Source organism: Bombina bombina, chromosome 1 (genome assembly GCF_027579735.1).
Source record: "Bombina bombina isolate aBomBom1 chromosome 1, aBomBom1.pri, whole genome shotgun sequence".
In the NCBI taxonomy this organism is placed as follows: Eukaryota; Metazoa; Chordata; class Amphibia; order Anura; family Bombinatoridae; genus Bombina; species Bombina bombina.
The window spans coordinates 856,582,136-856,654,224 of record NC_069499.1 but is presented as its reverse complement, the minus strand read 5'-3'; the positions used below and the strand labels follow the sequence as shown (position 1 = coordinate 856,654,224).

The 72,089-nt window shown below is 38.9% G+C and overlaps 1 long non-coding RNA gene across 1 annotated transcript; it reads left to right on the top strand.

Moving 5' to 3' along the window:
* The first annotated feature begins 47,326 nt into the window (after positions 1–47,326).
* On the top strand, positions 47,327–60,334 carry LOC128640177 (uncharacterized). The gene is made up of 5 exons (XR_008399305.1): positions 47,327–47,403; positions 50,151–50,292; positions 54,272–54,413; positions 55,839–55,961; positions 60,157–60,334. It is a non-coding gene; the product is annotated as an uncharacterized LOC128640177 (long non-coding RNA).
* The last annotated feature ends 11,755 nt before the right edge of the window (positions 60,335–72,089 follow it).

The window sequence follows — 72,089 nt, the reverse complement described above, 5'->3', positions numbered from 1 at the left end:
CTGTCTCGTTGAGAGATGGTTCCTTGTTGATAGATGTGTTCAGGAAAGACACAGATAGGAATAACCTCTTGGTTTTTTGCAGTTTTAATCCCCCACAAATGATTAGGAGCCTTCCTTTTAGTCAACTCTTAAGGGCCAAGCGAATTGTTAATAATGAGACACGTCTGAATGAACAAGATCAAGATTTTTTTGGTCGGTTTGAAAGCAGGGGATACCCAGTTGATTTATTACAAACTCATAAATTAAAAGTAGATTCAATTCCCTGTGCTAGTCTTATTCAGAAAAAATCCATTAAGAGGACATTGAACGATAGAATTCCCTTTGTGGTACCATATGGTTACCATATCCCACCTTTAAAAAGGATATTCAGAAAACATTGGTTTTTATTATCAGAGGATGAAACTCTAGCAAACACCTTTAAGGATTTTCCTTTATTCTCTTATAAGAGGAATCACAATTTGAGAGATACTTTGGTTAAGGCGGATATAGGAACTGGGCAGAATAGAGTAGCCGAGAGTACTACTGTGAATGGCACGTTTCCATGTAACAACTGTGCACAATGTAACTCAATACAACTAGGTGATACCATCACACATACTAGATCTGGTAAACGTTTGACCATCAGAGGTCAGTTTACTTGTGACTCCAATTTTGTGGTCTATGTAATTAAATGACCATGTGGTCTAGCCTATGTTGGCGAGACCACTAAACCTATCAGAGACAGGATCAAACAACATAAAACAGCCATAGGTAAACTTGATCCTTCTGCCCCTGTAGCCCATCATTTTACACTTTTAGGCTACAATAAAAGTCAACTTAAATTTCAGGTGGTTGATGGGGTTGGCCCTTTAAGGAGAGGTGGAAATAGACAAAAATTACTTTTTGAATACTTTGGATTCAAAAAATGGATTCTATGACTCCCTATGGCTTAAATAGGGAAATCACATGTGGTACATTTGTCTAGGGACTGTGGTTTCATTGAGATCTCTCTTTTTTTGAGAGTATGAATAACTGTAATGAAGAATGAATTGTGGTAAGTGTCATTTCAATTATGTCTTTTATATATGGACATTTAACTTTTTGTTTTTTCATTTTGCGTTATGGTGCTTCAATATATTTATTGTTTTCATTTTTTCCATCTTATTTATACTGTATCTATGTATGATACCTCTAAATTAGCCTTTGCATGCTTGTAGAATATCCTACATTAATACGTTATTCGCTTATTTAATTCATTTTTGAAATACTTTGGTTTTATGTATAACTACTTGTCATGTAAAATTCCTGTGTTCGCAATATCAGCTGTTTGTGTTTGCGTGTGTTTGCGCATGTCTGTGATGTCTTTGCCATTCTTACCTGATATTTGAAGTGGTGACGCTATGTGGGCGTTACAACTGCACACAGTGAGTATGCTTGAAAAGGAGGTGGTTTTCAGAAGTATGACAGGCCAAGTTGAAGGGCGGAGCCCGAAACGCGCATTGCCTGCTGTTGTGGAAGTGACGTCAGACACCAAAAGAGCTCGATGCTCACATGCTGGTTTGTTTTGCTGACAGCCTGATACACGCTGGGGATTGCCACAATCATTTTGCCACTGTTGGATGTCTTCCCATGGACAGTGTTTTCTTAGCATTCTGAGACCCTACACGGAATGGGTGAAATCGCTCACAGAGCGCTACTCCTACACAGTTGCCATTCACCGGCGGACTTTGGTCCTTGAGTGCCGGAGCAGTTTAACACTTGTTCTCAAATCACACACTGAGGAAATTGGAAATATCTATATGAATTTAACAATAATGTATGCATGAACTCTGTCTTATTTGATACTTTTGAAGATATATTGCTATATATTCCTGATTGCTTGGCATAACTTGTCATCTTTTCAACTGTCAGCTTACTAACCACATTATCATACTCTGCATGAATCGCTACAAGTGCATGAACTGCCTTATCTTGCTTATTCATTTCATTGCTTGCATCTACATTATTATACCATGGTTTCCATATATAGCCAGGGTTTTGACTTTTTGCTCTAGAGTCTGACCTCCACCACTTATTATTTTTTTTGCTGCTTGATAACTGGGGACGCCCAGTTTGCATGTGTGTATGTTTGTTGCATCTGTGTTCATTTATGGATTGCAATTAGGATGTTTTTTTTTTCATGTTTCTTTTCATTAAATTTTCTCTTTATGCTCATTAATGCATTCTCTTTATACTTAGAGTCTTCATTGTTAGTGCGGAGACTAATATTTGTATTTATTTCACATGGGCTCCATTTGATAAAGGTCTAAGTGTAGACTGAAGCGTTATGGGTTAAGGCCCTGCTGTCATTCTTTTGAAATGAAATTAAAGACTTATTATTTGAACATCCTGTGTTGCCTGCTTTTTCCGGATACCAGACACACTAGGCCGTGTGTGTATTTTGGATTACTATTTCTATATATATATATGAAATATCTATTTAAAAAGTGATGAACATTAGAATGTGAAATATTTGCAGTTCATACATGGTTAAACTCTTTATTAAATATAACTATTGCATAAATATACTTTTACATGTTTTCATATACTTGACTGCAAAGGGCTCTTATATGTATGTCCATAAATGTAAAGCAAAATAATGGACGAAGGAGCACCGGCTGAGAGATGATAAATAAAATATCCTTTATTTACACCATGTGGTGTCAATTTAAAAAGTTCCACAAGAAAAGCACAAAATGGAAAATATGTACAGTTATGGAATGGTCAGCAAGTCGCAACTGACGAGTTTCCGCTAGGTAGCCGTCCCCATAAGTTGCTACTTGTCACAGTAAAATTCACAGTCTTTAAAAGCAACAGACCTCTCCTGATTGGTTTACATGTTAATTACCAAATTTTCAACACATGTTAAACAATACGAGTATTGGAAGTACAGCATATTAACCCATACCCTTGCCTCTCTATAGCAACTAGTACTTCACTTGACTTCTTATAGAGCCTAAGAATTCAAACGTACTTAGCATCTTTTACACAACTTTTAGTTATATATATTTATATATATATACTGGTAGAATTATGAAAGACTATGTAACACATAAATTGCTACTAGGAGCATATAAAGACCAAAAGGTCACATATACAGATAGTGTTGTGTATATAGCCAAATATAGAACTCAGTTAATATGTATCCAAGCCCCAGGGTAATTTTATGATAACGTACCTACAACCCCTGAACAATATAATTATAATTATATATACATTTCAACACATTAAACATCAAATGTTTTCACATAATGCAGATTTTACTCCCTATTGATAGTCATCATTAGTCAGTACTCCTTTTATTACAATTCTGTCTCCTGCCACTCTGTGCATATTGTCCATACTGCCCTGGGCGGCAGAAGTTAGAAAAGTTTTAATCTAACACCAACATGATACACTACCAGTGTCAGCCATAGGACAAGAGCACAGATTATTGGTGAACACGTGATGGAGAGCAGTATCAGCATTATGTGAAAATACCTTGTTTATATGCTGAAATGTATATACAATTGCTAAACACTCACATACTTGAGACATAATTACTCATGTGATACACATATTCCCCTTTATCTCAGGTAAAAGGGTATTGATAAGTCAAGCTAATATTAAGGATATGATATTGCAAGCATGCCCCTACCATGCTTATATTCTTAATTTGATATGTGCACAGAGTGGCAGGAGATAGAATTGTAATAAAAGGAATATGACATATAACGTATAATGGTGAATATCAATGGGGAGTAAAATCTGCATTATGTGCAAACATTTGAGGTTTAATTTGTTTAAATGTATATATAATTATAATTATATTGTTTAGTGGTTGTAGGTACCTTATCATAAAATTCCCCTGGGGCTTGGATACATATTAACCGAGTTCTATAGTTGGTTATATATACAACACTATCTGTATATGTGAAATTTTGGTCTTTATATGCTCCTAGTAGCGATTTATGTGTAATATAGTCTTTCAAAATTTCGCTAGTATATATATATATATTTATATATATATATATATATATACATATATAACTAACAGTTGTGTAAAAGCAGCTAAGTATGTTTGAATTCTTAGGCTCTATAAGAAGCCAAGTGAAGTACTAGTTGCTATAGAGAGGCAAGGGTATGGGTTAATATGTTGTACTTCTAATACTCGTATTGTTTAACATGTGTTGAGAATTTGGTAATTAACATGTAAACCAATCAGGAGAGGTCTGTTGCTTTTAAAGACTGTGAATTTTGCTGTGACAAGTAGCAACTTATGGGGACGGCTACCTAGCCAAAACGCATCAGTTGCGACTTGCTGACCATTCCATAACTGTACATATTGTCCATTTTGTGCTTTTCTTGTGGAACTTTTTAAGTTGACACCACATGGTGTAAATAAAGGATATTTTATTTATCATCTCTCAGCTGGTGCTCCTTTATCCTTTGTTTTGCTTTCTAGTTGAGAATAACCCTAAAGTGAGCACGGCTTTGATAGAGATTTGACACGTTACCCAGCTGCTCTCTCCGTGGCACGGACACTGCTTCAGCTGGGTTGTGGCTGCTGACATCAACAAGAATCGGATGCTTTGATTGGCGGATTACGGACCGCGTCCCTGTTGAAGGCCGAAGGAACAGGAGTCAACCCCTCACAGAAGTGTGATAGAACATATAACTCAGATACAGGATCGGATGACAGCCATTATGCCCATAGTTAGAGAACACATGGAAAATGCCCAACAGCACCAGCAGATCAGCTATAATAGAAATGCAAGGGTTTGTGTGTTTAACCCAGGAGACAGAGTACTAGTCCTGGTTCCCACTGTAGAGAACAAATTTTTGGCAACATGGCATGAAGTCATTGACAGAGTGGGGGAAGTAAATTACACAGTAAGACAGCCTGGGAGGCAAAAGGAGGTACAGATTTACCATGTGAATTTACTTAAACCGTGGAAAGAAAGACAAACACTTGTGGCTATAAAAACAGCAGACCTCTCTACAATGGAGAAGAATAAACCCGTAGTCAATATCTCAGAAACCCTGACTATCCACCAGAAGAGGGAGGTAAAAGAATTTATCAGATTAAATAAAGATGTTTTCTCACAGGAAGAACTACGATAATAGAGCATGACATTGTCACTGTAACGGGAAAAAGGATAAATCTAAAGCCATATAGAATACCTGAAGCCCGGAGGGAAGCAATTAAATCGGAAGTAAAGAAAATGCTGGATCTTGGGGTAATTGAAGAATCCCAAAATCTCAAGGAAGCCATCTGTAGACAACCAGTGTTAGTCACTTTGGGGTAATCGAAGAATCCCAAAGTGACTAGAGTAGCCCAATTGTGCTTGTACCAAAGCCTGATGGCACAATCAGGTTTTGTAATGATTACCGGAATCTGAATGCAATATCCAAGTTTGATGCATACCCCATGCCAAGGGTTGATGAACTTGTGGAGAGACTCGGGAGAGCCAGGTACCTTACCACAATGGATTTGATCAAGGTTTATTGGCAAGTGCTTCTTACAGGACGGGCAAAGGAAAAGACTGCCTTCTCTACTCCAGATGGGCTATTCGAAAACAAGGTGTTACCTTTTGGCCCACATGGTGCTCCAGTCAAATTTCAAAGAATGATGGACCGAATCTTAAGGCCACATGCTCATTATGCCGCAGCTTACTTAGATGACATGGTCATATATAGCGAAGATTGGGAGTCTCACTTGCCAAAAGTGCAAGCTGTCCTTAATTCCATAAGAAATTCCGGTCTGACAGCAAATCCTAGTAAATGTACCATTGGCTTGGAGGAGGCCAAGTATCCTGGCTATTCCATTGGAAGAGGAATAGTGAAGCTGCAACTTGCTAAAGTTGAAGCCATAAGGAATTGGCCACAACCTATGATGAAGAAACAGGTCAGAGAACATTTCTTGGGCTTGTTGGCTACTACTGAAGCTGTATCTCCAACTTTGCTACTATAGAGGGTCCTTTAACTGACCTCACTAAAGCAAAAGCTCCAGTAAAAGTGAAATGGTCCTCTGAAGCTGAACAGGCATTTCAAAATCTCAAGGAAGCCATCTTTAGACAACCAGTGTTAGTCACCCTTGATTTTTCAAAGGAGTTTGATTTACACATGGATGCCTCTGATGTACGACTTGGAGCAGTGCTTTCCCAGGAAAGTCAAAGTGAAGAGCACCCAATACTATACCTGAGCCAGAAACTTCAACCTAGAGAAAAGAACTATTCGATTGTTGAAAAGGAGTGTCTAGCAATTAAATGGGTTGTTGAAATTCAATTATTGTTTGTTGGGCAGAAAATTTAGACTAGTTAGTGATCATGCACCTCTCAAATGGATGAGTCAAAATAAGGATAATAATAGAGTTATATGCTGGTTCCTAAGGCCTAGATTTGGAGTTCGGCGGTAGCCGTCAAAACCAGCGTTAGAGGCTCCTAACGCTGGTTTTGGCCGCCCGCTGGTATTTGGAGTCAGTGATTAAAGGTTCTAACGCTCACTTTTCAGCCGCGACTTTTCCATACCTCAGATCCCCCTACGCCATTTGCGTATCTTATGTTTTCAATGGGATCTTTCTAACGCCGGTATTTAGAGTCGTTTCTGAAGTGAGCGTTAGAGCTCTAACGACAAAACTCCAGCCGCCTGAAAATAGCAGGAGTTAAGAGCTTTCTGGCTAACGCCGGTTCATAAAGCTCTTAACTACTGTACCCTAAAGTACACTAACACCCATAAACTACCTATGTACCCCTAAACCGAGCTCCCCCCACATCGCCGCCACTCGATTAAAAATTTTAACCTCTAATCTGCCGACCGCCACCTACGTTATACTTATGTACCCCTAATCTGCTGCCCCTAACCCCGCCGACCCCTGTATTACATTTATTAACCCCTAACCTGCCCCCCACAATCTCGCCGCCAGCTACTTAAAATAATTAACCCCTAATCTTCCGACCGCAAAGCGCCTCCACCTACGTTATCCCTATGTACCCCTAATCTGCTACCCCTAACACCGCCGACCCCTATATTATATTTATTAACCCCTAATCTGCCCCCCTCAACATCGCCGACACCTGCCTACACTTATTAACCCCTAATCTGCCGAGCGGACCTGAGCGCTACTATAATAAAGTTATTAACCCCTAACCCGCCTCACTAACCCTATCATAAATAGTATTAACCCCCTAATCTGCCCTCCCTAACATCGCCGACACCTACCTTCAATTATTAACCCCTAATCTGCCGAGCGGAGCTCACCGCTATTCTAATAAATGTATTAACCCCTAAAGCTAAGTCTAACCCTAACACTAACACCCCCCTAACTTAAATATAATTTACATCTAACGAAATAAATTAACTCTTATTAAATAAATGATTCCTATTTAAAGCTAAATACTTACCTGTAAAATAAATCCTAATATAGCTACAATATAAATTATAATTATATTATAGCTATTTTAGGATTAATATTTATTTTACAGGCAACTTTGTAATTATTTTAACCAGGTACAATAGCTATTAAATAGTTAAGAACTATTTAATAGTTACCTAGTTAAAATAATAACAAATTTACCTGTAAAATAAATCCTAACCTAAGATATAATTAAACCTAACACTACCCTATCAATAAAATAATTAAATAAACTACCTACAATTACCTACAATTAACCTAACACTACACTATCAATAAATTAATTAAACACAATTCCTACAAATAAATACAATTAAATAAACTAGCTAAAGTACAAAAAATAAAAAAGAACTAAGTTACAAAAAATAAAAAAATATTTACAAACATAAGAAAAATATTACAACAATTTTAAACTAATTACACCTACTCTAAGCCCCCTAATAAAATAACAAAGCCCCCCAAAATAAAAAATTCCCTACCCTATTCTAAATTAAAAAAGTTACAAGCTCTTTTACCTTACCAGCCCTGAACAGGGCCCTTTGCGGGGCATGCCCCAAGAATTTCAGCTCTTTTGCCTGTAAAAGAATAAATACAATACCCCCCCCCCCCAACATTACAACCCACCACCCACATACCCCTAATCTAACCCAAACCCCCTTAAATAAACCTAACACTAAGCCCCTGAAGATCTTCCTACCTTGTCTTCACCATCCAGGTATCACCGATCCGTCCTGGCTCCAACATCTTCATCCAACCCAAGCGGGGGTTGGCGATCCATCATCCGGTGCTGAAGAGGTCCAGAAGAGGCTCCAAAGTCTTCCTCCTATCCGGCAAGAAGAGGACATCCGGACCGGCAAACATCTTCTCCAAGCGGCATCTTCGATCTTCTTCCATCCGGTGCGGAGCGGGTCCATCTTGAAGCAGGCGACGCGGATCCATCCTCTTCTTCCGTTGTCTCCCGACTAATGACGGTTCCTTTAAGGGACGTCATCCAAAATGGCGTCCCTCGAATTCCGATTGGCTGATAGGATTCTATCAGCCAATCGTAATTAAGGTAGGGATTTTCTGATTGGCTGATGGAATCAGCCAATCAGAATCAAGTTCAATCCGATTGGCTGATCCAATCAGCCAATCAGATTGAGCTCGCATTCTATTGGCTGATCGGAACAGCCAATAGAATGCGAGCTCAATCTGATTGGCTGATTGGATCAGCCAATCGGATTGAACTTGATTCTGATTGGCTGATTCCATCAGCCAATCAGAAAATTCCTACCTTAATTCCGATTGGCTGATAGAATCCTATCAGCCAATCGGAATTCGAGGGACGCCATCTTGGATGACGTCCCTTAAAGGAACCGTCATTAGTCGGGAGACAACGGAAGAAGAGGATGGATCCGCGTCGCCTGCTTCAAGATGGACCCGCTCCGCACCGGATGGAAGAAGATCGAAGATGCCGCTTGGAGAAGATGTTTGCCGGTCCGGATGTCCTCTTCTTGCCGGATAGGAGGAAGACTTTGGAGCCTCTTCTGGACCTCTTCAGCACCGGATGATGGATCGCCAACTCCCGCTTGGGTTGGATGAAGATGTTGGAGCCAGGACGGATCGGTGATACCTGGATGGTGAAGACAAGGTAGGAAGATCTTCAGGGGCTTAGTGTTAGGTTTATTTAAGGGGGGTTTGGGTTAGATTAGGGGTATGTGGGTGGTGGGTTGTAATGTTGGGGGGGGTATTGTATTTATTCTTTTACAGGCAAAAGAGCTGAAATTCTTGGGGCATGCCCCGCAAAGGGCCCTGTTCAGGGCTGGTAAGGTAAAAGAGCTTGTAACTTTTTTAATTTAGAATAGGGTAGGGAATTTTTTATTTTGGGGGGCTTTGTTATTTTATTAGGGGGCTTAGAGTAGGTGTAATTAGTTTAAAATTGTTGTAATATTTTTCTTATGTTTGTAAATATTTTTTTATTTTTTGTAACTTAGTTCTTTTTTATTTTTTGTACTTTAGCTAGTTTATTTAATTGTATTTATTTGTAGGAATTGTGTTTAATTAATTTATTGATAGTGTAGTGTTAGGTTAATTGTAGGTAATTGTAGGTAGTTTATTTAATTATTTTATTGATAGGGTAGTGTTAGGTTTAATTATATCTTAGGTGAGGATTTATTTTACAGGTAAATTTGTTATTATTTTAACTAGGTAACTATTAAATAGTTCTTAACTATTTAATAGCTATTGTACCTGGTTAAAATAATTACAAAGTTACCTGTAAAATAAATATTAATCCTAAAATAGCTATAATATAATTATAATTTATATTGTAGCTATATTAGGATTTATTTTACAGGTAAGTATTTAGCTTTAAATAGGAATCATTTATTTAATAAGAGTTAATTTATTTCGTTAGATGTAAATTATATTTAACTTAGGGGGGTGTTAGTGTTAGGGTTAGACTTAGCTTTAGGGGTTAATACATTTATTAGAATAGCGGTGAACTCCGCTCGGCAGATTAGGGGTTAATAATTGAAGGTAGGTGTCGGCGATGTTAGGGAGGGCAGATTAGGGGTTAATACTATTTATGATAGGGTTAGTGAGGCGGATTAGGGGTTAATAACTTTATTATAGTAGCGCTCAGGTCCGCTCGGCAGATTAGGGGTTAATAAGTGTAGGCAGGTGTCGGCGACGTTGAGGGGGGCAGATTAGGGGTTAATAAATATAATATAGGGGTCGGCGATGTTAGACGTAGGAAGTGTTTCCCCATAGGAAACAATGGGGCTGCGTTAGGAGCTGAACGCTGCTTTTTTGCAGGTGTTAGGTTTTTTTTCAGCTCAAACAGTCCCATTGTTTCCTATGGGAGAATCGTGCACGAGCACGTTTTTGAGGCTGGCCGCGTCCGTAAGCAACTCTGGTATCGAGAGTTGCATTTGCGGTAAAAATGCTCTACGCTCCTTTTTTGGAGCCCAACGCAGCATTTGTTTGAACTCTCGATACCAGAGTTAAATTTATGGTGCGGCCAGAAAAAAGCCCGCGGAGCGTTAACAGCCCTTTTACCGCCAAACTCCAAATCTAGGCCTATGTTTGCAACCCTATCACTTCTCAGTAGAACACAGGGCAGGAAGTAAACAGGGTAATGCTGATGGCCTTTCACGTATGCATACGCTTTTGGCCATGGTCACTTACACCACTAGGTCTGAGCTTGGGGGGAGGAATTGTGACAGAACCCAAGGCATAGTTATGGAAGGTGTCTATATTCCCTCAAAAGTACTGTAGTGTGGGATATGGTCTGACAACCCCAGGGAGAATTGTTATGTTTGTTTACCACATAGAGAAAATATGTGATTCATTTCTGGGTCCCTGGGGTGGAGCATTTGGAGAGTAGGGCGGGCCAGTGCTCCACCCTGCAGTTTGCAGGTAGCACATCATGTGAAAAGTCCAGTCCAGGAATTCTGTCTGACTCAGCTAGCTACTCACCCGCATGTGGTAATTGACAGCAGGTGCTAATAAAATCCCCAATCAGGGGTTGAGAGGTAGATTTGCCAGCAGTAAAGGGAAACTGCAAACACTCTCCTGAGAGACTGAGAGGAATTATCTCTAAAGAACAAACAAAGTTTGAAAGGTCTGTGCATTATTACTTTGGTGAAAAGTTACTTAGTGCAGACAGTTGGACTTGTTAGTAAGTGCTCAGTGGAGCAAGCCTCTTTTGTTTTGTTTATGTTTATTTTGCCTGTTTTTGCCAGACCTGATAATAAACAGACTGTATTTTATAAAGCTACAACCTTGCCTGGTGTTTCCAGCTTTGAGGACTGTGTTTCCAAGATCCCAGGTTACTAGGTTACTATATATATATATACAGTATATATATATATATATATATATATATATATATATATATATATATATATATATATATACATATACAGTATGTGCATGTATGTATAGCCCTTTGCCTGGCTTTTGAGCCCTTAACTTTTTATGTACTATTTTATTTTAATATTTTATTTATTAGAAAGTGTTATTTTGAGTGTAACTGTACTTTGTAATGTATTTTTGATGTGTTTTGTGACACTTTTTTGTTTTGCGCTCACATGTTCGCATTTACTTCCAAGTTATAATATGAGCTTTCCTTCCGATGCACACAAACAGCAGCAATAAACCTGATATTGCTTGTGCGTAATTGTTAGCACACCACTCATATTCTGTCCCTATGCATCATAGTGTAGGGCTGTAGAACCCCATACTTCCCTCTCCCGGACTCACGTATTTTTTCTGTAGGTAGGGAACCCCGCCCTATCCTTCCAACCACCCATGATCACAACCCACTTATCTGGAACACCTCCCACCCACTCTGATCTCAGCCTCAACCCACGGCAGTATCTAATACAAGCAGGGACATTGCCTATAGTGGATCTGCCTTCATGTGGTAACCTTATCATATAAAAGCAGGTGCCTTCTGTCCCCCATTTGCAGCTCCTACTGTTAAAGCTGACATCTGGGTCGCAACCTGCCTCAGAATGTTTGACATAGGTACTACGTCAGCATAGTACTCTGGGCAAAGTACTGTATGACGTAGTCCATTTGCCACACGGGGTTAATGGCTAGTTAGATGCGGATGAGATAGCTTTCACTAACTTCATTTATCAGGAGCATAAACACACATACAGTATATCAATATGATTGCTTCGTGTTATTGTTTCTAGACATGGAAAGAGAGGGAGAGGAGAGAAAACTGGTAACATTGGTTTAATTGTGTAATAACCTAAAAAGGTTTTGTAGCTCTTTTGCAAAATCTCCCCTAAATGTGGAGACTCAGTTTTAGGGGAAGATATGTTTTGAGCGTATTTATGTTGAAATTGATAAATGCCCCAAGTATGGATTAACCTCAGAATTAGATCAGGCTGGGAATATAGCGATTGAGGATATTTCCCCAGTATAAGTGCATAAACAAATGAATAAGTATGGTAATTCAATCTTGGCTAACAAACAGTCCCGCATACATCCTTCTTCACACACTCACACAAACAATTTGATGTAAAATATATACAAGAGATTCCGGTAACTTGAATTTGTAAAGTCTAGGCTGAGAAACTGAAGCTCCCTGGTAAACAAGAGTATGGAGTTTGTATCACTTACCGGAGCTTCCAGCTGGAGACAGAGAGAGACTTCCGTGCGCTCATGCAGAGCGTCTGCAGCGTGTGAAGCGGTATGCTGTGTGAATGTGACTAACTTCCGGGTGTAGCGTAGAAGTGAACGCTGCAGCAGGCTGAACTGGTGAGAGGGAGACACGGCAGCTGATCCTAAAGGAGAGAAGATGCAGTGCAGCGGAGAGAAATCCCAAACTAAGGTAAATCCTGAGAAGGGATAGAATTGAGTAATGACCTGAAGATTTGGAGAAAATTATAGAGCATCAATTGTACTCTAAGGAATCAACACCAATAATCAGGCAGGGATAAGGTGTCAAAAGGGTGGTTATATAGGGAGAGGAAGTAGGTGGGAGGGATATACCTTCAAGGTATATCACAGTTCCCCCCTCTCAAGGGACCCCCCTCAAAGAACCCAGACAAGGTTTGAAAGGGTTCCTGAGGTGGAAACTTCGCAGAAGATCCGGAGCATGGATATCAGAATGAAGTTGCCAGGAATTCTCCTCGGGTCCATATCCTTTCCATTTAACAAGATACTCCAACCGTCGGCGACGTAACCTAGAGTCAAGTATTTTCTCCATCTCAAATTCTTCCTGACCATCAAGAACAACAGGAGTCGGAGGAACTCTGGACTGTCCCTGAGGATCCGATTTATAGGGCTTTAGAAGGGACACATGAAATGAATTGTGAATCTTGAAATCCTTCGGTAGAGTTAGCTTAACTGCATTTTCGTTGAGAATCGTCTCTATGGGAAATGGACCCAAAAACTGATTAGCCAGTTTTTTACTCGGTAGTTGTAATCTGAGATGTTTCCTGGAAAGGAAGACTAGATCACCCGTCTTATATACGGGTGTTTGTCTGTGTCGTTGATCATAATAATGTTTATGTCTTTCCTTTGCTTCTGTGAGATGAACTTTCAATAGATCCAGTCTTTTTTGTAGAGAGGAGGCATAATCCAAGGGACTTGCAGAATTTACAGTTGACTTAGTAAGAGTGATGGACGTCGGATGATAACCATAAGTTGCAAAAAAACTGTGTCATTTTTGTGGATGAAGAGATGGAGTTGTTGTAGGAAAATTCAGCCAATGGTAAATAGGAAATCCAATCATCTTGTAAATGAGTGATGTAACATCTGAGATATTGTTCCAAGGATTGATTTAGCCTCTCTGTTAACCCATTGGTCTGAGGGTGAAAAGCTGTTGAATACCTAACATCAATTTTCAAAAGCCTACTAAGGGATCTCCAAAAAGCAGAGGTGAACTGGGTTCCGCGGTCAGAGATTATGACTTTGGGTAACCCATGAAGACGTACTATTGACTCTATAAAGGCTATGGCTGTGAGCTTAGCAGTGGGTAGACCTTGTAATGGGGTGAAATGAGCGAGCTTAGTTAAATGATCTATCACAACAAATATCGTATTATTTTTTTGTGAATTAGGTAGATCAACTATAAAATCCATTGATATTACTGTCCAGGGTTTATCAGGTATCGGTATGGATGTTAATAGGCCAATTGGTTTTTTGTTTTCTAATTTGTTACGAGCACATACATCACAATAAGAAACATAATCATATATAAACTGTTCTATATGTGGCCACCAAAAGTACCTTTTTTGTAAGTTCGATTGTTTTCTGTATGCCTGTATGTCCAGACAAAACGTTATCATGAATATATGATAAAACGATTTTTCTAAATTGTGGCGGAATATATAATCTGTCTTTGTGATAGAATAATTTAGTTGATGAATCTTTAATACAAGAGTCTGGTATATCAGTGTCTTTGGAGAGAGCGGTTAGAACTTCTGTTTCGAAAGTAGTGAGGGACCCTATAATCTTATTCTCAGGTATTATTGGAGTTGTAGTAATGAGATGTGGTTGGTTATCATGTTGCCTGGATAGGGCATCTGCCTTAATATTTAAAGTTCCAGGCTTGTATGAGAGAGGGTCTTATTTTTTTTAAGGAACTCTAAATTTTTGTGATCAGTGTAGATCTTAAAAGGTTCTACTGTGCCTTCTAGGAAATGTCTTCAATGTTCCAACGAGTTTTTTTTATAGCCAATAGCTCTTTATCACCTATGCTATAATTCTTTTCAGCAGGTAAATAAGTTTTAGAATAGAAGGCTATGGGATGGAGATCATTTGTATGTTTATTTTGTTGTGACAATACTGCTCCTATGCCAGAATTTGAGGCATCTACTTCTACGACGAAAGGTAGATGATAATCTGGTAAATTTAAGACTGGTGCGGTGGTAAAACTTTTCTTTAAAGTGTTGAAAGCATTTTGAGCCTCATCTGTCCATAAGTATTTGTTTTTACAACTTGTTAATAGTGTCAAAGGTTTTACTATGGAAGAGAAATTTTCAATAAACTTTCTGTAAAAATTTGCAAATCCTAGAAACCTTTGTAAGGCCCTAATATTTGTAGGAATTGGCCAATCTAAGATAGTGGTGATTTTATCTGGATCCATTTGGACTTTATTTGGTGTTATAATAAACCCCAAAAACTTTATTTGATTAGTGTGAAATATACATTTTTCCTGTTTTGCATATAACTTATGTTCTCTGAGCCTTGTTAGAACCCATCGTACGTGTTTTTCATGATCGGCCAGTGTTTTGGAGTATATCAAAATATCATCCAAATAAATGATGACGCATATGTCAATTAGGTCATGGAATATTTCGTTAATGAAATATTGAAAAGTTACCGGGCATTGCATAGGCCGAAAGGCATTACGTTGTATTGATAGAGCCCATACCTAGTTCAGAACACAGTCTTCCACTCATCACCCTCTTTTATACAAATCACATTATAGGCACCATTCAGGTCAAGTTTTGTAAAAATTGTAGCTTCAGATAGTCTTTCTAATAATTCTGGAATTAACAGTAGGGGGTAACGATTTTTTATTGTGATCTTATTAAGAGCTCTATAATCAATTATTGGTCTTAATGTACCATCTTTGTTTGTGACGAAAAACATACCTGCGGCAGCAGGTGATGTGGAATGTGAGATGAATCCTTTTTTGAGGTTTTCATCTAAATATATAAGTCAGAAAGTTCTTTTTGAGACATAGAATAAACCCTTCCATGAGGTATTTGAGAGCCAGGGATTAAATCTATTGGGCAGTCAAATATTCTATGAGGAGGGAGGTTTTCAGCCTCCTTCAAATTGAACACATCCTCCAAGTCCTGATAAACCTCTGGTATTGGTTGAATACTTGCAATGATTGTATGAGGATAGCAAGTCTTCTGACAATAATCAGATTTTAATGAAATTTTATGAAGTGACCAGTCTATTGTAGGGTTATGGGTTTTTAACCAAGTGTACCCTAGAATTATGTTGTGCATAGAAATTGGTATTATATCAAAGGATAGGTATTCTGTATGAGAAGTAGAAATTGTAATCTTGAGTGGTATAGTGTGGTGTGTTATGGGTCCTTTTTGTATAGTGGAACCATCTATTAACGTAACATACACAGGATTTTGTTTGCACACCGTGGGTATTTTATTAGCAATAACATAATCAGTGTTAATATACACCCCTGAAGCCCCTGAGTCGACAAAAGCATTAGTCTGAAGATTGTTTTGGTCCCACTGTAAAACGAGAGAGGTGATTAATTGATCTGTTTTGTTATCATTGTATAAATGTTCTAAAGTTACTTTCTTACCCTTCTTTTGTTTTTCCAACAAAGGACAGGCTGAAACTGCATGCTCTTTATTTGCGCAATATAGGCACAAATTGGAAAGACGACGTCTCGTCTTTTCTTCGGGGGTTAGTGGACCCCTAATAGTTCCTATCTCCATGGGAATGGAACTTGTAGAAATTTTCTCATGAGGTGGATTGGACGAATAATAATGTTTAGGAGGGTTCTCAAAACTTCCCTTTTCTGCCTTTCTTTCTCGAATTCTCCGGTCCAGAGTAGTACTTAGTTTTATTAATCCTGCTAAGCTTTCTGGCATGTCCAGACGGGACAACTCGTCTTTCAATACTTTGGATAGTCCTAGGCGAAATTGGTTGCGCAAACTTCCATAAGGAATCACTAGCCCACATTTGAAAATCCGTGGTGTATTCGTTTTCCCTCTTTAGGGAATGTAGTTTAGTCTCAGCTATTATCTGAGTGTGAGTATCTTCATATAACTCAGACATGGCTGAGAAGAAATCCTGTAGGGAATCCAATACCGGGTTATTTGATTAAAAAAAAAAATATTCGCCCAGGTTCGGGGTTCTCCTATAAGGTACGAAATTGTTGTACATACTTTTATTCTTTCAGAATGATAAGTGCGGGGTTTGAGAGAAAATAACAAATTACAGGCATTTTTAAAATCCCTAAATGTGGATCTTTTGCCAGAGAAAGGGATAGGAGGTTGAACCTGTGGTTCTGGTATCTCTGATGGTTTAGGAGTTAAACATTCTTTCATTAAAGTTCTTAAAGTGGCAGTCTCTGCTTGTACCTCTGTTAACCCACAAGCCAGATAATCCAGTTTTTGATGGATATTATTAAACACACTCTGGATCTCTGTGGGGTCCATTTTCTTCTTAATAAGAAGTACTGCAGTAACTGATAGGCCTGATTATACTGTTATAACCTAAAAAGGTTTTGTAGCTCTTTTGCAAAATCTCCCCTAAATGCGGAGACTCAGTTTTAGGGGAAGATATGCTGTGAGCGTATTTATGTTGAAATTGATAAATGCCCCAAGTATGGATTAACCTCAGAATTAGATCAGGCTGAGAATATAGTGATTGAGGATATTTCCCCAGTATAAGTGCATAAACAAATGAATAAGTATGGTAATTCAATCTTGGCTAACAAACAGTCCCACATACATCCTTCTTCACACACTCACACAAATAATTTGATGTAAAATATAAACAAGAGATTCCGGTAACTCGAATTTGTAAAGTCTAGGCTGAGAAAATGAAGCTCCCTGGTAAACCAGAGTATGGAGTTTGTATCGCTTACCGGAGCTTCCAGCTGGAGACAGAGACTTCCTTGCACTCATGCAGAGCGTCTGCAGCGTGTGAAGCGGTATGCTGTGTGAGTGTGACTAACTTCCGGGTGAAGCGTAGAAGTGAACGGCTGCAGCAGGCTGAACTGGTGAGAGGGAGACACGGCAGCTGATCCTAAAGGAGAGAAGATGCAGTGCAGCAGAGAGAAATCCCAAACTAAGGTAAATCCTGAGAAGGGATAGAATTGAGTAATGACCTGAAGATTTTGGAGAAAATTATAGAGCATCAATTGTACTCTAAGGAATCAACACCAATAATCAGGCAGGGATAAGGTGTCAAATGGGTGGTTATATAGGGAGAGGAAGTAGGTGGGAGGGATATATATCACAAATTGGTGAGAGGGGATGACAGAAAGAGAAGAGTTTCAATTGAGAACTAGATATACAAAAACAAAGGCCCATGAAAAAAAGGGTGTTGCAAAATCACAACTCAAGGGGGCCGATTTATCAATGTCTGGCAGACATGATACGCTGTAGTGTATCATATCTGCCAGACATTGCTGAATGCCGACAGCATACGCTGTTGACATTTAACATTGCACAAGCAGTTCTGGTGAACTGCTTGTGCAATGCCACCCCCTGCAGATTTGCGGTATCGTATGTGATTGTGCGGATTGATGTCCTCCTCCTCAGAGGTAGCGGAGGAGTTAAGGAGCAGCGGTCTTAAGACCGCTGCTTCATAACTTCTGTTTCCGGCGAGCCTAAAGGCTTGCATGGAAACAGAGGTATTTGGCCCCATTCGGGCCATGATAAATCGGCCCGAAAAAAAGTGACAATTGATAAATCAGCTCCCATGTGTTAAGAAATAGGGGTAGATTTATCACAGGTTGAGCGGACATGATTCACTGTATAGCTGTCGGCATTTAACATTGCACAAGCATTTTTTGTGAAATGCTTGTGCAATGAACCCCCCTGCACATTTGCAGCCAAGTAGAGAAGTTTCTTACTTCTTACCTTCTGTTTTAGGCAAGCCTGAAATGTTGGGCGTAGAATGCAGCATCCGTTGCATAATAAATCTACCCCATAGGCTGTAAGATTGAGTTAGGATCTGAGTTTGAGTAGTAGCGAAAGACTGAAATAAATTCCTCTGTTACATTTGAGAAGGAGCAGTGTGTTTGATATGTCGGGTCAACAAGTGAAGGCACAAGTAGTGACAGGTGAACAGTTTCAAAAGGTGTCAGTTTTATTCTTAAAGGGACAGTCTAGTCAAAATTAAACTTTCATGATTCAGATAGAGCATGCAATTTTAAACTACTTTCCAATTTACTTTTATCATCAAATTTGCTTTGTTCCCTTGGTGGTATTTTTGAAAAGCTAAACCTAGGTAGGCTCAAACTGATTTCAAAACCGTTGAAAACCACCTCTTAGCTCAGAGCATTTTGAAAGTTTTTCACAGTTAGACAGTACTAGTTCATGTGTGTCATACAGATAACATTGTTCTCACTCCCGTGGAGTTATTTAGGAGTCTGTACTGATACACTACATGTCTGTCAAAAGCACTTAGATAAGGGTCAGTCTGCAGAACCTTAGATACAAGGTAATCACAGAGGTAAAACGTGAAAACGTGTATTAATATAACTGTGTTGGTTATGCAAATCTGGGGAATGGGTAATAAAGGGATTATCTATCTTTTTAAATAATAAAAATTCTGGTGTTGACTGTCCCTTTAAAGGAGTCTGCTAGAATTTAGGCAGTTTAACAGATAAGGGAATAATAGAGTAGACCAGATGTGTAGGGGGTTTAATAACATGTTGGATAAAAGGACTGGAAACAAACAGTTATATTGGAAAAGGTTGAGGACTAAACTTGCAATAAAAGTCAGTTTAAAGGGACAGTCTACTTGAAAATGTTTATTGTTTTTAAAAGAAAGATAATCCCTTAATTACCCATTCTCCAGTTTGAATGACCAACACGGTTACATTAATATACTTTTTACCTGTATGATTACTTTGTATCTAAGCCTCTGCAGACTGCCTCCTTATATAAGTGCTTTTAACAGACATGCATTTTAGCCAATCAGTGCTGACGCCATAATAACTCCATTATCAATATGACACATGACACATTATCAATATGACACACCTGAACTAGCACTCTCTAACTATGAAAAACTGTCAAAATGCACTGAGAGAAGAGGTTTTCAACAGTTTAGAAATCAGTTTGAGCCTACCTAGGTTTAGCTTTAAAAAAAGAATACCAAGACAACAAAGCAAATTTGATGATAAAAGTAAATTGGAAAGTTGTTTAAAGTTGAATGCCGATCTGAATCATGAAAGTAAAATTTTGACTAGACTGTCGCTTTATGCATGATATTTAACCAATGATGCTCAACATGGTAGACTTACTTTTGGGTTCATCCTTGAACATATTCAGTACTGTTCAAATTCAGTATAAGTAGATATCATAAGTGCTTCATCAAGAACCCATAGCTTTCATCTTTTTTTTAAGATTATGACAAGCCAGAAATTGTGCATTTACAAACAATAAAAATAAATGTTGTGAAAAACAATACCTGTCAAATTAAAACAATATAGCGACTGAGCAATTGTGCCAAATATCCCCATAATATCAAAATGCAAATGGCATTCAATCCTGTTTGAAATAACATTCCATGGGGCCGATTTATCACTATGCATCTTAAGACCACTGCTCCTTAACTCGTCTGCTACCTCTGAGGTGGCGGACAGCAATCAGCCCGATCGGATACGATCGGGTTGATTGACACCCCATGCTAGTTGATTGGCCGCAAATCTGTAGGGGGCGGCATTGCACAAGCATTTCACAAGGAATGCTTGTGCAATGATAAATGCCGACAGCGTATGCTGTCAGCATTTATCGATGTGCGGCGGACATGGTCAAATCAGCCCCCATGGCTTTATTAAAATACTTGTGGTGTCGCATTTGAAATGCCAAAACTGGTCTCGAAAAGATGTTGAAAATTCTCTCAAAAATAAATTGTGACCACTCTGAACTTTTCGGCTGGTAAGGATCTGAAAACACAATCACAGGTGTTGGAAAGAGCCAAAAACAAACTATTGTGCTTGCATCAAATGGAAAAAGAGTCATAAAGGCATCAGATAATAGATTATGATAGACCCCTGTGTTTTTTTAAAAAAACTTATCATATCTCCTCTTATGCATCTAAATAAAAACAGATATAAATAAACTTCAGTAATTAAATAATTATTCTGTTACCCTGGTGTATGCTCTATCTTTATTCGTGATTATTCGTAATTGGAAAACCAACAAATGACAGGTATAAGGTTTCAAAATAAATAATGACCGTATACCATTTATAAGTGAACATTTTATAAAACAATTTTAAATTGTTTAATTTTCTTTTAAATAAATTGACATTTTCCCTCTAGCCCACACTTGTTTTGTTTTTTGTTTTTTACATTTCACACATTTTCAAAAGATATATACCTCTCCATTAAGGATGGGCACCATTTCATAGTATTTTATGTGTTGAACTAAATAAAAAAATACCAAAAAATCACTCTCTACAGTTGAATGTTTTATATTTTTGGAGTTTTTACTACAATAAAACATATCTAACATTTGCTGAGCATTCCCTAATGGACTGCAAAATATTTAGTGACCTCTTAAACGCGAAAAAGTCTATTATCTTTGGCGTGGCGTTTGTTTTTCTTTTTCTATTACTGAACTAAGAAAATCTAAATTGTGGAATAATATCTATGAGTTGGGAAAACAAAAAACTTTTTTTTACATAAGTATTTTATAAAATGTAAGCTTGTAAAAGGATTATTAAATATTAATTGTGATATTGAACAGTGAGTGGCTGTGAATAAGGGAATATCAAACAGCTCTCAAATTTTTAAATCCAAGAATTATTGATTTATTCAACATCTCTGTACTCATCAAGAATAAAATACCAATTTCCGAACTTCTCAAAGCTAATTTTACTTGGATTTGGATATGAAGTTGGGTTTACTTACTTCTTTCTGATATTTGATTCAACCTCCAATATATGAGTTTTCCATTTCTTTTGTGTCTATTTTGTTGTATTATTTCTGGAAATATTTAAATAGGGTAACCTACAAACCAGTATTAATTGGGGGAAAATAACAAAAAAAATGTTTGGCTTTTGTTTTTATGACAATAAAATGCTATTTAATGTAAACAGTGGAACAGTATTTTCATTAATAAATTAATTCCTCAGTATCATTGATCCCTGAAATCTTTAAAGATCAATGTATAAACTCAAACAATTTGTGAAAGTGGTTGTTATGAAGGAAAACCCATATGCAATTATTTCATTTCTTGTGCTTACCCCACCAACAGTGGAGAAGTAGTTTCTTTGATAGTTTGTATAATCACACCTGCCCTGAGACCACTATATATTCTTAAAGGGACTCTCGGGTCAAAATTTAAATGCACATAGATGCATTACTTTTTTTGAATAAAAACATATTTGCAATATACGTTTTGACAAAAATGCTTCTAGTAAAAGTTATCTTTGTTTTAGTGTTAACATTTTTCTCTGCACGTGCATGTGAAGAATTAATAGATATTCTCAGTGCACCTGCATTTTAAATACTGCAGCTGTTCAGAGTGGCAGTGGGGCTTGTATCATGTCAGCAACTCACAAATTGAGTCATTACCAGATGGTACAAGAACCTTAGGCTCTCTGGGGAAGTGCTGAGTTTAAAATGCTGGTGCACGGTTCATACTTAAATACACATTTGATACAGCTATAGCTTTTATTAGAAACCTTTTTGCTAATACAAGTATAATACAAAAATGTTTCTATTCAAAACTGAAATACAGCCATGTAGATTCCAGTTTTGACTGGAATATCCCTTTAAATAGACAACATTTCTGGCCAGCATGCACTTTATTTATGGCCCCTCCAGAGACAAACCTGGAAGGTGAAGTTATTTAAATGGTTGGACTGGGCATGAGATGAGTGTGTGTGTCTCTGTGTGATAGTGAGTGTGTGAGAGAGTGTGTCTATGTGATTGATTATGTGTGTGTGTCTCTGTGTGATAGTGAGTGCGTGAGAGAGTGTGTCTATGTGATTGATTACGTGTGTGTGTCTCTGTGTGATAGTGAGTGTGTTAGAGAGTGTGTCTATGTGATTGATTACGTGTGTGTGTCTCTGTGTGATAGTGAGTGCGTGAGAGAGTGTGTCTATGTGATTGATTACGTGTGTGTGTCTCTGTGTGATAGTGAGTGTGTGAGAGAGTGTGTCTATGTGATTGATTACGTGTGTGTGTCTCTGTGTGATAGTGAGTGTGTGAGAGAGTGTGTCTATGTGATTGATTACGTGTGTGTGTCTCTGTGTGATAGTGAGTGTGTGAGAGAGTGTGTCTATGTGATTGATTACGTGTGTGTGTGTTTCTATGTTTATTTCTGAGTTTTTGTGTGTGTGTTATTATTACCTTTACAATATTTTAAAATATGACGCACAAATAAAATATGCATACATTTTATTTATTTACTTAGACAAAGGCCTAGATTTGGAGTTTGGCGGTAGCCGTCAAAACCAGCGTTAGAGGCTCCTAACGCTGGTTTTGGCCGCCCGCTGGTATTTGGAGTCAGTGATTAAAGGGTCTAACGCTCACTTTTCAGCCGCGACTTTTCCATACCGCAGATCCCCCTACGCCATTTGCGTATCCTATATTTTCAATGGGATCTTTCTAACGCCGGTATTTAGAGTCGTTTCTGAAGTGAGCGTTAGAGCTCTAACGACAAAACTCCAGCCGCCTGAAAATAGCAGGAGTTAAGAGCTTTCTGGCTAACGCCGGTTTATAAAGCTCTTAACTACTGTACCCTAAAGTACACTAACACCCATAAACTACCTATGTACCCCTAAACCGAGCTCCCCCCACATCGCCGCCACTCGATTACAATTTTTAACCCCTAATCTGCCGACCGCCACCTACGTTATACTTATATACCCCTAATCTGCTGCCCCTAACCCCGCCGACCCCTGTATTACATTTATTAACCCCTAACCTGCCCCCCACAACATCGCCGCCAGCTACTTAAAATAATTAACCCCTAATCTTCCGACCGCAAAGCGCCGCCACCTACGTTATCCCTATGTACCCCTAATCTGCTACCCCTAACACCGCCGACCCCTATATTATATTTATTAACCCCTAATCTGCCCCCCTCAACGTCGCCGACACCTGCCTACACTTATTAACCCCTAATCTGCCGAGCGGACCTGAGCGCTACTATAATAAAGTTATTAACCCCTAACCCGCCTCACTAACCCTATCATAAATAGTATTAACCCCCTAATCTGCCCTCCCTAACATCGCCGACACCTAACTTCAATTATTAACCCCTAATCTGCCGACCGGAGCTCACCGCTATTCTAATAAATGTATTAACCCCTAAAGCTAAGTCTAACCCTAACACTAACACCCCCCTAAGTTAAATATAATTTACATCTAACGAAATTAATTAACTCTTATTAAATAAATTATTCCTATTTAAAGCTAAATACTTACCTGTAAAATAAATCCTAATATAGCTACAATATAAATTATAATTATATTATAGCTATTTTAGGATTAATATTTATTTTACAGGCAACTTGGTATTTATTTTAACTAGGTACAATAGCTATTAAATAGTTAAGAACTATTTAATAGCTACCTAGTTAAAATAATAACAAATTTACCTGTAAAATAAATCCTAACCTAAGATATAATTAAACCTAACACTACCCTATCAATAAAATAATTAAATAAACTACCTACAATTACCTACAATTAACCTAACACTACACTATCAATAAATTAATTAAACACAATTGCTACAAATAAATACAATTAAATAAACTAGCTAAAGTACAAAAAATAAAAAAGAACTAAGTTACAAAAAATAAAAAAATATTTACAAACATAAGAAAAATATTACAACAATTTTAAACTAATTACACCTACTCTAAGCCCCCTAATAAAATAACAAAGCCCCCCAAAATAAAAAATTCCCTACCCTATTCTAAATTAAAAAAGTTACAAGCTCTTTTACCTTACCAGCCCTGAACAGGGCCCTTTGCGGGGCATGCCCCAAGAATTTCAGCTCTTTTGCCTGTAAAAGAATAAATACAATACCCCCCCCCAACATTACAACCCACCACCCACATACCCCTAATCTAACCCAAACCCCCCTTAAATAAACCTAACACTAAGCCCCTGAAGATCTTCCTACCTTGTCTTCACCATCCAGGTATCACCGATCCGTCCTGGCTCCAACATCTTCATCCAACCCAAGCGGGGGTTGGCGATCCATCATCCGGTGCTGAAGAGGTCCAGAAGAGGCTCCAAAGTCTTCCTCCTATCCGGCAAGAAGAGGACATCCGGACCGGCAAACATCTTCTCCAAGCGGCATCTTCGATCTTCTTCCATCCGGTGCGGAGCGGGTCCATCTTGAAGCAGGCAACGCGGATCCATCCTCTTCTTCCGTTGTCTCCCGACTAATGACGGTTCCTTTAAGGGACGTCATCCAAGATGGCGTCCCTCGAATTCCGATTGGCTGATAGGATTCTATCAGCCAATCGGAATTAAGGTAGGAATTTTCTGATTGGCTGATGGAATCAGTCAATCAGAATCAAGTTCAATCCGATTGGCTGATCCAATCAGCCAATCAGATTGAGCTCGCATTCTATTGGCTGTTCCGATCATAGTGTAGTGTTAGGTTAATTGTAGGTAATTGTAGGTAGTTTATTTAATTATTTTATTGATAGGGTAGTGTTAGGTTTAATTATATCTTAGGTTAGGATTTATTTTACAGGTAAATTTGTTATTATTTTAACTAGGTAGCTATTAAATAGTTCTTAACTATTTAATAGCTATTGTACCTAGTTAAAATAAATACCAAGTTGCCTGTAATATAAATATTAATCCTAAAATAGCTGTAATATAATTATAATTTATATTGTAGCTATATTAGGATTTATTTTACAGGTAAGTATTTAGCTTTAAATAGGAATCATTTATTTAATAAGAGTTAATTTATTTTGTTAGATGTAAATTATATTTAAGTTAGGGGGGGGTGTTAGTGTTAGGGTTAGACTTAGCTTTAGGGGTTAATACATTTATTAGAATAGCGGTGAGCTCCGGTCGGCAGATAAGGGGTTAATAATTGAAGTTAGGTGTCGGCGATGTTAGGGAGGGCAGATTAGGGGGTTAATACTATTTATGATAGGGTTAGTGAGGCGGGTTAGGGGTTAATAACTTTATTATAGTAGCGCTCAGGTCCGCTCGGCAGATTAGGGGTTAATAAGTGTAGGCAGGTGTCGGCGACGTTGAGGGGGGCAGATTAGGGGTTAATAAATATAATATAGGGGTCGGCGATGTTAGGGCAGCAGATTAGGGGTACATAGGGATAACGTAGGTTGCGGCGGTTTACAGAGCGGCAGATTAGGGGTTAAAAAAAATATGCAGGGGTCAGCGATAGCGGGGGCGGCATATTAGGGGTTAATAAGTGTAAGGTTAGGGGTGTTTAGACTCGGGGTACATGTTAGAGTGTTAGGTGCAGACGTAGGAAGTGTTTCCCCATAGGAAACAATGGGGCTGCGTTAGGAGCTGAACGCTGCTTTTTTGCAGGTGTTAGGTTTTTTTTCAGCTCAAACAGCCCCATTGTTTTCTATGGGAGAATCGTGCACGAGCACGTTTTTGAGGCCGGCCGCGTCCGTAAGCAACTCTGGTATCGAGAGTTGCATTTGCGGTAAAAATGCTCTACGCTCCTTTTTTGGAGCCTAACGCAGCATTTGTTTAAACTCTCGATACCAGAGTTAAATTTATGGTGCGGCCAGAAAAAAGCCCGCGGAGCGTTAACAGCCCTTTTACCGCCAAACTCCAAATCTAGGCCAAAAATTGCACTGGTCAAATGGGGGGCATCAATGGTTTAGTAAGGGGCCCCAAAATTTCTAGCAGCGGCCATGTTTATGACCATCAATTTGTTTATTACAGATGTGCAGCTGCAAAAAAATTGGTTTATCTGAATTTTTCATATAAAATTTCCTAGAATATTCATTGGCTGTACTATTTGGTATTCAAAACAAATAATGCATATTCATTAAAACTCTACATCAATTTTTGTTGAATGAATCTAAGGGGTAGATTTACCATAGGTCGAGTAGACATAATTCGATGTAGCGAATCATGTCCGATCTACCTCGCCAAATGCCGATAGCATACGCTGTCAGCATTTAACATTGCACAAGCATTTGTATTGAAATGCTTGTGCATTGCTGCCCCCTGCTAATTCGCAGCCAATCGGCCTCTAGCAGGGGTCTTCAATCATCCCAATCGGATAGGGATGATTTCAGTCCGCTTCCTTAAAGGTTGGGGAGAAGTTAAGGAGCAGCGTTCTTATGACCGCTGCTTCTTAACGTCTGTTTCAGATGAGCCAGAAATGATGGGTGTAGAATGCAGCATCTGCTGCTTAATAAATGTACCCCGATATGTTTAAAATCTACAGGAGAGGAAGTTCACCTGTATCTTTATACTTACATTTTCTGTGCCGGAGAGCACATTATTTCGCTCCTCTTCTTCAAAAAACTTGGCCGCACTAATAGGAGGCTTTGCACAGCCAGCTCCAAGGGGCCTGCACTAAATGACCTTCTATTTTAGTGCAGGCCCTTGGAGCCGTGACGCTAATCCTTCTGTTAGCGCAGCCAGAGATATGTGAAGATGAGGAAGGGGTTAGCTAGGCTCTCCAGCGTGCAAAATGTATTAACCCTTTAAAATAATTTAAATATAACAAATAAATAATGATGAATTTCTACAGTATTTTTTCATTTTCTTTCAATTTAATTGGTGCATTCATTTGTATATTTTTTTGTTAAAACGAAACGAATATCCGATTTTTGGTACGATTTTGCATTCGTAACGAAACTGATGCACAACTCTTAAGTTTTATAATAAAAAGTATAGACCAATCAATCGTCAATGAAAAAACATAGGCCTAGATTACGAGTTTTGCGTTACTGAAAAATTGCCCATTGCATGTGGAATGGCCGGTAACGCATATTACGAGTTGCGCGGTATAGGCTGTAACGCAAGCATTTTAGCCTTAACGCAACCCTCCATTCCGCACTCAAAAAATGATGTTTTAGTGCAAGATTTTCCATAGTGCCGTATTACAGATTTGTGCGGTCTGGCTAAAATGCTTGCGTTACAGCCTATGCCGACACGAGCCATTAAGCAATCTGAGGCCAGAAGTTATGGATTTTGCAAAACAAAAATGTTTCACAAAACTCATAACTAAAACATTACAAAGTACACTAACACCCATAAACTACCTATTAACCCCTAAATGGCCACCTTCCTGCATAGCAAACACTATATTACACCTATTAATCTGCCACCCAACCACATCACCGACATTAAAATAAACCTATTAAACTCTAAACCGCGAGCCCCCACATAGCCAACCCTATATAAACCTATTAACCCCTAAAGCACCGGGCCCCACATCCTAACAAATAAACTAAACCTATTAACCCCTAATCCACCGCTCCCCAACATCACCGACACGAAATAAAGCTAATAACCCCTAAACTGCCAGCCCCCCATATTGCAACTAATATACTAAAACCTATTAACCCCTAAATCGTTAGCCCCCCACATCGCAAAACACTAAATTAAACTATTAACCCCTAAACCTAACACCGCCATAACTTTAAATTAAAAGTTACAATATAACTATCTTTAAATAAATAAAAATTTACCTGTGGAAAAAAAAAAAAAATTCAACTGTAAATTAACATAACATTACTATTCTAAACATTAAAAATACAAAAAATAAAAACTCTAAGATTACAAAAAATAATAAACAAAATGATCAAACAAAAACAATTACATCTAATCTAATAGCCCTATAAAAAAGCCCCCCCAAAATAAAAACACCCCTAACCTACAATAAACTACCAATAGCCCTTAAAAGGGCATTGCCTTAAGTTAAACAGCATGTTTACATTAAAATATTACAAATTCCTCCCTAAAAGTTAACCCCCCCCCACCCAACCAACCCCCCAAAATAAAAAACGCTGAGGCGTGGAGCTTCTTTTCCGGCAGCGCGGACATCCAGCGCAGAGGATCCTTTTCCTATGGTCATTGCCGTACACTGAAGCTTGAATGCAAGGTACTCATTTAAAAATGGGGTACCTTGCATTCCTATTGGCTGACAATCAGCCAATAGGAGTTTAGTAGCTCTCATCCTATTGGCTGATTTAAAAATATCAGCCAATAGGAATACAAGGTACCCCATTTTTAAACGGGTACCTTGCATTTAAGCTTCAGTGTACAGCGGTAATTGTATGAAGAGGATGCTCAGTGCTGGATGTCATCGCTGGTCCCGCTCCGCGCCTCCACAGCTCCACACCACTGGGATGAAGATAGAAGATGGTCCCGCAATGGAGGAATATGTTGCCGCCTGGATGAAGACTTCACACAGCCTGGATGAGGATGGATGACCGAACTTCAGGAACCGTGAGTAGATATTCTGGTGTTAGTGTTAGTTGTTTTTTTGTTTTTTCATTTTTTGGGGTGTATTGTTTTTTTAGATTAGGGCTTTGGGCAGTAAGAGAGCTGAATGGCCTTTTAAGGGCAATGCCCATACAAATGTCTCTTTAGAAGCAATGGGTAGCCTAGGATTTTTTAGACTTAGGTTTTTTTGGTTGGTTGGGTGGAGGGGTTTTACAGTTGGGGGGACTCTGTAATTTTTTGTAGGTAAAAGAGCTGTTTAACTTAGCGCAATGCCCTACAAAGAGCCCTTTTAAGGGCTATTGGTAGTTTATTGTTAGTTTAAGGGGTGTTTTTATTTGGGGGGGGGGCTTTTTTATTTTTATAGGGCTATTAGATTAGGTGTAATTGTTTTTATTTTTGATAATTTCATTGATTATTTTTTGTAATGTTAGATTTTTTAATTTTTTCGTAGTATTAGGTTTATTTAAATTTGTAATTTAAGTTTTATAATTGGTGTTTTTTTTAAATTTTATTAGAATAGTTATGTTAGGTGAATTTATAGTTTAATCTTATTTAGTTTTTTTATTTCACAGGTAAGTTTTATTATTTATTTTAAGATAGTTCTATTGTAACATTTTATTTAAAGTTAGTAGGATGTTAGGTTTAGGGGTTAATAGTTTAATTTAGTGTTTTGCGATGTGGGGGCTGGCGGTTTAGGGGCTATTAGCTTTATTTAGCGTCGGCGATGTCAGGGAGCAGCGGATTAGGGGTTAATAATTTTTATTAGTGTTGGCGATGTTGGGGAGCGGCGGATTAGGGGTTAATCAATTATTTTAGTGTCAGCGATGTCAGAGGGTGGCAGTTCAGGAGTTAATCATTTTATTTAGTGTTGGCGATGTCGGGGGCGGCGGATTAGGGGTATTTAGACTACGGGTTTATGGTAGGGTGTTAGGTTTTACCGTAACCAGCTCCAACTTGAGCTAAACACACTTTTGACCATAAAGAAGGGACTAATTTGTTAATGCAGAACACCCAAAAAGGCAAGAGCAAAACGCATAACCTCATACTCTAAGTTACAAATATATTCTATGATATTAATTAGAAGTTGAAGTATATGAATGGTAATAGGTTACATGTTATAATTCATCCCAGGTCTGAGCAACCCCAACTCTCCCTATCTGGTGAACCAGAAAAAGTTAACTGAAGTATGAAGTATCTTGGAATCCTAACAATCTACTAAAGAAAGATAAGGCAGCTGGACTCATTTAAATAGTAATCCCTGATTCTTCTCTCATCTGAGCTAAGCAATATAAAGTAATTACCTGAGAAGCTATTGTTACTGATCCCCCTCAAAGTTCAACAAACCTAACAAATATGTTAATTCTTTCAACGTTATCTTACAGTAGCAGACCTACTCAACAGATGGCCCTGGTGCAAAATTTGTTTGGGCCCCCCAAAGGTAACTTAGTAAAAATCAAATAATACACATGGTGCACTCTATAATAATTTTGAGGATAGATAGACAGACATACAGATAGATAGATAGATAGATAGATAGATAGATAGATATAGATAGATAGATATAGATAGATAGATAGATAGACCTGCAACCTGTGCTAATAAAAGGCTCACCTGCATGAGGATTGTACACATTATGCACATGTCTATGTGTAAATGGCTGCAACGAGCCCTCCCAGTACCTGGGCCCTGGTGCCACTGCACCTGCTGCACCAATGGTAGTGGTATAATATAGTCAATATAGTGTTGGCGATGTGGGTGAGTGGTGGTTTAAGGGTTAATAGGTTTATTTCGTGTTGGGGTATGGCGGATTAGCAGTTAATTACTTTATTTAGTGTTGGCGATGTCGGGGAGTGGCGGATTAGGGGTTAATTACTTTATTTAGTATTGGCGATGTCGGGGCGGCAGATTTGGGGTGTTTAGACTAGGGGGTTTATGTTAGGGTGTTAGGTTTAAACGTAACTTTTTTCCCCATAGACATCATGGGGTTGCATTAAGGCGATTTGCCATTCCGCAATCGCAGGTGTTAGTTTTTTCTAACACTCTCTCCCTATTGATGTCTATGGGTGAAAGCGTGCACAAGCACATAAACTCAGCCCTTGGCTTTTGTGCGGTATGGAGCTTAACGCACCATGACACACAGCACAAGGAGGTTTTTCAGTAACTTGTAATGGCAGCGCTATGGAAAGTGTGATATCGCTCATTTTATTGCATTATTTACGCACCCGGTATAACTCAAAATTCATAATCTAGGCAAAAAATTGCAAAACAGTGACCTTGCAACATCTAACATGTTTCACTCTACATAAATATTTACAATATATACAGTAACTCCAATGAATGTTTTAAAGAACCGGATCGCATTATAGCAGAATAAATAAGCATTTGCTCAGAAGTTCATTTGGGTAGGACTTTAATGTGATACAAGTGGTACTAGCTCAAAAACAATGACTTTTTAATTTTCAAAGAAGTAATCTAAAAATAAAGTTAAACATTTAGGGCCAGCTTACGAGTGGGGTGCAATTTAGTACTTTAACCCACACGATAAGTGCACTAGGTTAACTTTTTGCTCGTCGGGTTGCGCTCGTATTACAAGTTAAAAGTAACCTGATGCGTGCAAAAACTTTTCAATGGAGCAAAAAAGTGGAATGAAAACCTAATACCTCAATCCCGCGCTTACCTGAACGCATATTCTCAAATGCGCTAACTCAAAATTAAAATATTAATATTTCACATTCCAATGTTCTTCACATAGAAGAATATGTTCTATATGGGTTTTTTTTGGTAAATATATATCTATTTTTTTACACTGCTTTTGGTTGGCACCCAGAGGACTTCTTTCAAATAAAATTACTTTTATTAAAAACTGCGGAAACAGTTTTGGTTGTTTGTCCACAGTTTGAACATGGCCTTTAAAATTAGCGAAGAAAGATGGGAAACTGATATTACTGATGTTTTCAAACCAGTTTTGAGAGTAGATGAAGAAAACATTGATATTGTTTCTGCGGATGTATTTACAGCCTTTAAGGCTTATAAAAAGAAAGCCAAACATGAGCTAAAAATAAAATGGGAGCTAGCAAGCCTGGAAAACTAAGGGAGGAATTAATTCCTAGAGGCCTAAGGATCAGACTTGATCCAGGTCTCAACTTAAGAGGCGTAGAAGCTACCAATGAATTCATTACTAAGTGGAATGCTATTTTAACAAAGTGTACAATAGAACTCATGGAGCTCATAATACATAATACATACATACATAATGATATTAAGTTCAGAAAAAGAAGGAAACTGACAAGAGATCAGGATGATTTAAAAAAAGGAAAGATCTGTGTGCATCACAATCCACCATCAGTAAGAGGGAACTATGGTTCTGGAACTGATAATTCAGACTATGATTTAGACCAGAATCCACAGAATATAAGAGCAATTATGAACACAAGAGCCCCTTTAGGCGTAGGATAAGGAGAGGAGGACAGAGGGGGCACCAGATTAGATATGTGTTATGAAAAAGCGAGGAGAGGAAGGAACAGAAGGTTCAGGGGCAACAGAAACTATCCATGCATGATGACCTGGAACCAGGAGAGACTGGATCAATCCTAGGTAAAATTCCAGGGGAAAGTCAATTGACTGTTGTAAATCTGTCTTCCTTTTCGCTCAATGAGGCTCATATTAGGGTGTTGTCTAGGGGTTTGTCTTTTTGCCCTGCTACAGGGTTAGACAAATTTGAGGTTACTAAACATTAATTTGTTCGCTCATAAATTAGTTTTTAAGAAACTTTGGAGTGAGAAAAAAACAATTAAAAGTCGGGTCCTTGAAGGCAAGGCAGATAAGGAAGAGCAAGAGGAAACATTGATGGAGGAGGAAGACAGATTCCTAGTGAACTCCAATTTGTATAACAAATTAGTCACATGCCAGCTCTCTGGTTCCTAGCATTCAAAGCTTTGTCAAATGTGTGGAAAGAGATATACGAGCTATAGGTAACACAAACATAGTTTGTGACAATCTTAGCAAGACAGAAAGAACAACTTTAAATTAACTTAAGAGCCGTGATGACATTGTAATAAAATTATCCGATAAGGGAGGAAATGTTGTCATAATGGATAAAACACTCTATTTAGAGGAAGCTATGAGACAGCTAAGTGATCCTCAGCAGTATATTCAGATTGAGATAATAAAATATGAAAAATCATGCAACTCTTGTTCATCCTCAATGATGTATTAAGAGAAGGTTCAATTTCATCCAAAGAACATCAATTTATGTATCAGAAGTTCCTGATCCTGCCCACATTCTACTGTATACCCAAATTACATAAAAATTTGGAGAAACCACCAGGGCGACCTATTATTTCTGGCATAGGAGGCCCTACAGAAAATGTCAGTAAATATATTGACTTCTTTTTAAAGCCATTTCTGACATCAATGCCTATCCTATGTCAGAGATACTAGTGAGGTGTTACAAAGGTTTATATTCGTCTATTCCCCATAAAGCTGGTCTTAAAGCAGCTAGATATTTTTTGGACACAAGAGGCGAAGGCTATGAAAAACATTCCTCATTGGTTATCAAACTATTAGAATTAATTCTAAAGAACAATATTGTTTCTTTAGATGGAAAAATGTTTTGCCAGCAGAGAGGTACAGCCATGGGTGCCACATGTGCTCCTACCTAAGCATGTCTACATTTTGGCCTATGGGAACAACAGGAGGTATTTGGTAGACTGAATGAGTGGGTGGAAGCACATGTGGCACTCTGGCTAAGGTATGTAGATGATGTTTTCATATTGTCAGTCAGTGTTGAAGAGGTCACAAAATGTGTTGACTTCTTAAATAAGAACTCTCTAAATATTTTTCTTACATATAAGGTTAACAAAGTAGAGACTTCATTCTTGGATCTTCAAATCAACAAACATAGAACAGGCCTAAATACAGAAGTATATAGGAAAGCCACTGCAACAAATAATTTGTTGCATGCACAAAGTCATCATCCACAAGCATTAAAGGATGGTATTCCAACAGGACAGTTCCTGAGACTTAAAAGGAACTGTTCCATGGAGGCATCCTTTGAAAGACAGCCTGGAGAAATGGCTAATAGATTCAAAGAAAGGGGATACTCTAATAGGCAGATAAAGCGTGCATGGGGAAGAGCTAGGAAAAGTTCTAGGCAAGATCTTCTTTTTAAAGAAAAAAAGAAGGAAGAGGAAAGTCCAGTTAGGATCATTACTAAGTGCAATGGGCATTGGGGAAAGATTAGATATATCCTAAAAAAAAACTGGCATATTCTACAGGCTGATAGTTCCCTTGAAGGAATTGTGCCAGAATATCACCTATTAACAGCAAAAAGAGCATTAAGCCTGAGAGATAACCTAGTATACAGTGAGTATGAGAGTGGTGCCACTGTAAAAAACTGGCTAACAGCTGCAGACGTAAATCATGTATTTAAAATCAAACAATGGATTACATGCAATACCACAGGGGTGATCTATCTCCTTTATTGCTTGCCCCCCCCCCCCCCGTTTCTACGTGGGAAAAACCACAAGAGAAATAAAAGAGAGAATTAGAGAGGACAGAAATGATATTAAAAATGGGAACATTGATAGCCCCATAATAAGACATTTTCTGGAGAAAAATATAGAATATAGTTTCTGTAAATAAGTGATGTATATATATATATATATATATATATATATATATATATATAGTAGGATAACACATAATTTGAAGGCCATGTTCACCTTCTAGACATTTTATATGACTATCTTGCAACACTTTGAAAGCACAGTTTTAAAGATGTATATATGCCTTTAAAAAGAAAATGACACGCTATTTAAGGAAGGAGTGTCATTACAAAGCTCCGTGCAAAACTTAAAAGGGGAGTGGTGAAACGCGCGATCAGTCCGTAGTGAAAAACTCACAGGTGTGAGCAGCAGAAGGTTTTGCTGTTTACAGAGTACATCCCGGTTCCTGAAAAGTGTTTGAATGCCAAGATTTGCAAAACATGTGAGCCTGGAATCAAGTGTCCCATACACAGCACAGAGAGCAATTTGAGCAAGCGGACCAAGTTTGCAAAGCAGTGCAGTCTGCACTATTACCGGATACTAAAGCTTTGTTTTTCTATCAGCAAAATAAGCTACGGTTTAAAAGGACAGCCCGGATTGTTTGAAAAGCTGTGGATCCGTAAGTGTATCCTCTCTGGAATTACCAGTGCAGGACTATTTGCTATTTCATTTAACCCGGCTGTCTGAGCGTGCAGTTGCACTATGTGCTCAGAATAAAAGCCGCAGGAACTCTTCCTCCTTTGTGGATCAACTTGGAAAGTAAAGCTGTTGGGCGTGCAAAAGCACTAAGTGCCCTCAAGTCATTTAAAGACATTGGCATCTATTTATCAAGCCATCAACTTACTTGCATTCAACGGCACCAATACGCTCGCCTAAGATCACCTAACATCGCTGCCGCGGACCTGAATACGTTCTCCAAAATTACCAAAAAAGCTGTCAAAAAGCCACGCACCAAGTATGAGGCGATGAGCAGAGGACTGTTGTTAACTAACAGTCATCGATCTCGCTGCCCTTCGGATTTTTCACAGCTTTATTGGTACCCTGTCACTAAACACCCACACTATACTATACTGTTTACCCCCTATACCGCCGCTCCTGGAGCCCACCGCAACTCTAATAAATGTATTAACCCCTAAACCGCCGCTCACGGACCCTGCGGCAACTAAATAAAGTGTTTAACCCCTAAACCGCAACTCCCGGAGCCCAACCGCCACCTACATTACACTTATTAACCCCGTAATCTGCCCCCCAACATCGCCGCCACCTACATTATACTTATTAACCCCTAATCTGCCCCCCCTACACCACCGCCACCTACCTACATTTATTAACCCCTAATCTGCCGTCCCCAACGTCGCCGCCTCTATATTAAATTTATCAACCCCTAAACCTAAGTCTAACCCTAACACCCCCTAACTTAAATATAATTTAAATAAATCTAAATAAATATTTCTATCATTAAATAAATTATTCCTATTTAAAACTAAATACTTACCTGTAAAATAAACCCTAAGATAGCTACAATATAACTAATAGTTACATTGTATCTAGCTTAGGGTTTATTTTTATTTTACAGGCAAGCTTGTATTTATTTTAACTAGGTACAATAGTTATTAAATAGTTATTAACTATTTAATAACTTCCTAGTTAAAATAAAGACAAATATACCTGTAAAATAAAACCTAACCTAAGTTACAATTACACTTAGCACTACACTATAATCATATATAATTTCCTAAACTAAATACAATTTTTTTTTATCTAAAGTACAAAAACAAACAAACACTAAATTACAGATAATAATAAACAAATTACAAGATTTTTAAACTAATTACACCTAATCTAATCCCCCTAACAAAATAAAAAAGCCCCCCCCCCACTAAAAAAGCCCTACCCTACACTAAATTACAAATAGCCCTTAAAAGGGCCTTTTGCAGGGCATTGTCCCAAAATAATCAGCTCTTTTACCTGCATAATTTTTTTTACAACCCCCCCAACATTAAAACCCACCACCCACTCAACCAACCCTACTCTAAAACCCACCCAATCCCCCTTAAAAAAACCTAACACTGAGATGCGGAGCCTGGCCACGCTTGCTGATGGCCGCACACTAGTTGAGCTCTGAAGCCTCAAAACTCTTATATGTGGTATTGATTGACCCATAGCTGTTTAGAACCGACAGCAACTTATATAAATTATCCCTGAAGGTGATTGATACTAATCTGACCCTTGGGACTCCTCTCTGTGGACCGGAGGGGCTCAGGGGTGTTTGAAGCGCAGACACACAGCACCGGATCATAAGGGGGAGATGCTGATGCAAAGCAGTGTTGGAGGATTCAGGCAAGTCCTAGCTAATAAATATTCACAACTGCCGCCCAGACCTTTGGCCACATTCAGCTAATACTTACAGTGCAGCCACTTGAAGTCCGAAGGAAAAGCGGTCCGGAATTTAGGGCCCTGTGTGATTTGGGATGCAGCTGCTGACGGGCAAACGTGGCGCGTAGCCGCACGGATAGTCTCTGTCACGGATAAGGAGGTTGGAGGTACCGCTGATCCAGGGGGTGAGTTCTTATACTGTTGAGGCCCAATATATCCCCCGTACATGGGTTGCACTTAGAGGCAGCAGTGTTATACACGTTAGGGGTGGTGAGCACCGGGCCAAAAATTTGCAGGACTCTAATAACACGCACCAGCTGGGCTCACACACAGAACTACATTGAGAACTGTAGACAGATCAAAAGAGACTCATACTCATAATAATATTGAGCTGTAGGGGACCGGCCTGATTTTGGGCTGAGACTAACACAGAGCCTACACTACAGGAAATAACAAGAACAGAGACCAAAATCCCCCAGCAGTGTTTAACTCACTCAACTGCAAGACACAATAATAGAGAGGGGATAAAAGTGACCCCTGAGACTCCCACTACTCTGGAAGTAGGGATGGCTAACAGGAAAGGCCCAAAACCCTCCAAGGGCTCCCAATCTTCCAACATGGAAAATTATTTGATCTCCCCTGAGGCAATTTCAAGTGTGGCCAGAGAGGTCCCTAAATCTGCTCGGCAGACAGCCGCTATGCCAGCCATGAGCTCAGAACCTGCAATGACTAATTACATCACTAAAGACGATATTAGGCACCTCTCAATTATATAAAAGAGGCAATGGTGGATGTGAAGCTAATGTTTGAGGAGCTTAAAAAAACCTAACACTAACCCCTTGAAGATCACCCTACCGTGAATAGTCTTCACCCAACCGGGCCGAAGTCCACGACGAAGCCGGCAGAAGTGGTCCCCAAGAAGGGCAGAAGTGGTCCTCCAGACGGGCAGAAGTCTTCATCCAGACGGCATCTTCTATCTTCATCCATCCAGTGCTGAGTGGCTCCATCTTCAAGACATCCGACGCAGAGCATCCTCTTCATCCGACGTCTTCTTGAAGTGACGTCATCCAAGATGGTGTCCCTTCAATTCCGATTGGCTGATAGAATTCTATCAGCCAATCGGAATTAAGGTAGGAAAAATCCTATTGGCTGATGCAATCAGCCAATAGGATTGAGCTTGCATTCTATTGGCTGATTGGAACAGCCAATAGAATGCGAGCTCAATCCTATTGGCTGATTGGATCAGCCAATAGGATTGAACTTCAATACTATTGGCTGATTGCATCAGCCAATAGGATTTTTCCTACCTTAATTCCGATTGGCTGATAGAATTCTATCAGCCAATCGGAATTGAAGGGACGCCATCTTGGATGACGTCACTTAAAGGAACCGTCATTGTTCAAGAAGACATCGGATGAAGAGGATGCTCCGCGTCGGATGTCTTGACGATGGAGCCGCTCAGCGCCGGATGGATGAAGATAGAAGATGCCGTCTGGATGAAGACCTGCCCGTCTGGAGGACCACTTCTGCCGGCTTCGTTGAGGACTTCGGCCCGGTTAGGTGAAGACTTCTCATAGTAGGGTGATCTTCAAGGGGTTAGTGTTAGTTTTTTTAAGGGGGGATTGGGTGGTTTTAGAAGAGGGTTGGTTGTGTGGGTGGTGGGTTTTAATGTTGGGGGGGTTGTAATTTTTTTTACATGTAAAAGAGCTGATTACTTTGGGGCAATGACCTGCAAAAGGCCCTTTTAAGGGCTATTTGTAATTTAGTGTAGGGTACGGCCTTTTTTATTGGGGGGGAGTTATTTTGTTAGGGGCATTAGATTAGGTGTTAGTTTAAAAATCTTGTAATTTGTTTATTATTTTCTGTAATTTAGTGTTTTGTTTTTTTGTACTTTAGATAATTTTATTTAATTTTATTTAGTTTAGGGAATTAATTTGAATTTATAGTGTAGTGCTAGGTGTTAGTGTAACTTAGGTTAAGTTTTATTTTACAGGTACATTTGTCTTTATTTTAACTAGGTAGTTAGTAAATAGTTAATAACTATTTACTAACAATTCTACCTAGTTAAAATAAATCCAAACTTGCCTGTAAAATAAAAATAAACCCTAAGCTAGCTACAATGTAACTATTAGTTATATTGTAGCTATATTAGGGTTTATTTTACAGGTAAGTATTTAGTTTTAAATAGGAATAATTTATTTAATGATAGGAATATTTATTTAGATTTATTTAAATTATATTTAAGTTAGGGGGTGTTAGGGTTAGGGTTAGACTTAGGTTTAGGGGTTAATACATTTAATATAGTGGCAGCGACGTTGGGGGCGGCAGAGTAGGGGTTAATAAATGTAGGTAGGTGGCGGCGCTGTCGGGGGTCAGATTAGGGGTTAATAAGTATAATGTAGGTGGCGGCGGTGTAGGGGGGGCAGATTAGGGGTTAATAAGTATAATGTAGGTGGCGGCTGTGTCTGGCGGCAGATTAGGGGTTAATAAGTATAATGTAGGTGGCGGCAGTGTAGGGTGCGGCAGATTAGTGGTGTTTAGACTTGGGGTACATGTTATGGTGTTAGGTGTAAACGTTACCATAGGAATCAATGGGATATCGGGCAGCAGCGAACATGAGCTTTCACAGCTTTCAGACTCTTATTGGAGGCGGCGGATTGAAAACTAGGTACGCTGGGCCGGAATAGTGGCGAGCGTACCTAGTAGAAATTTGATAACTAGCAAAAGTAGCCAGATTGTGCCGAATTTGCATTCAGAACATCTGTAATGACGTAAGCATCGACCTGTGTCGAACTGAGTCCGGCGGATCATATGTTACATCACAAAATTCTACTTTTGTCGGTCTGTAGGGTTTGATAACTAAGGGGAATCAGGCTCGCCACAAATATGCTGCGGAATTCCAGCGTATTTGTGGTTGACAGCTTGATAAATAGATGCCTGTGTGTCTTTCTTTCCTTTGAATGTAACACAATGTATGAGTGTTTCAATGTAATGTTATTGAAATAATGTTGCTATTTGCTTCAACTGAAGTTGCTTGCCATTTTCTCTGCTTTTGAGTTATTAAGCACTCTCAGTGAGTCATTTCCAGAGAATTATCACCACACCTGTGTTCCGCTGTTTCAATCGAAAATAAACAATATTTTTTTGTGCAGCCAGGTCACGCTTTGGCATTTTTGTATATTATTCAATGAGCCCTTCTTTAATATGGCATATATTTACATATACGGTATCTCACAAAAGTACATCACATTTTTGTAAATATGTTATTATATCTTGTACTCACTTTTGTTGCCCATGGTTTAGACATTTATGGCTGTGTGTTGAGTTATTTTGAGGAGACAGCAAATTTACACTGTTATACAGGCTGGACACTCACTACTTTACATTGTAGCAAAGTGTCATTTATTCAGTGTTGTCACATAAAAAGATATAATAAAATATTTACAAAAATGTGAGGGGTGTACTCACTTTTGTGAGATACTGAATATATATATATATATATATATATATATATATATATAGTTATATATGGTCCTAGATATATACATATATATATATATAGGTATCCAAAACACCAGAACTCGCCCACAAAGGAAAACTGCCTGGGTGCAAATTTGTAGAAGATATGCAGCCAAAAGAAAATGCACTCTCAGGACTTTCATAAACAGGTTACTTTTATTTCTGTAACGTTTTCGGAGGTCTTGCCTCCTTCATCAGCATGAATAAAGTGAAAACAAACAAACTCTTAAATAGTGACATACTCACTCCAAATCGTTTCAAACCACTATCTGTACTGGCGCCAAAATTACCGGTGTTGGACCGCATAGTGCGTTCCAAACGTGCTAAGTGGCGGAAGTAGTGCACCAAACTACTTCCGGTTGTCAAAATTCTGTAGCCGTAAACACTAGGCTTAATATGTGTAAATGCCATTATTATAAAACCATTATGGCATATTATCTTAGAAACATAAAAAAACTCTTAGCGTGCAAAAGATTGTGCTATTACACTAAATAGTGATAGTAAGTGTGACAGCCGCTTGTTGCCATGACAACCTAAACAATGCTAGAATGTAATCCTGTTAGAAATACAGGAACAGACTAACAGTAATTATCTTTCAAGGTATATCACAAAGTGTGTTAAAGCAAGCATGCTGCTTGACTACAATATGTGTGTTTAAAGAAGGTGTATGTATTGAAAAAAGAGGATGAAAAGATCTATTTATGAGTCGCGCCAGCTGGCATATTGTGCTATATACGTGTTGCTGTGTTAGCTTATATTGAGGATATTAAGTCAGTCTACCCAATATTCATAGAGGAGTCTCATATGGAGATGTATACCTCCAATGTATAGCCTTCAATGTGTAAACGACTAACATACTAAAAATTATCATTTATCTGCGATCTCCCCATTGTCATGAGCTATTGACATGCATGCTATTCATACCCTCTGTCAAAACACCTTATTTATCTAGGAAATTAAAAAAAATTTTTGTGAATTTGTACAACTCAACTACTTCCTATTGAGTGATGAGGTTATATATTTACATCATATTAAATTTCATTATTAAAGCTGTGGGGGTCATATATGGCATATTCCACTTCCATCTTGTGGCTAGCAATGCCCCCATATACTCACTATCTAAACACTCCAAACAATTTAACATAAATGCAAATAAAAATGAAATTAAAAATAAAAATAAAAACAATAGATATGACGGTCTTTCCATTAACTTCAACAATATCCCACTCGGGATTGATTTAGCTCTAAAAGTCCATGATTCTCATGTATGCAGAATAAAGAGCGCCTGGTCATTTACTTCTGAATTTATATATAATGACCCGCTCTGTGTTTATTTCTGTGCATTTTTCGGTGTCTTCTGTGACACCCTAGTCCTCTAGGTTAACGTGGCCTTTAGGATCGAATGCTTAATATGCATTATGTTACCCTGGTTATTCCACCATCAAATTATTCTCCATGTTATGATGCTCCATACTGGTCATCTTCTGTTGTTATTTCTTCTTCCTAGCATGCTTAAGGATCTAGTGTCCAGCTTTGAATATGTGTAATGCTATGTGTGTAAAAAACCTGGTAACTCCAAGGCACCACTATCCGACTTCCACACAGGTATTAGAAATACCAAAGACTCCTATCCCTGGTGCTGTATGCCAACATGGTTAGGAGCACCCCTAGAACGAGGCACGCCGACCGTGTGGCCCACAGAGTCATGATAGTCTAGGTGCCGTGGGGGGCAACTAAGTGCCCTTAAATGCAACCTGGCACAGAATGTGTATCTCATATTTCGGGTACACAGAAGCCTTTGTATTTAAAGTTGAGGTGTTTACATGAGGACTGAATTATAGTAAAGGTATGATGATGGTAGAGAACAGTATGAAGTAGTTGTATAAAGTGTGAGAGTTTAAGGATTATTTGTGGATAAACGTGAGAAGGTGGATGAATATGAAAAGTGAAATTGTTATTATGCAATCTCTAGTATCAGAAACACACCTGTAGCAAAAGGAAAAGGGCAAGAGTGAGCAAAAGATGAATGCCCAAGCCCAATCTCCCCTCTGTGGTGGTTGGTAGGATGGAGTGGACAATGGAACGGTCATTCATCTTGAGCCCACTTCATATTTCTTTTTCGGCCCTACGTTTGGTAATCTTCCTTGATTAACAGAGAATATGGAAGGAAGGAGGAGGAGGTGAAGGGGCTTTCTGTCAACCTCACTTTTAGAGTGGAGTCAGGCAGAAAGCCCATAATCTAATTGGGAGCCAAATTTTGGATCAAAAAAGAGAGGCAGAGTACTGAAAAGTAGGTCCAGTGAAAGTGCCCTTAAATGCAACCTGGCACAGAATATGTATCTCATATTATGGCTATTTGTTTTGAATTATTTGTGGATAAATTGTTGTATACTGTCCCTTTAAGGCTGCATATGAATGCCTTGAGTCATCTCTTCAAGGGTTTGTTTACCATGAACCATCCCTTTAAACTTTCATGATTTAGATAGGGCATGTAATTTCAAACAACTTTCTAATTTACTTTTATCATCAAATTTTCTTTGTTCTCTTGTTATTCTTAGTTGAAAGTTAAATCTAGGTAGGTTCATATGCTAATTTCAAAACCCTTGAAGACTGCCTCTTATATGAATGCATTTGACAGTTTTTCATAGCTAGAGGGCGTTAGTTCATGTGTTTCATATAGATGACATTGTGCTCATGCACGTGAAGTTATTTAAGAGTCAGCACTAATTGCCTGTAATGCAAGTCTGTCAAAAGATCTGAGATAAGAAGGCAGTCGGCAGAAGTTTAGATGCAAGGTCATTACAGAGGTAAAAAGTATATTTCTATAACCGTGTTGGTTATGCAAAACTGGGGAATGGTAAATAAAGGGATTATCTATCTTTTTAAACAATAACATTTTAAACCATTTGAATCTGTGCATGAAAACTGTGAGCTGTCTCTTTAAGGCTGTGTGTTTTCGTGCCTGCTGTTGTTTTTCCCTGTAAGCCTGTGTGTAATGTGTGTGTGTGTGCAAGACCATTTAAAACTGTATCCGCATGATGCTCCTTTAAGGTTGTGTGACTCTGTGTGCGACTGTACCCTGAAGACAGTGTGTGTGTGGTGTTAGCTGTCCCTTTAAGACTGCATGCACCACCTGTCTTTGTGCATGCTGTGATCTGTCCCTTTAATACTGTATTTAGAGTGCTTTAAGGCTGTATGCATTGTGTGAGTGCATCTGTCCCTTTAAGACTGTGTTTGTGTGTGGTGTAATCTATTCCTTTAAGCGTGTACTATTAAAATTGTATGCAGTTGTCCCTTTAAAGGCTGTGTGCCTGTCTCTTTAAGACGGTGCCCTTTTAAAGCTCTGTTCGCTTAGGCGCTTTATGGGACATGGAAGCTAAAATGTTTCTTTCATGATTCAGATGGGGAATACAATTTTAGACAACTGTCCAATTTACTTTATTATTTAATTTGCTTCATTCTCTTGGTATCCTTTGTTGAAGCAGCAGCAATGCATTACAATGAGCATTGGAAAGTCAATAACATGAGACATATATGTGCAGCCAACAATCAGCATCTCCTGAGTCTACCTAGGTATCCCTGTCAATAAAAGAATTCAAGAGAACAAAACAGTTTAGATAATAGAAGTAAATTAGAAAGTTTCAAATTGCATGCTCTATCTGAATAATGAAAGAAAATGTTTGAGTTTTATGTCCCTTTAATGCCTGAGGAAGAGTCCAGGGGAGAGGAGCCTGGTACTAGTCTGAAAGATACATAGACTTGTGTTTGCCTCTCAGACTGTGTATAGTATCAGCTGTTCTTTTAAGACTGTGTGCTTTGGGTATTTGTGCTCCTTTACCAATAAGATTGTGTGCGTGTGGTGTAAGTTGTCTTTTTAAAGGCTGAGTGAGTTGAGTGTATGAGTGTACGTGTCTGACCCTTTAAGGCTGAGTGCATTGCTTTAAGAGAGTGCAAGGTTGTGTTTGCACACATACGGTGAAATGTCCCTTTTAAAGGTTGTGTGCATTATGTGTGTATGCCTATCCCTTTAAGACCAATGTTCCTTTGGTGGTTGTGTGCCTGTACTATTAAAGGGACAGTATACTATATAATAGTTTTTCCTTTAATGTGTTTCCAATTACTTTTTTTTACCAGCTGCAGAGTATAAAATACATGAGATTTGCTTTTTTAAGGCTTATTTGTGTATATGAATTAGCTGATTTTGTGTTTTGAAGCCACATCCTAATAAAATGGGTTGAGCTTGTAGGTATAATCAGATCTCATTACTTTATCACATTGTGTACATATACCTGCTTCTTTATCTTCTATCTGTCCATAAACCAATCACCAACACTTGGAGAGAACAATGGAAAATTAACATTGTATTACCTTATCTCTTCTATAACCCACTGGGACTGTAATGTCTTCTACTGGCTGTGTTAATACAGCTTGGCCTTGTGGCCAAAAACTTTCAGGATGGGTGGGGATACCATAGGCTAAATAAACTAATTCAAATGCCAACATAAGGGTAATGGAAATACTTGTAAACAATTTAATACACTCCAGCAGGTAAAGTGAATCATTGGGAACAAATTAAAGGGGAGAACATTTTTGAGTAAACTGTCCCTTTAAGATCTCATGCGTGTGGTGTGTTGCCCCTTTAAGTCTGTGTGTTGTGTCTGCCGTTCCCTTTAAAGACTCTGTGCATTGTGTGTCTGCGCCTACCCCTTTAAGACTGAGTGTTCCTTGGGTGCTTGTGCGCATTTACCATTAAGATTGCATGCATGTGGTTTGTTGTCCCTTTAAGTCTGTGTGTGTTGTTCATGTCCCTTTAAAGGCTGTGTGCATTATTTGTGTATGCCTACCCCTTTAAGACTGAGTATTCCTTGGTTGGTTGTTTGCCTGTACCATTAAGATTGCATGCGTGTGGTGTGTTGCCCCTTTAAGTCTGTGTATGTTGTGTGTGCCTGTCCCTTTAAAGGCTGTGTGCATTGTGTTGTCTGTGCCTATCCCTTTAAGACTGAGTGTTTCTTGGGTGCTTGTGCCCTGTACCATTAAGATTGCATGTGTGTGATTTGTTGTCCCTTTAAGTCTGTGTGTGTGTTGTGCCTGTCCCTTTAAAGGCTGTGTGTATGCCTACCCCTTTAAGACTGAGTGTTCCTTGTTTGGTTGTTTGCCTGTACCATTAAAGGGACACTAAACCCAAGATTTTTTTTCATGATTCAGATAGAGAATACAATTTTAAGCAACATTCCAATTTACTTCTATTATCCAATTTGCCTAATTCTTTAGATATCATTTGATGAAGAAATAGCTATGCACAAGGGTGAGCCAATCACATGGGGAATCTATGTGCAGCAACCAATCAGCAACTACTGGGCATATCTGGATATGCTTTTCAGCAAAGGATATGAAGAGAATGAAGCAAATTAGATAATAGAAGTCAATTAGAAAGTTGTTTAAAATGGCATGCTCTTTCTAAATCATGAAATAAAAAAATTGGGTTTCATGTCCCTTTAAGATTGCATGTGTGTGGTTTGTTGGCCCTTTAAGTCTGTGTGCATTGTGTGTGTGTGCCTGTCTCTTTAAAGGCTATGTGCATTGTGCGTGTGCGCCTATCCCTTTAAGACTAAGTGTTCCTTGTGTGCCTGTACCATAATTTCATGCATGTGGTGTGCTGTCCCCTTAAAGGTACATGAAACTCACAATTTTTCTTTCATGATTAAGAAAGAGAATGCCATTTTAAACCATTATCCAATTTACAGTGGGACCTCGGTTAACGAACGACTCGGTAAACGAAATTTCGGTTTACGAATGAAAATTCTGGGGAAAAAATGCCTCGGTATACGATTTTTTTTTCGCAATACGAACAAATTAATTGGTTTTCAATGCATTCCTATGGGAAACCGTGTTTCAGTTTACGATTTTTTTTCGCAATACGAAACAAGTGTCCCGGTTTTGGAGCCATTTGCAGCAAGTTGCTGAGCCTTTTGGAGCCATTTGCAGCAAGTTGTTGAGCCTTTTGGAGCCATTTGGAGCCTTTTGGAGCCATTTGGAGCCTTTTGGAGCCTTTTGCAGCAGGTTTTGGAGCCTTTTTTCTCACCTCCAGAACGCATTAATTGGTTTTCAATGCATTTCTATTGGAAACCGTGTTTCGGTTTACAAATTTTTCGCAATACGAAACGTCTCGGAGAACGCATTAAATTCGTAAACCGAGGTCCCACTGTACTTTCATTATCTTATTTTCTTCATTCTCTTGTTTAAAAGCATATCTAAATAGGCTCAGTAGCTGCTGATTGGCTCACCCATGTGCATTTATATTTCTTCAACAAAGGATATCTGAAGAATGAAGCAAATTAAATAATAGAAATAAATTAGAATGTTGTTTAAAATTGTATTCTCTATCTGAACCATGTAAGAAAAAAATTGGATTTCATGACCCTTTAAGTCTGTGTGCATTGTGTGTGTCTGCCCCTTTAAGAATTTGAGAGCGTGCAAGGTTCACATACTGTGATCTGTCCCTTTAAGACTGTGTGTGGCATAAGCTGTCTATTTAAAGGCTGCGTGTGCATGTCCCTTTAAGAATGTACCCTTTTGCTTTTGGAGATATAACCAGTCCTGCATTATTGTTGGTCACCCCTTACCAATTGTTAAAGTAAAGTATTGCTGTATATCCAAGAAAATAACTTACATTTAATTAAATGTTGTTAAATCTGATAGAAAAAAAAAACAAAATAAAAATGAACTGTTTTGTCAGAAATTCACTTTTCATCATGTAGTGTTACATACAAATAAAGCATGTTTAAAAAAAAACAACAAAAAAAAACACCTTTATTCTGATTGGTTGCTGTATGCCATATGATCTTAAAGGCTTGAGGTTGCATTTGAATCTTACTGACTTCCTGTACACAAGCTTTTGAAAGGTTAAAATTGCGCCAAAAAAAATTGTGAGATGTTTGTGTGTTTACCAGGTGAGATTTGCATTACTTTGTGTTGTGTTAAATATGTGATTTGTATCTTATATTCAGCAGTGCTATTTATATCATGTGTTTGCCTGCAGATGAGGGTGTATATGAGACAATAATTATTGTCTGCTTATTATGCTGTAAATATGACCCAGTAAACTGTTTAGCTGCAATGCAGAAACCTATAAATGCACTATCTTCACTACGTGTGCTTTCCCATACTGCAAGTATTTTGCTGTTAAACTTTTACAAAAGATGTCTTGATGTTTATAAACGTTTAGTTGTGTAGCATTGATTTGATCTATAGCTCAGATTACAAATAAGAGAAAGTACTTTTGATTTTAGTGGATATAAAGTTCCTAAGTAAATGAGACACAGGTCTGTAGTTTAAAACAAACAAACTGCTGTGTAGCTAGGGTTGCCACCTGCCCCGGTTTCACCAGGACAGTCCCGGTCTGAGGCTCTGTGTCCCGTGTCCCGGAACTAGCCTCAAATGCCCCGGGCTAAACGCTCCCCTGGCGCAGCAAGCAGCAGTGAGCAGAGTGACTTTAAAAAAACTTTAGCTGGCCAGAGGAGCGCTTAGCCGGGGGGGGCAAAAACGGGTAGGTGGAGTCTGCTGCCTGCAGGAGAGACAGTGATTAGTGTGGGACAGCGGGAGGGGGGAAGTCAGAGGATCGAGGAGGGGAGTCTCAGTCATCACATCCGGCTGCAGGTGTTAGAAGTGCGGTGGCCGCGCAGCGGGCTGTCTGCCTGCTGAAACATGGCCAGACCACGACCTCCGTCAACTGTAGGTCCACTGCAGCAGCAGTCTTCCTGGAGCCCTTGCCCCAGCCGGCCCTAAGCCAACAAGAGCAGTGCAGCCAGTCACAGAGAAACTGTGAGTAATACTTGGCTGTGTCTGCTGTTTTTTTCTAACTGATATGGTCCTTTTTTGTGGGGGCTTATGTGTAAATATAATATATATATATTTTTTTTTTTTTTTATATATATATATATTTTATATATATATATTTTATATATATATATATTTTATATATATATATATTTTATATATATATATATAATAAAAATTGATTTCATAACGAATTTGAGGCCGTGAGAAGCCACACCCAGACCACGCCCCAAGTCACGCCCTCTCCACGCCCACTTAAAAAGTGTCCAGGAATTTTCTGGACAAAAGGTGGCAACCCTATGTGTAGCTTGTTCCTGTGCTATCACATAATTAGGCTAGGAACTGAAACTTTTGCAAAGGCAGATTTTTTTTCAGTGTGTGTAAGAGATCAGTCTGTAAATGTCTCTAGAAATATCCAGCTTTTAAATAAATGGGTGTATTACTCACTTGCACAAGGAAGGTTTTTAATAATTAAAAACTCTCCTGCTAGTTAACTATTCTTTAAAGTCATCCAGTGGGCTTTGTGTTTGAGCCTGTTTTTGTATACTTTATTGTGTAAATGCTTCTATTTAAATGCATTTATGCACATTTCTGTTTTTACCTTTCTATTTAAAGGGACAGTATACAGTAAAATTGTTTTGCTTAATGTATTTCCAATTACTTTTTTTATACCAGCTGCAGAGTATAAAATGTATGGGAAATTGCGTTTTTGGGTTTATTTATCGATATTACATTTCTGGTTTTGAAATGGGTTGACATTGCAGGTAAAATTTATCTCATTGTTGCCACTTTGTATACAAACATTTGCTTCCTTATCTTGTCTGTTTGTAAACCAATACTTACAATGAAACAGTATTTTATTTAGTTATCTCTTCTACCCACCCACCAGGAGTGTAATTTCTTCTGCTGGCTGTGTTTACATAGTTTGTAAATTACTTGGACTAAAGGGACAGTCTAGGCAGACTTAAACTTTCATGATTTAGATAGTGCATGCAATTTTAAACAACTTTCCAATTTGATTTGTTCTTTTGGTATCCTTAGTTGAAAGCTAACCTAGGTAGGCTCATAAGCCCTTGGAGGCTTCCTCTTATCTGAATGTATTTGACAGTTTTTTCACTGCTAGAGGGCGTTAGTTCATGTGTTGCATATCAATAACATTGTGCACATGGCCGTGGAGTTATTTAAGAGTAAGCACATTTATTGCCTGACATGCAAGTCTGTCAAAAGGTCTGAGATAAGGAGGCAGTCTTCAGAAGCTTTAATACAAGTTAATCAGAGGTAAAAAGTATATTTCTATAACAGTGTTGGTTATTCAAAACTGTTGTGTGGATAAGGGGATTATGATGTAAAATAAATTTTAAAGGTAAAACTTAAAAATGCAAAAAAAAAAAGGTTATGGATGTTAATTATAAAAATATAAATGTCAAGTTAATTTTTTTTTTTTTTTTTTATGTTTTTTGTTCCCAAAATGACTGTCCTTTTTAAGTCCAAAACCTTCAGTATAGGTTGGGATACCACAGGCTAAATCAGCTATTTTGAATGCCAAAATAAGGGTAAACTAGCTACTGGTAAACAATGCAATGCACTCCAGCAGGTAAAATAGATAATTTCAAACATATTAAAGGGGAGAACATTTTTGAGTAAACTGTCCCTTTTAAGTATGTTGAGTGTGGTTGCATGGTGGGTTTTTTTTTTTTTTAGTGTGTGTATATCTATCTCTCTCACAGGCCAAAGAATTGTTTCTTAAATTATAATGAATCCCATTTGTGTACTGTTGCCATATCCAGACTACCTCTGCTAGGTTAGTTCTCTGATTGGAATCTATAATGTAGATGTATTAAGTCTGTTTTGTCTCTTCTAGCTGGCTTGTTTGGAATATCTGTCCAGCTCAAAAATGGCTCCAGCGGTTAGAAACAGGTGTTGGATTGCAGAATGGTTTTATGGAAACTTCAAGCATATGACAGCTTAATTTTCTTCCACAAGGCTGTGAGACCAGGTTGCAGGTAAGTACAGGTTAGTAATATGTAGGTGTCACATGGTCACTGGCAGATGTTACAGTGAGCTCTCTGCACATGGTGGCAGCTGTAGTTACGGACACTAAGAGCAGTCCGCGGCTGCTCCTGGTGCCCGTGACTACAGCTGTAAGGCTATGGTGGGGAGTAAACAGTTTCTGAAGCCTCTGGACATGTGACTAGTCTAAAATAATTTCTGCTTCTAGGATTGTATTTCCCCTATTTTCAAAGGCTGCTTAAACAGCATAATTTACTTCTCTCCCGTAAAGCCCAACATGGTCACTGGCAGATGTTACAGTGAGCTCTCTTCACATGGTGGCAGCTGTAGTTACGGACACTAAGAGCAGTCCGCACCTGCTCCCGGTGCCCGTGACTACAGATGTAAGGCTATGGTGGGGTGTAAACTGTTTTTGAAGCCTTTGGACATGTATAGTCTAAAATTAATTACTGCCTCTAGTATGGCATTTTATCCCCCCCCCCCCCCCCTATTTTCAATGGCTGCTTAACAGCATAATTTACTTTTCTTCCCTCCTGATAGCCCCAACATGGTCACTGGCAGACGTTACAGTGAGCTCTCTGCACATGGTGGCAGCTGTTTTTTTGGACATATGGAGCAGTGCGCGCCTGCTCCCTGTGCCCGTGACTACAGCTGTAAGGCTATGGTGGGGAGTAAACTGTTTCTGAAGTCTCTGGACATAGTCTAAAATTAATTACTGCCTCTAGCATGGCATTTTATTTCACCCTTTTTTCAGTGGCTGCTTAACAGTATAATTTACTTTTTTCTGTCCTGTTAGACCCAACATGATCACTGGCAGATGTTACAGTGAGCTCTCTGCACATGGTGACAGCTGTTTTTTTGGACATATGGAGCAGTGCGCGCCTGCTCCCTGTGCCCATGGATACAGTTGGATTGTAAATTGTCTCTGAAGCCTATGAGCATGATAATTAAAAATAAAATTGCATTGCCTCTAATATAGCATTTTTCATTTTCCCTTTTCCCCTATTTTTCAAAGTAATGTTTCTGACTTTATTGTCCTATATTAAATAAAAATAGCCTAATGCATTGTCTCCTATTAAAGTACTTTTTAAGCCCATCATGGTCATTGGCAGACGTTGCTGTGAGCTCTCTGCCATGGTGGCAGCTGTGCTTTGTGGACACTTGGAGCAGTCCCCACCTGCTCCCAGTGCCCATGAGTACAGCTGTAAAGCTATGGTGGATTGTAAATGGTCTCTGAAGCCTTTGGACATGCAGTTAAAATATAATCCCTAAATATATCAATATTTTAATGAAAATCATACATTATTTCCATTAACCCTTTATACATGACCACTTAAAAAAAATGGCATATCCCTCCTTTTTAAAGTACTCTAAGGACCCTTGTCTTGTTTTCCTACATGACTGCTTCACACATGCTATATCCAAGAAACTCCTCTTTGGCAAAGATCTCTCTTCTTCCATATATGTTCATTAGCGTTATGTACAGTAACGGTCTTCATAGCAGCTGTGTCTTTGGGAAGTGGAAGCAGAGGGCCCCTGCTGAAGCTACCTATGGCTAGTTATATACTGTGGTAGAGCTGCAACAACTAATCGTCATGATCATAATAGATTATGAAAATGGTTGTCAACGAATCTCATAATTGATTAATCGATTAGTTTGTTTTTCAACCGTTATAAGTATATATTCGTTATTTTTAGAGCGGACTAGATATTTCCCCTAACCTTATAGCTGTATATTTACCATTGCATATAGATATTCAAGATATTTTTATGTTAGAATGAAGTCAAGGGTTACTTTTAGAGGGCCCTTGCCAAAGTAGAAAACACTTAGCATTGGTGAAGAGCTAAGATAAATATCCCTCTTTGGTGAAATTGGCAAAACCCTACTTATACACCTCAACAGCCTTTTCTCTGCTGCAGGAAATATAGCTGCAAACAGAGAACCAGTCTTAGCCAGGAGCATGTGGACATGTTGAGATTTTTGCATTTCAATGCAAAGTTTCTGAAAGAGTGAATAACAGAATGTTATTAACAGTGATAGCCTAACTCTTTCTAGTTCTACCTCTTTTCAAACAGTTTGTGGTTTTGTTTAATTATAAAACTGTGCTTTGCTGCTTAAAAAATGAAGAAATAGTTGTATTAATGTAAAGTTTTAGTCTAATGGTTATATTTGTAACACTCATGTGGATTTTATTTAAAACATAAACTATAAATAATTCTCTTTTTATCCGATTAATCGAAAAAATAATCGGCCGATTTAATCGATTATGAAAATAATCGTTAGTTGCAGCGCTATGCTGTGGTACATTACAAGTTTGTCTCCTCAGCCTTAGGTCATTCCCCATCGTATGTCCCTTGCAAGCCCAACTTAGAAAATGCACAGCTAACATTCATGGTAAACTCCTATTCTGTTGCATTTATTATTGCTCTGTCACTGCCTATAATGACCAAATCTTTACTAACCCAATTCCTGATCCCTTTTATGCCATTCCACAGACACCTCTGGATTTATTTTACTCTTCTTTCCCTTATGCTCTTTATTTTATTTGTGTTGCATTTATGAATTTGAGTGGAGTGACTGTTAGGCCGTAGTTTTGAAGCATTTGGTCATATAGCTAACCACTTAAATCCAATAAATAGATATGCTGTACAGCCCAGAATATAGACCTTAAGACTTTATGTTCATATTTAAGGTTCATTCTTCTAAGTGTTTTATCTCTGCATTTTCTACTTGAGTATTAACTATAGGCAAGGCAAATTTACCACAATGTCCGGTTTCTTACATTAAATAGTATTTATTTTTTCCGAATCTGGATGTGATGCTAAAGTTCAGATCTACAGAATCAGTTGACATACAGCCAACACTTAGTGTCTAGTTCATTGTTAAAACAGGTAAGAGTTAAATTGTTGTAAAATACATTAAATTCATAGTATTCAAACTGTTTTCTGTATAACAGTAGATAATTTGTGTTGCAGACATATTATCATAGTATAATTAAATGGTGATAATAGCCCATTACATGCTCTAATTTGTTATTAACAAATGGAATTTTAAGACTAGCGATTCTGCATTATTGTGTGGGAAATTGCATTTCGGGTTTATTTATAGATATTACATTTCTGGTTTTGAAATGGGTTGACCTTGCAGGTAAAATTTCTAATTGTTACCACTTTGTGTGCACACATTTGCAAAAAGGAAGCAGACCCTTTTCTTCATTTAAAACATAGCTTTTATAGTGCTGCTGGTCTCATAATAGAAAATGAACACCCACTGCATGCAGATCTGCTCACATTGAGCTGCAGACACGGAGAGCGCTTTTTGGTTGCCTTGGAGATGTCAGCTTGCAGAGAAGGCTGATTGGTTGCAGGTGCACCAGCATTCTCAAACACTGCTCAGTTTCTGTGCGCGGATGAATAAGCCAGGCAGTCTGTGCATGAGCAGGTGTACACAGGGGTCGTATGACTGCCCTGCTTATTAGTCTTGGAACGTTGATTTCAGAGGGCACTGGAAAGCTTATAAATTTAAAAGGTAAATAACTTAAAAATGCAAATAGTTACATTTTTATAATTAACATCCATAAATGTCAAGTTTTTTTAATGGGTTTTTGTTCCCAAAATGACTGTCCTTTTTAAGTCCAAAAACTTTCAGTATAGGTTGGGATACCACAGGCTAAATCGGCTATTTTGAATGCCAAAATAAGGGTAAACTAGCTACTTGTAAACGGTGCAATGCACTCCAGCAGGTAAAATGGATCATTTTGAAAAAATAAAAGGGGAGAACATTTTTGAGTAAACTGTCCCTTTTAAGTATGTTGAGTGTGGTTGCATGGGTTTTTTTTTTTTTTTTTTTAATATATATCTCTATCCTAATCCCTTTGTATACTGTTGCCATATCAAGACTACTTTTGCTAGGTTACTTCTCTAATTGGAATCTATAATATAAATGTATTAAGTCTATTTTGTCTCTTCTAGCTGGCTTGTTTGGAATATCTGTCCAGCTCAAAATGGCTCCAGTGGTTAGAAACAGGTGTTGGATGGCAGAATGGTTTTATGGAAACTTCAAGCATATGACAGCTTAATTTTCTTCCACAAGGCTATGAATCCCAGGTTGCAGGTAAGTACAGGTTATTAATATGTAGGTGTCGCATGGTCACTGGCAGATGTTATAGTGAGCTCTCTGCACATGGTGGCAGCTGTAGTTTGCGGACACTAAGAGCAGTCCGCACCTGCTCCTGGTGCCCGTGGCTACAGCTGTAAGGCTATGGTGGGGAGTAAACTGTTTCTGAAGCCTCTGGACATGTGACTAGTCTAAAATTAATTTCTGCCCCTAGGATTATATTTTATTTCCTCCTATGTTCAAAGACTGCTTAACAGCATAATTTACTTCTCTTCCGTAAAGCCCAACATGGTCACTGGCAGACGTTACAGTGAGCTCTCTGTCATGGTGGCAGCTGTGCTTGTGGACACTAAGAGCAGTCCGCACCTGCTCCTGGTGCCCGCGACTACAGCTGTAAGGCTATGGTGGGGAGTAAACTGTTTCTGAAGCCTTTGGGCATGTATAGTCTAAAATAAATTACTGCCTCTAGCATGGCATTTTATTCCTCTTCCCCCCCCCCCCCCCTTAGTCCGCACCTGCTCCCAGTGCCCATGAGTACAGCTGCAAAGCTTTGGTGGATTGTAAATGGTCTCTGAAGCCTTTGGACATGCAGTTAAGATATAATAATCCCTAAATATATCTATTTTAATGAAAATGATACATTATTTCCATTAACCTTTTATACATGACCAATTAAAAATGGCATATTGCTCCTTTTTAAAGTACTCTAAGGACTCTTGTCTTGTTTTCCTACATGACTGCTTCACACATGCTATATCCAAGTAACTCCTCTTTGGCAAAGATCTCTCTTCTCCATATATGTTCATTAGCGTTGCGTATAGTAACAGTCTTCATAGCAGCTGTGTCTTTGGGAAGTGGAAGCAGCGGGCCCCTGCTGAAGCTACCCAAGGCTAGTTATATACTTTGGTACATTACAAATTGGTCTCTTTAGCCTTAGGTCATGCTCCCCATCATATGTCCCATGCAAGCCCAGCCTAGAAAATGCACAACTAACATTCATGGTAATCTCTTGTTGTATTTATTATTGCTCTGTCACTGCCTATAATTACCAAATCTTTACTAATCCAATTCCTGATCCTTTTATACCATTCCACAGACACCTGGATTTCTTACTCTTCTTTCCCTTCTTATGCTCTTTATTTTATAATTGTTGCATTTATGAAATGATGATATGGAGTGACTGTTAGGTGGTAGTTTTGAAGCATTTGGTCATATAGCTAACCATTTAAACCCACTAAATAGATATGCTGTGCAGCCCAGAATATAGACCTTAAGACTTTATGTTCATATCTAAGGTTCATTCTTCTAAGTGTTTTATCTCTGCATTTTCTACTTGAGTATTAACTATAGGCAATGCAAATTTACCACAATGTCCGGTTTCTTACGTTAATTAGTATGTATTTATTTTTTCCTTATCTGCAGGTGATGCTAAAGTTCAGATGTACAGCCAACACTTGGTATCTAGTTCATTGTCAAAAGAAATGTCTTTACCTCCTTTGTTAAAACGGTTAAGAGAAAATGGTTACCAGACTGAACACAGCAGTGGTGTGTGGGTGTTTGTGGGTTTTTTTGCTTAAACTTCTTTTCATAAGAGCATAATGAGGTAGGCACGTGCGCATGTCTTGAACATTGTTGCAAACCCTTTTGCCATGCAGTGCTCAAGACATGTCCGTAGGCTCAGGAAGCACGTGCCCACGGGAATATAAAGACTGTGCAAAATTTGAAGTCTTAAAACTGCATGTTATTTCTGAATCATTAAAGTTTATTTTGACTTGAGTGTCCCTTTAATTCTGTATTAGGACAAACGGTTTCAGATCTGATGGAGTTGTACTTTTTAAATCCCAAATCAATTACACTCTAAAGCCATCCTTTAAAGTGAAGGTCCATTTTGATGAATTAGTGTCCGGTTTTTAATAAACCTATTAAAAACAAGGGCACTTTAATTAATCAAAAATGACATTTCACTGTTTCTTTTACAAGATATGACGAGTCCACAGATTTCATCCTTATGGGATATCGCCTCCTGGTCAGCAGGAGGAGGCAAAGAGCACCACAGCAGAGCTGTGTATATATAGCTCCTCCCTTCCCTCCCACTCCAGTCATTTTCTTTGCCTGTGTTAGTGATAGGAAGAGGCAAAATGAGGTGTTATAGATTCTTCTATCAAGGTTTTATTATTTTTTTTTTTAAGTGGTACCACAGTGTGCTACTTTGTTCTGGGGTGTAGCCTAGACCAAATCAGTCTCTTCAGTAAATGGAGAAGCATTTGGTGGCTTTAATGCAATGGGAACTTGGACATAATTCTCACTGCGCCTCCCATACTGTTGCTGCCCTATCCGGGGGATAAACCTTCTGAGGGTTTTTACTCAGTGTCTTTGTTCCTATGATCCGCAGGTCCATGTGAGCAGTTGGACTTCACACACCTGGGAGCTGCCTGTGCTGTCGGCAGATTGAGTTAAGTGCCATTTTTTTTTATTTCTGAGTTGAAAGACCTCAGATGGAAGTTGGCTGCCTGCTTATATATGAGCAGCCCTCCGTGTAAAAAAATGGGCTATTTGTTCAGGTATGTTTTCTCCCCTTAGATTGGGAGACTATACTAGACAGCATTTGTATTTTACTCTACAGACGCTCTTGCCTGCTTGTACAAACATGCCGATATTCTGATCCAGGCTTAGTCTTCTCAGCTAACAAAGTCTCATACCGACATTGTTTTGTCCTTCCTGAGGACTCATGGGTGGAAGGTACCTCTGGAGAAGAGTTCTCTGGTTCCACAGACAAGGGTTCGTTTCTTGGGAACTCTAATCGACTCTCTATCCATGAAATCATTTTTTGACGGAGCCGGACAGATAGCTCAGCATGCTAAGGCATTGTGGATGAGCTCTGTAGCAACCCAAGGGTTGCAGGTTCGATCCCCGGCGAGGTCCACTCAGCCTTTCATCCTTCCGAGGTCGGTAAAATGAGCAGCGCCTTCAGACCCTTACGGGTGGTTAGCCGCGTTTTACAAGTATCCAATACAATGCTCTTACAGCGAAAATGTCTTTAAAAATCAGATTTTCTGGGCCAGACAGACATTTCTTCCGGGAGAATGGGAACTCCATCCGGAGGTATTTGCTGACCTGATTCTCAGATGGGGCGGGCCAGAGTTGGATCTCATGGCATCTCGCCAGAATGGCAAGTTTCCGAGATACGGGTCCAGGGATCCCTAGGCTGAGCTGATAGTTGCCTTGGTTCCTAGGCCTAGCTTATGTGTTCCCTCCATTTGCTCTCCTTCCCCGTGTGATTACTCGAGTCAAACAGAAGAGGGCATAGGTGATACTCATTGCCCCTGCGTGGCCTTGCAGGACTTGGTATGCTTATCTGGTGGACATGTCTTCCCAGCCTCTGCGGAAGCTTTCATTGAGGAAAGACTTTCTCATTCAGGGACCCTTCCATCATCCGAATTTAGTTTCTCGACAGCTTGCTGCTTGGAGTTTGAACGCTTAATTTTATCTAAGTGAGGGTTCTCTGATTTGGTCATAGTTACCTTGAGTATGGCTTGTAAGCCTGTTACTAGAATGATTTACCATAAGATATTGCGTAAATATCTTTATTGGTGCGAATCCAAGGGCTACTCATAGAGTTGGGTTAGGTTTCCCAGGATTTTGTTGTTCTCCAAGATGGATTGGAGAAAGGGTTGTCAGTAAATTCCTTAAAGGGACACTGTACCCAAAAATTTGCTTTCGTGATTCAGATTAAGCGTGAAATTTTAAGCAACTTTCTAATTTACTTCTATTATCACATTTTCTTCATTCTCTTGGTATCTTTATTTGAAATGCAAGAATATAAGTTTAGATGCCGGCCCATTTTTGGTGAACAACCTGGGTTGTCCTTGCTGATTGGTGGATAAATTCATCCACCAATAAAAAAGTGCTGTCCAGAGCACTGAAACCAAAAAAAAAGCTTAGATGCCTTTTTTTTTTTTTTTTTTTTTTAAATAATGATAGCAAGAGAACGAAGAAAAATTGATAATAGGAGTAAATTAGAAAGTTGCTTAAAATTGCATGCTCTTTCTGAATTACAAAAGAAAAAATTTGGGTACAGTGTCCCTTTTTAAAGGGACTGATTTCTGCTTGTCTATTTTAATGCACAAGCATCTGGCAGATGTTAAGTCTTTTTGTCAGGCTCTGCCTAGAATCAGGTCTGTGTTTAGACCAATTGCTCCTCCTTGGAGTTTGAATTTAGTTCTTAAGGGGGTTCTGTTTGAACCTATGCATTCCATGGATATTAAATTATTATCTTGGAAAGTTTTTTGTTTCAAATAATAATATTATTCAGGAAATTGTTGTTCCTTCCTTGTGTCCTCATCCTTATAAGGAGCGGCTGTTACTTGAGTTGGACGTGGTCCGTGCCTTGAAGTTTTACTTACAGGCTACTAAGGATTTTCGTCACTATTCTTACCTGTTTGTTGTGTTTTTCTGGGAAGTGTAGAGGTCAGTAATCTACGGCTACCTCTCTTGTTTTGGCTGAAGAGTATCATCTGTTTTGTATATGAGACTGCTGGACAGCAGCCTCCTGAACGAATTACGACTCTTTCTACTAGAGCTGTGGCTTCCTCATGGGCATTTCAAAATGATGCTTCTGTTGAACAGATTTGCAAGGCTGCAACTTGGTCGTCTCTTCACACTTTTTTTTTTTTTTTTTTTTTTTTTTACAAATTTTATACTTTTTCCCTCGTCCGAGGCTGTTTTTTTGGAGAAAGGTTCTTCAAGCAGTGGTGCCTTCCGTTTTAGGTTCCTGTCTTATCCCTCCCTTTCATCCGTGTCCTATAGCTTTGGTATTGTATCCCATAAGTAAGGATGAAATCCGTGGACTCGTCATATTTTGTAAAAGGATATTTATGCTTACCTGATAAATTTATTTATCTTACGATATGATGAGTCCACGGCCCACCCTGTTGTTTTCTAAGACAGGTACTTTTATTTTTGTTAAACTTCAGTCACCTCTGCACCTTTTTTGCTTTTCCTTTCTCTTCCTAACTTCGGTCTGCATATGAAAAGAATCTTTACACAAACAGGAGCAAGCTGCAGTAGGTATACATCAGTATACTCCTAAAACTTTGGGGCTTGGTTAGAGTCTGAAAATCAGCGCTATGATGATTAAAAAAATAAGCAAAACTATATAAACCCCCCCCCCCTAAAAAAAAAAGCTATATAAATGGATCATCAGAAAAATCTAGTAGTTATTTGTAGGTGTCTGATTTCAATTTAAAATTGTGTGAATGAGATGCTTAACCCTTTAAGGACCAGGAATTTCAGTCAAACATTTACCCAAAAGGCCAGAGCATTTTTGCTCAATTTAAAGGGACAGTCTACACCAGAATTTGTATTGTTTAAAAAGATGGATAATCCCTTTTTTATTACCCATTCCCTAGTTTTGCATAACCAACAGTTATATAAATACTTTTTACCTCTGATTACCTTGTATCTAAGCCTCTGCAAACTGCAGAACCCAGGACAGCAGCATCCTTAAGTGCTAAACTACTGCGCCTGTATGGCACTGTTCCTTAAGGGGTTAAACAGGAAACATGCATATTGCTGAATGAGTTGATACCAGTTGTAGATGCTCCCTGAGTACAACATATTCAAATGGATGCAGTTGAGGAGAAAAGTGTACACCATGTCTACTGTATGTTATTCTCTAGGGTTTGTAGGAATAACTTTAAATTTTGTTCTATATTCTCACTTTTCTTTTTTTCTTTTGCAGGTGTTTAACAGCTGGAGTACGTCTGTTTTGTGCAACTTTGCTGCTCTCACAACTCGTGTACCCATGGAAAAGGATTGTCCTTGGCGTTCCTGTTTGAACTATAAACCTGGCTATTTAATAAAATGCTAATAAAGTGTTTCTGATATCTGTTCTATTAATAAAGCTGTGACTGATCTTACATTTTGTTCTAGTTTTTTTTTATATGGGTATGCATTAAAGTTATGAGAAATCCTACTATTTATGAAACGCTAGAATTTAGCATCACTTAAAATAAAGGCGACTATCATTGATCAGTTAAAAAAAAAAAAAAAAAAAACTGTTGGCTTTATAAATGGATCATCTACAAAACATTTATGCAAAGAAAAATCAAGTGTACTATGTTTTGTTTTTTTGGGGGGGGGACACTCAAAATGTATACTTTAACCCTTCTAGTGCTCAGCACTTTCCCACCTGGGTGCTAAAGCTGGATTTGAGGGCTATTTTTTTTTTTTTTTTTTTTCCCCAGGTCCCCAAGACTTATACCGTTGGAAAGGTTAGGCGATTTACCTTTTTTATAATGGTGTCTTGGGGGTTCTGTAGCTGCTTAGATGTCTGAGATACTGGCTTCTAAGCAGCATGACCCATTTCCCTATACAGTCTGTTGTATTTTTTTTCTTTTTAAGTTGCCCAGTGACGTCACCACGTGAAACGTGAAGCCCCGGCCATGCCTGTCACTATGCAGGCCAGTTTGCCGGGGTGGGAGCCCCCAGATCTCCCTCAAGGCGGGAGAGTGCTAGCGACGGCTCTGAGCCATCATTGGCACCTGACTGAGACAATTTGTGACTGCTCAGAGCCGTCGTTAGCACTCAAGGGGTTAATGATTCAGATAGAGCATGCAAGTTTAAACAACCTTCCAATTTACTTCATTTAAAGGGACAGTCTACACCAGAAGTTTTATTATTTTAAAAGATAGATAATCTCTATAGTACCCATTCCCCAGTTTTGCATAACCAACACAGTTCTATTAATATACTTTTAACCTCTGTGATTATCTTGTATCTAAGCCTCTGCAAACTGCTCCTTTATTTCAGTTCTTTTCACAGACTTGCAGTTTAGCCTATCAGTGCCTGCTCCCAGATAACTTCACGTGCACGAGCACAGTTTTATCTATATGAAATACATGAACTAACACCCTCTAGTGGTGAAAAACTGTTAAAATTAATTCTGAAAAGAGGTGGCCTTCAAGGTCTAAGAAATTAGCATATGAACCTCCTAGGTTAAACTTTCAACAAAGAATACCAAGAGAACAAAGCAAAATTGGTGATAAACGTAAATTGGAAAAGTGTTTAAAATTACATGCTCTCTCTGAATCATGAAAGTTTATTTGACTGTCCCTTTAACAATGTGCACAATCTTTTTTTTTTTTTTTTTTTTTTTTTTTTTTTTTTTTTTTTTTATACTTTTTCCTTCATATGGGGAGAGTCCACAGCTGCATTCATTAATTTTGGGAATTACTGAACATGGCTACCAGGAGTAGGCAAAGACACCCCAGCCAAAGGCTTCAATACCTCTCCTACTTCCCTCATCCCCCAGTCATTATTTGCCGTTCGTCACAGGAGGTTGGCAGAGAAGTGTCAGAAGATTTGGAGTAGCCTCTTATGGAGGGTATAACTCTTTGAGATTGGACTTGGGTTTTAAGTAGTCTTGTCAGCATGGATGAAAGTTAGAGTCCGGAGATGAAGCGAAACCATCCTGACTCATATTAACAGCTCCATAAGCAATCAGCGTTGACGAGTTTCGCTGCTTCCTTTCCTCACTCAAGTCCATGTCAGAAGTACTGCTACAATCTGTCAAACTTGAAGGACCGTGTTACTGTGTTTTAGAGTTAGGACAGAACGTTTACGCTTTCTACTAAGGGAGGTTTTGACTAAATTAGAGGTTCCACCAAAGGCCGAGCTGCCAGACGAAACTCTGGGTTAGATTCCTCTTTCCATCTGCCCTTTAAGGATCCTGGTTCTGGGCTCTCTGAGGGTAGGTTTTCTTTTTCCCCATCCCTACTTGGTTGGCGCTATTTCTTTCATGTAATTAGCAAGAGTCCATGAGCTAGTGACGTATGGGATATATATTCCTACCAGGAGGGGCAAAGTTTCCCAAACCTCAAAATGCCTATAAATACACCCCTCACCACACCCACAATTCAGTTTTACAAACTTTGCCTCTGATGGAGGTGGTGAAGTAAGTTTGTGCTAGATTCTACGTTGATATGCGCTCCGCAGCAAGTTGGAGCCCGGTTTTCCTCTCAGCGTGCAGTGAATGTCAGAGGGATGTGAGGAGAGTATTGCCTATTTGAATGCAGTGATCTCCTTCTAAGGGGTCTATTTCATAGGTTCTCTGTTATCGATCGTAGAGATTCATCTCTTACCTCCCTTTTCAGATCGATGATATACTCTTATATATACCATTACCTCTGCTGATTCTCGTTTCAGTACTGGTTTGGCTTTCTACAAACATGTAGATGAGTGTCCTGGGGTAAGTAAATCTTATTTTCTCTGACACTCTAAGCTATGGTTGGGCACTTTGTTGGTTTATAAAGTTCTAAATATATGTATTCAAACATTTATTTGCCTTGACTCAGAATGTTCAACTTTCCTTATTTTTCAGACAGTCAGTTTCATATTTGGGATAATGCATTTGATTTAATCATTTTTTCTTACCTTCAAAAATTTGACTTTTTTCCCTATGGGCTGTTAGGCTCGCGGGGGCTGAAAATGCTTCATTTTATTGCGTCATTCTTGGCGCAGACTTTTTGGCGCAAAAATTCTTTTCCGTTTCCGGCGTCATACGTGTCGCCGGAAGTTGCGTCATTTTTTGACGTTATTTTGCGCCAAAAATGTCGGCGTTCCGGATGTGGCGTCATTTTTGGCGCCAAAAAGCATTTAGGCGCCAAATAATGTGGGCGTCTTATTTGGCGCTAAAAAATATGGGCGTCGCTTTTGTCTCCACATTATTTAAGTCTCATTTTTCATTGCTTCTGGTTGCTAGAAGCTTGTTCTTTGGCATTTTTCCCATTCCTGAAACTGTCATTTAAGGAATTTGATCAATTTTGCTTTATATGTTGTTGTTTTTTCTCTTACATATTGCAAGATGCCTCACGTTGCATCTGAGTCAGAAGATACTACAGGAAAATCGCTGTCTAGTGCTGGATCTACCAAAGCTAAGTGTATCTGCTGTAAACTTTTGGTAGCTATTCCTCCAGCTGTTGTTTGTATTGATTGTCATGACAAACTTCTAATGCAGATAATATTTCCTTTAGTAAAGTACCATTGCCTGTTGCAGTTCCTTCAACATCTAAGGTGCAGAATGTTCCTGATGACATAAGAGATTTTGTTTCTGAATCCATAAAGAAGGCTATGTCTGTTATTTCTCCTTCTAGTAAACGTAAAAAATCTTTTAAAACTTCTCTCCCTACAGATGAATTTTTAAATGAACATCATCATTCTGATTCTGATGACTCTTCTGGTTCAGAGGATTCTGTCTCAGAGGTTGATGCTGATAAATCTTCATATTTATTTAAAATGGAATGTATTCGTTCTTTACTTAAAGAAGTTCTAATTGCTTTAGAAATAGAGGATTCTGGTCCTCTTGATACTATTTCTAAACGTTTGGATAAGGTATTTAAATCTCCTGTGGTTATTCCAGAAGTTTTTCCTGTTCCTAATGCTATTTCTGCAGTAATTTCCAAAGAATGGGATAAATTGGGTAATCCATTTACTCCTTCTAAACGTTTTAAGCAATTATATCCTGTGCCGTCTGACAGATTAGAATTTTGGGACAAAATCCCTAAAGTTGATGGGGCTATTTCTACCCTTGCTAAACGTACTACTATTTCTACGTCAGATGGTACTTCGTTTAAGGATCCTTTAGATAGAAAAATTGAATCCTTTCTAAGAAAAGCTTATCTGTGTTCAGGTAATCTTCTTAGACCTGCTATATCTTTGGCTGATGTTGCTGCAGCTTCAACTTTTTGGTTGGAAACCTTAGCGCAACAAGTAACACATCATGATTCTCATGATATTATTATTCTTCTTCAGCATGCTAATAATTTTATCTGTGATGCCATCTTTGATATTATCAGGGTTGATGTCAGGTTTATGTCTCTAGCTATTTTAGCTAGAAGAGCTTTATGGCTTAAGACTTGGAATGCTGATATGGCTTCTAAATCAACTCTACTTTCCATTTCTTTCCAGGGTAACAAATTATTTGGTTCTCAGTTGGATTCTATTATTTCAACTGTTACTGGTGGGAAAGGAACTTTTTTACCACAGGATATAAAATCTAAGGGTAAAAACAGAGCTAATAATCGTTTTCGTTCCTTTCGTTTCAACAAAGAACAAAAACCTGATCCTTCATCCTCAGGAGCAGTTTCAGTTTGGAAACCATCTCCAATCTGGAATAAATCCAAGCCAGCCAGAAAGGCAAAGCCTGCTTCTAAGTCCACATGAAGGTGCGGCCCTCATTCCAGCTCAGCTGGTAGGGGGCAGGTTACGTTTTTTCAAAGAAATTTGGATCAATTCTGTTCACAATCTTTGGATTCAGAACATTGTTTCAGAAGGGTACAGAATTGGTTTCAAGATGAGACCTCCTGCAAAGAGATTTTTTCTTTCCCGTGTCCCAGTAAATCCAGTAAAAGCTCAAGCATTTCTGAATTGTGTTTCAGATCTAGAGTTGACTGGAGTAATTATGCCAGTTCCAGTTCAGGAACAGGGGATGGGGTTTTATTCAAATCTCTTCATTGTACCAAAGAAGGAGAATTCCTTCAGACCAGTTCTGGATCTAAAAATATTGAATCGTTATGTAAGGATACCAACGTTCAAGATGGTAACTGTAAGGACTATCTTGCCTTTTGTTCAGCAAGGGAATTATATGTCCACAATAGATTTACAGGATGCATATCTGCATATTCCGATTCATCCGGATCATTATCGGTTCCTAAGATTCTCTTTTCTGGACAAGCATTACCAGTTTGTGGCTCTACCGTTTGGCCTTGCTACAGCTCCAAGACTTTTTACAAAGGTTCTCGGTGCCCTTCTGTCTGTAATCAGAGAACAGGGTATTGTGGTATTTCCTTATTTGGACGATATCTTGGTACTTGCTCAGTCTTTACATTTAGCAGAATTTCATACGAATCGACTTGTGTTGTTTCTTCAAGATCATGGTTGGAGGATCAATTTACCAAAAAGTTAATTGATTCCTCAGACAAGGGTAACCTTTCTGGGTTTCCAAATAGATTCAGTGTCCATGACTCTGTCTTTAACAGACAAGAGGCGTTTAAAACTGATGGCAGCTTGTCGAAACCTTCAGTCACAATCATTCCCTTCGGTAGCCTTATGCATGGAAATTCTAGGTCTTATGACTGCTGCATCGGACGCGATCCCCTTTGCTCATTTTCACATGCGACCTCTTCAGCTTTGTATGCTGAATCAATGGTGCAAGGATTACACAAAGATATCTCAATTAATATCTTTAAAACCGATTGTTCGACACTCTCTAACGTGGTGGACAGATCACCATCGTTTAATTCAGGGGGCTTCTTTTGTGCTTCCGACCTGGACTGTAATTTCAACAGATGCAAGTCTCACAGGTTGGGGAGCTGTGTGGGGATCTCTGACGGCACAAGGAGTTTGGGAATCTCAGGAGGTGAGATTACCGATCAATATTTTGGAACTCCGTGCAATTTTCAGAGCTCTTCAGTTTTGGCCTCTTCTGAAGAGAGAATAGTTCATTTGTTTTCAGACAGACAATGTCACAACTGTGGCATACATCAATCATCAAGGAGGAACTCACAGTCCTCTGGCTATGAAAGAAGTATCTCGAATTTTGGTTTGGGCGGAATCCAGCTCCTGTCTAATCTCTGCGGTTCATATCCCAGGTGTAGACAATTGGGAAGCGGATTATCTCAGTCGCCAAACGTTGCATCCGGGCGAATGGTCTCTTCACCCAGAGGTATTTCTTCAGATCGTTCAAATGTGGGAACTTCCAGAAATAGATTTGATGGCGTCCCATCTAAACAAGAAACTTCCCAGGTATCTGTCCAGATCCCGGGATCCTCAGGCGGAGGCAGTGGATGCATTATCACTTCCTTGGAAGTATCATCCTGCCTATATCTTTCCGCCTCTAGTTCTTCTTCCAAGAGTAATCTCCAAGATTCTGAAGGAATGCTCGTTTGTTCTGCTGGTAGCTCCGGCATGGCCTCACAGGTTTTGGTATGCGGATCTTGTCCGGATGGCCTCTTGCCAACCGTGGACTCTTCCGTTAAGACCAGACCTTCTGTCACAAGGTCCTTTTTTCCATCAGGATCTGAAATCCTTAAATTTAAAGGTATGGAGATTGAACGCTTGATTCTTCGTCAAAGAGGTTTCTCTGACGCTGTGATTAATACTATGTTACAGGCTCGTAAATCTGTATCTAGAGAGATATATTATAGAGTCTGGAAGACTTATATTTCTTGGTGTATTTTTCATCATTTTTCTTGGCATTCTTTTAGAATTCCGAGAATTTTACAGTTTCTTCAGGATGGTTTAGATAAAGGTTTGTCCGCAAGTTCCTTGAAAGGACAAATCTCTGCTCTTTCTGTTCTTTTTCACAGAAAGATTGCTATTCTTCCTGATATTCATTGTTTTGTACAAATTCGGTTCGTATAAAACCTGTCATTAAGTCAATTTCTCCTCCTTGGAGTTTGAATTTGGTTCTGGGGGCTCTTCAAGCTCCTCTGTTTGAACCTATGCATTCATTGGACATTAAATTACTTTCTTGGAAAGTTTTGTTCCTTTTGGCCATCTCTTCTGCCAGAAGAGTTTCTGAATTATCTGCTCTTTCTTGTGAGTCTCCTTTTCTGATTTTTCATCAGGATAAGGCGGTGTTGCGAACTTCTTTTGAATTTTTACCTAAAGTTGTGAATTCCAACAACATTAGTAGAGAAATTGTGGTTCCTTCATTATGTCCTAATCCTAAGAATTCTAAGGAGAAATCGTTGCATTCTTTGGATGTTGTTAGAGCTTTGAAATATTATGTTGAAGCTACTAAATCTTTCAGAAAGACTTCTAGTCTATTTGTTATCTTTTCCGGTTCTAGAAAAGGCCAGAAAGCTTCTACCATTTCTTTGGCATCTTGGTTGAAATCTTTAATTCATCTTGCCTATGTTGAGTCGGGTAAAACTCCGCCTCAGAGAATTACAGCTCATTCTACTAGGTCAGTTTCTACTTCCTGGGCGTTTAGGAATGAAGCTTCGGTTGATCAGATTTGCAAAGCAGCAACTTGGTCTTCTTTGCATACTTTTACTAAATTCTACCATTTTGATGTATTTTCTTCTTCTGAAGCAGTTTTTGGTAGAAAAGTACTTCAGGCAGCGGTTTCAGTTTTAATCTTCTGCTTATGTTTTTTGTTAAACTTTATTTTGGGTGTGGATTATTTTCAGCAGGAATTGGCTGTCTTTATTTTATCCCTCCCTCTCTAGTGACTCTTGTGTGGAAAGATCCACATCTTGGGTAATCATTATCCCATACGTCACTAGCTCATGGACTCTTGCTAATTACATGAAAGAAAACATAATTTATGTAAGAACTTACCTGATAAATTCATTTCTTTCATATTAGCAAGAGTCCATGAGGCCCGCCCTTTTTTTGGGGTGGTTATGATTTTTTTGTATAAAGCACAATTATTCCAATTCCTTATTTTATATGCTTTTGCACTTTTTTCTTATCACCCCACTTCTTGGCTATTCGTTAAACTGAATTGTGGGTGTGGTGAGGGGTGTATTTATAGGCATTTTGAGGTTTGGGAAACTTTGCCCCTCCTGGTAGGAATGTATATCCCATACGTCACTAGCTCATGGACTCTTGCTAATATGAAAGAAATGAATTTATCAGGTAAGTTCTTACATAAATTATGTTTTTTACACTTGCAACGCATAATACTAGCCCGTGTGAGGATAGTTTGTCGTTCATAGAGCCGCTGGATATAAGGATGGAAACTCTGTTAAAGAGGATATTTCAACCTATGGGATATTTGCTTTTACTGGTGTCGCTTGTCACCGTAGTTGATGGAATTGCTACCTTTTTGGTGCGTCTCTTTTGCGAAAATGATAGAGGTGGAGGGTTCCCTTGACATTTTTCAGTAAAGCATTTTACGGCCTTCTGGGTTACTAATTCTTTTATTTGCTATTTATTACGCAGATTAATTATCCTATGGCTAAGACTTCAGGTTTTCTGTTCAGGCCCGTAAGGTGCTCAGACAGATGTAACTTCTACCTCTAGTCTCTTTCCCTCTCCTTTTTAAAGAAAGTTTGTTTGACTATCTCCATGGTTTCAGGGGCCAAGAGTGCCTTCATACCGTAAGTTAAGGAGAACTAATTTAAGGGACAAGGTTCGTATTTTCGTTCCTTTAGTTCTGATAAAAGCCCAGTGTCAGAGCAAACCAACTCAGTCCTGAAATAGATTCAAGCAGCGTAAGACTCTCACCGAGACTAAGTCCGCATGAAGGGGCGGGTAGCCCCTGCTCCTATTTTGGATCGTGTAGGGGGCAGACTGTCGCTCTCAGAGGCTTGGTTCAGGGACTTGCAGGATCCTTGGGTCCTGGAGGTCATAGCTCAGGGTTACAGGATAGGTTACAAATCTCATCCACTCAGGGGCAGATTCATCCTCTCAACCTGTCTTCAAGGCTAGGAAAGAGGTCATTGTCAGAGTCATTTCTCTCAGCGCCTATCGCAGAGAGGTTTGGGATACTATTCTATCATTTTCATGGGCCCAAAGAGGAGGGATTTTTCCATCCAGTCCTGGACCTAAAGGGCTTGAGCAAATTTCTAAATGTCCCCTCGTCGGATGGAGACAAAGGTCCATCCTTCCCTTAATTCCGGAAGGGCAGTTTATGACCACTATAGATCTGAAGGCGGTATTCCTTCACCTTCCAATCCACAGGGAACATTTCAAGTTCCTCAGGTTTGCGTTTCTGGACCAGCACTTCCAGTTCATTGCACTTCCGTTGGGTCCAGCTACTGCTCCAAGAATCTTTACAAAGGTTCTGACGGCTCTTCTAGCAGTTGCCAGAACCCGGGGTGTAGCAGTAGCTCCCTACTTGAACGATATTCTGGTACAAGAACCATCATTTCTCCTGGCGGAAGACTATTCGGAATCTCTCCTCTGGAGAGAAGATAGAGAAAGGAGTGCTTATTCCAAGCCTCGGGGTGGAATTCCTGGGCACAATAATAGATTCCATAGTCATGGGAATATTTCTAACAGACCAGAGAGGTGGCAAGCTAGCTTCAACATGTCTTGCCCTCCAGATCTCCTTAAGGCCATCTGTGACTCAGTGTATGGAGGTGATTGGTCTCATGGTGTCCAGCATGGACATAGTTCTCCTTGCCAGGTTCCATCTCAGGCTGTTTGGATCATTTGGATCTGTCTCAACCGATTTCTCTGGACAACCAGTTGAGAGAATCGCTCTCTTGGTGGCTCTGTCCGGATCACCTGTCCTGTGGGACAAAAGTGAAAGTCAAGTGTCAGTGCTATTGGGCTAGGGTGAGGTGAGAATTGTTGACTAGTAATTTTAAGCCTAAAAAATATAGAACTAAAGGATGATAGAAAAGGTGCATCTATAAAACTTGATGGTAATTTATGCTAATTAAAACGATAAATATCATTTTAGCTAAGTTTATAGACTACTAAATACAATTCTATAAAAAGTGGATGCTAGATAGTGTACAATTTGAAACAGTATAAGACAATTTATTAAAATACATATAAGAGGGGACGTCTCCCCAGATGTCTGTGAATGGTATGGCCAATGAACTAGCTAGGATATATAGAAGCAAAAATATTTAGAAGTGTCCAAAATATAATTCAGAGAAAATATGTAAAAAGTACCTTATGAGGATAAAAGAGTGCTGGCAATGGCACTCTAAGAAATTCCTCTGTATAACTGGGAACAACTCGCTATGCTGATTAGAGATGCTGTCCCTTTTAGAGACAGAGCGGTCTGTGAACTTGGCTGTATATACAGTAGAGATTGTAACATAGAAATTCTTAAGCAATATCGCTTATTTTCGTGGTATGGTTCTCAGCAGCCGTTCTGAGTGAGTATAATTCCTAGCCAGAGGTCAGTCGGGGTGTGTTCCTCGCAAGTGCAGCTGACAGCTGTGTGTCTCAGCTGAGTATAATCAGCGTCTCTGTAGATCTGCCGTACAATGTTGGGGTCAGAGGGCACCAAATGAAAAGTGCAAAGTATGCAAATACTATTCAGTTTTTGTTGAAATAAAAGTGATTGCCACTAGTAGTGGTGCAAAGGTGGCTAATGAAGAAGCCAAATGTCCAGAAAGCCAGATTGATAGTGGAGTTGAAAAAGTAAAATGTCCGTATACACCTCACTTAGTGCAAATTCAGATTTTCTTGGGCTAGGTGTATTTGTGGACAGGATGACAAAGCAGCAGAGCAAGTAGTGGTCCTGGTCAACGCGTTTCGCCCACATTAGGGGCTTTATCAAGACTTATAATTAAACGCTTTTGCTTTGCTCTTTAAAAAGTCCTCTTTGGTATCCCATTGGTTGAAATTTCCAGCAATTGTTGCCAATTAACTAAAGGTGGAATTACTTGATCCTTTGTTTATATAGTTGAGGAGTATTCCATATGAGAAGACTAGAAACATAGGCCTAGATTTAGAGTTTTGTCGGTAAGGACCCACGTAGCTAACGCCGGCTTTTTTCTGGCCGCACCATAAAAATAACTCTGGTATTGAGAGTCCACATAAAGGCTGCGTTAGGCTCCAAAAAAGGAGCGTAGAGCATTTTTAACGCAGCTTCAACTCTCGATACCAGAGTTGCTTACGGACGCGGCCAGCCTCAAAAACGTGCTCGTGCACGATTTCCCCCATAGGAAACAATGGGGCTGTTTGAGCTGAAAAAAAAACTAACACCTGCAAAAAAGCCGCGTTCAGCTCCTAACGCAGCCCCATTGTTTGCTATGCGGGATCCAATCAGCCAATCAGATTGAGCTTGCATTCTATTGGCTGTTCCGATCAGCCATTAGAATGCGAGCTAAATCTGATTGGCTGATTCCATCAGCCAATCAGAATATTCCTACCTTAATTCCGATTGGCTGATAGAATCCTATCAGCCAATCGGAATTCGAGGGACGCCATCTTGGATGACGTCATTTAAAGGAACCGTCATTCGTCGTTCAGTCGTCGGCCAGGATGGATGTTCCGCGTCGGAGGTCTTCAGGATGCTGCCGCTCCGCTCCAGATGGATGTCGATAGAAGATGCCGCCTGGATGAAGACTTCAATCGGATGGAAGACCTCTTCTGCCCCGCTTGGATGAAGACTTCAATCGGATGGAAGACCTCTTCTGCCCCGCTTGGATGAAGACTTCTACCGGATCATGGACATCTTCAGCCCCCCGCTTGGGCTTGGATCAGGACATCGGAGGAGCTCTTCAGGACGGATCGGTGAACCTGGTATGGTGAAGATAAGGTAGGAAGATCTTCAGGGGCTTAGTGTTAGGTTTATTTAAGGGGGGTTTGGGTTAGATTAGGGGTATGTGGGTGGTGGGTTGTAATGTTGGGGGGGGGGTTGTATGTTTTTTTTACAGGCAAAAGAGCTGAACTTCTTGGGGCATGCCCTGCAAGGGGCCCTGTTCAGGGCTGGTAAGGTAAAAGAGCTTTTAACTTTAGTAATTTAGAATAGGGTAGGGCATTTTTTATTTTGGGGGGCTTTGTTGTTTCATTAGGGGGCTTAGAGTAGGTGTAATTAGTTTAAAATTGTTGTAATATTTTTCTTATGTTTGTAGATATTTTTTTATTTTTTGTAACTTATTTCTTTTTTATTTTTTGTACTTTAGTTAGTTTATTTCATTGTAGTTATTTGTAGATATTGTATTTAATTAATTTATTGATAGTGTAGTGTTAGGT